The 60,948-nt window shown below is 42.3% G+C and overlaps 3 protein-coding genes across 4 annotated transcripts; 1 reads left to right on the top strand and 2 right to left on the bottom strand.

Moving 5' to 3' along the window:
- Positions 1-1,297: 1,297 nt before the first annotated feature.
- On the bottom strand, positions 1,298-3,738 carry LOC142935240 (uncharacterized). The gene is made up of 5 exons (XM_076079457.1): positions 3,248-3,738; positions 2,967-3,057; positions 2,091-2,265; positions 1,861-1,925; positions 1,298-1,555 (listed from the first exon to the last, which is right to left on the bottom strand). The coding sequence occupies exons 1-5, from the start codon at positions 3,382-3,384 to the stop codon at positions 1,298-1,300; spliced, it is 726 nt and encodes a 241-aa protein (XP_075935572.1). The 5' UTR covers positions 3,385-3,738.
- A 14,315-nt stretch (positions 3,739-18,053) lies between these two features.
- LOC142935283 (amyloid-beta A4 precursor protein-binding family A member 1-like) lies at positions 18,054-34,111 on the top strand. Its single transcript, XM_076079524.1, has 12 exons — positions 18,054-19,931; positions 20,263-20,619; positions 21,058-21,097; positions 21,277-21,422; positions 28,524-28,556; positions 28,873-28,959; positions 29,082-29,282; positions 31,770-31,949; positions 32,431-32,643; positions 32,776-32,895; positions 33,152-33,292; positions 34,040-34,111. Exons 1-12 carry the CDS (start codon positions 18,054-18,056, stop codon positions 34,109-34,111), a joined length of 3,468 nt encoding a protein of 1,155 aa, XP_075935639.1.
- A 740-nt stretch (positions 34,112-34,851) lies between these two features.
- tjp2a (tight junction protein 2a (zona occludens 2)) lies at positions 34,852-51,608 on the bottom strand. 2 transcript variants are annotated; one of them, XM_076079522.1, is made up of 24 exons: positions 51,421-51,608; positions 50,336-50,389; positions 47,909-48,033; positions 47,414-47,516; positions 46,411-47,188; positions 46,174-46,277; positions 45,695-45,848; positions 44,554-44,665; positions 43,922-44,052; positions 43,740-43,818; positions 43,415-43,565; positions 43,083-43,191; positions 40,662-40,881; positions 40,330-40,517; positions 40,117-40,212; positions 39,889-39,968; positions 39,603-39,813; positions 39,138-39,238; positions 38,738-38,962; positions 38,529-38,636; positions 38,077-38,277; positions 37,531-37,608; positions 36,975-37,060; positions 34,852-36,852 (listed from the first exon to the last, which is right to left on the bottom strand). In XM_076079522.1, exons 1-24 carry the CDS (start codon positions 51,490-51,492, stop codon positions 36,702-36,704), a joined length of 3,717 nt encoding a protein of 1,238 aa, XP_075935637.1. In that variant the 5' UTR covers positions 51,493-51,608; the 3' UTR covers positions 34,852-36,701. The 2 variants fall into 2 exon arrangements, with proteins under 2 accessions (XP_075935637.1, XP_075935638.1); XM_076079523.1 differs by having other exon boundaries at positions 43,740-43,815.
- Between the last annotated feature and the right edge of the window lie 9,340 nt (positions 51,609-60,948).

Here is a 60,948-nt window from a genome sequence, read left to right as displayed (position 1 = left end):
GAATTGTTGTTTGCTATTGTTTAGATAGGGGAACTCATCCTCTGATTGCTTGAGGGGGATTGTGTTTCCAGGGTATTATTTAATCCGCTGTGAACAGCGGAGTAGGGGGGAGTTGTAGGAAATTTGGGTTTAGAACTGTGCTTTAAGAAATTATAATAGTGTTTAATAATTCATAATTAAGAAATCATAATTAGAAGTGTCTTGGAATACATAATTAGAAGATTCATAATTGTAGAAGTGTTTTAGGATTTGTAGTTTTAGAATTTGTAGTTAGAAGTGTATCTTAGTAGCACCTTTATATTTGCTTGTGAAACTTGTGAAGGTTTTTGCCAAAAGTTGCAAATCCTTATCTTTATATAGAATGTTTACCATAGAAGTGTTAAGCCATAAAATACAGTCATTGAATGTTTTAAACTGTAAAGAATAGTATGTTGGGAGTAAGGGACAGATAGATTTCTAGATAGGCAATTACAGGTCATACCCGTGCGAGGGTCCTGCGAGGAGGAGGAGCCAACTGGATTTAGCCAATAGGAACTACAGACACGAGGGGATGTTTTTTGAACTATGTAAGGCGGGGAAGAAAGAAAGTCCGGCCTCTTGCTCCTGTACCACTGGGTGGGTGGTAACGCTTTTTGGGGTGAGCAGGTCATATTCGGTGTAACTGTAAATAATGTACTCCACTATGCAATTGTTTTAGCATGAGAGGTATTAAATGCTTTGTTTATAATTGAAACCGGTTCTCTTTGTGTAAGAGGCTGGATTACATGCGGTTTCCACACAGTCTAGAGGTTCCATGAACCTAACACAGCCCAGTAGCAAGTTCTTCCAAATCACTAACAATTGTTGAAACCACACTATTTGCCACACCGCTACCTTGGAGTTTAGCAATAATTGACTCGCAAATATTTCTTGTGTTTTCTCTGTAAAGACCTGATGCATTGTCCTCAGAACACCCAGCCTCTGGGCTCTGCGTGGCACTTGTTACAACAGCTTCTGTAGTATCTTGTTGACTGTGAAAATTTGCTTGAAATGACTCAGAGTTTGCTGCATCACCACTTTGACAAATATTCCTCTCATGAACTCTAATTAAATGTTTTTTTAAACCAGAATAAGTTGAAAACTGACGCCTACAACGACCCTGTGCACAAACCAACTTAAACCTGGTGCTAGGATAGAAACTGTGATCCATTCTTAAATGGGTTATCAAGTCCTGGCAGGCCGCATGTACAGCTTGACAAATGAAACACTTTAGCATTTTTTAAACCACGTGTAAGACTTTTGCCCGGAACTCACGGACTCATCTGTTGTTGTAGACTGTTGTCTGCACGAAAGTGAAGAGCTGGGCCAGGGTTTCATCATAAGACAGGTTGAACACGTAGTGGGATTTAAACAGTTCATCAAAAGCACCCAACGAGCTGGTGGCTTGGCAGGGGATGAGCTGTTTGTCCACAACGATGTAGAAGGCATCAATTCTGTTTTTGGTTTGGCCAACAGCAAGGATGTATGGTTGTTTAGCCTCTCTTCCCTGCAGGTGTTCAACGATGCTGCAGCATGACTGAAAAACAGAATAATATGAACACCTTAGAGTGGAAGCTCAGGATCTGAGCCATGCAGTGGTACTTGTTCCATGAGAGTTTAATAGATCCTCCAGTTTGACCAGTCACCTGCCCACGTGTTGCTAAAATGCGAGCTTCACTGGGAGTGAGTTCCTCCCAAATGAAGTCCCAGTTCATTTTTAAAAAGGAACACACTCCCAGTGAAGTGTGCGTAAGAATCTGAATTATCACTTTAAAGTAGCGTAGGAGAGGGATGAGTTAGCAAGTTTGTTTGGCTTGTGGGATTTAAACAGATGATACATACCTTGTGAAAGTGTAACATTTTGCCCACTGCATCACTGGGACTTATTTTGATCCTCTTCCGTCCAGCTGTGGGTGGCAAGAGATGGAGAAGGAGCAGCAGAGAAGCCATGTCACTGTCCCAGTCTACCAGGAGTAAATGAGACAAAACAAGTCATTAGTATGTACTTGGAATACACAAAGTTAATAGCATCAGCCATTTATTAAATAAACCAAGGATATCATGTAGCTTACTGGTGTGATCGTTCTCTGAAAGGTTTTCAGCAGCTGTCAGAAGTCGGCACAGCTCAGTTGACTGAGTCAGGTGTTTGGCCTCTTTGATAACCTTGGGCTTGAATGCTGTATCCCACTTCTCAAGCATCTTGGAAGCTGTTTCATCACCAAACAGCAGTAGGAAGTCTTGATTCAGCTGTTGATCATACATAGATGCAAAAACAAAGAGAAGAAAATCAAGCAAATGGTGTGTGTACGGTTAACTACTTACATCCACCCAAATTAAGGACTAGAGTTTAAATAAAAGATAATCACAACTCACTAGTCCTTTGACATCTAAAAAACGTGGAAATGTTTTTAAGACATCTGTGGTTCTCAGCGGGTCATGCACTAGGTCCTGGCGATGTTGCAAGGTCATCTTCATCTTCTGAAACACACTCGTTTCATCAGGAGTGTGAACAAGAAATGATACAGCCTCCCTACAGGCATCTCCATCAAGCTGCTGAGGCTCTGTGGCTGCTGATCTTCGGCGGTTTGGTCCCTGTGCTTGAGGCTCTGTGGCTGCCTTGACTAGCTGTTGGTATTTATTCCTGGACATGGTCTTGAGGCGCCATGCTAAATATCCTGTGCCCTTTTCCCCATCATAGAAGTGCTCCTGTTAAGTTATTTAAAAAATATGAAATTACAAAGGTCACTCATTGATCTTATATAAAAAGGCAATTATGGGATTGTGAATGAATGACTTCATAACAATGCCAATCAAATCAATATATAGAATATTTTGTGTGTTTGTATATCCAGTCTTTTGATGTTTTGAAGAAAAAAAGAGTTTTTGTGCAAAACTCTAGTCTGTAAAACCGGTGTGTATTCTGGAAGTAATCCTTTTTAAAAACTTACATAGCCCTTTGGAGAAAAGGGATCCTTCAGCGAAGGAAAGAGTGTAATGATTCCCAGGGCAAACTTCTCCTTCTGGTTACGGGAAGGAATCCTTTAGAGCAAAGACGATAAAAATTTTTTTTTTAAAAAACATGAAATTGAAATGCCCCGTAATAACTATAGTGAACCACCTCTGTTAATTCCCTGCCATGCATTCTGAAAATGAATTACATTCCTTCTTAATATAAACCCTTTCAGTCCGAAATGGTTTAAAATCTACAATTTATTGAAGAAACACTTACCCATGCATTTCCGTCATATGGCTAGCCAATATGTTGACAAGCTGTCTACGGGTGCGGTGCTTCAGTGAATTTTCGGACTTGTACTCTTCGAGGACATCCTCACCTCCACGTTTCGTGAGCAAGGCATTTTCTACCATCTACTCACATAAGAGAATTTTTTTTAGTGTACAATTCAGTCTTAATTAAACAATAACCACAAATTGGTCGATTCAGACTAGGGGTAAAAAGGAATTCCCTGCATCAGAGGAAGGTTTCAAAAAATAAAAATAAATAAAACAGCAGTGCTGCAAAAGAAGATGAAAAATCAGGTAATGCAGCAACACTTTTTCATGATATGTGGGGCATGTTAAAGCCAAAATAAGCAATATAGACTTATATACACTACAAAAGAGAAGGCACTGTTCCATGTATGTGAATGATAACCTAATTGAATAAATATGTATGAAAGAAGAGTTACACAATACAAAGCTACGCAACAGCTAAACCCTGTGTTAATTTTTTACTTGACACTAAATTAAGTTTCTTAACTTTCTCAATCTGGCTTTCACCATTCTAAATGTCATTATACTCCAATTGGTGAGAAGCTTAATTCAGTTTAACAATTTTCTTGATGATATTGTGAGTATAAATTGTAACTGACATCATGCTCTCAAGTACCTCTTTTGCAGCCTCTGAATCCGAAACCTCTGTGGTAGACCTGTTCATGACGCCAGAGCTAGATATATTTCTGCCTGTCAAACTACCCCTTTGTCTTTGACTGGAGAGGTCATTGTCACTTGAAGAAAGTGACATGGTATCCGTGAGAGAAGATGGTGTTGAATGATCTAAAAGGAGAAAAATCTTTTTTTTTTTTTTTAAAGGAAAAACATTATTAATAAAATATATCCAGTTACCCGATAGAAATGTGCCATTCCGGGGTGGCACAGCCACTATTAGAGATTATTTGTGATATGAGATAAAATTACTGGAAGTCACCATTTTTAACATAGTAAACTGTGACCTTGGGTATCACAAGCTTGGGACAATTACAACCAAACCAAAATTTTCAAACTGTTTTGGCAATTGGATGCAGATCTGTCTTTTGCTCTAATATTGTTTCTTTGTTCATCTACTTTGTCACTGTAGTCAGACAGTCAGGGACATAAAAGGCTTCACAGCAGAAAAACTGAGCATTGATTACAACAGATTTAATAATGAAACCTACCTTCATCTGAAATGCTGTCACGCACTGTCAGGCATAAGTCTGGATTGGACTCCATCAGTTCAAGAAGGATGTCTTCTTCCACTGCTGTGTCAGTTTCATCAAAAATGTGAAGTTCAGCTGCATCATGGAGCCCAAACTTGTTTTTGACTACAGGATGAGCATGACAACAGATAAAGACAACAGATAAAGATAAACAGGTTTTAACTGCACATAATAACTGACTGATGAACCATATTATCTATAAAACGTATCTGAAATTGCATGCTTTGACTTAACAGCAGTATTATGATGTTGCATTGTAGCCATTACCAACATTGTAGTGTACAAAACAAAACAGTAACTTTCATAAGCAAGTTGAAAACTAAAAGCACCATCAGCCGTCTACTAATGTTTATAGCTGTAATGGCAGACAAACTGTTTTCCAGTTGTGGCAACACTTGGATTTTTTGCTAAGCAACCAAGAGAATCCAGATAAGGGAATTTAAAAACTTTTTATTTTACACAAGATGTTACTCACCTTCATTGATGAATTCCAAATAGGTGAAACCAAGCTGTAATCGGATGTACTTCTTGGTACTCTGGTATTTCACCTTCAGCAGCATGATGACATCTTGCAGAAACTGCACACAGTGGAAGAAGCTAGCTGTTCAACTTTCTCCAGGCAAGGAGTTATTAAACATATCTCAAGTCAAACAAGTGGCTAAAGTTACAGGCTATAGGTAAATGTTTGACCCTATACAGTCTCTGAGAGATGCCAGTCTACAATTACCATTTTAGTATCAATTAGGCAGGCGCTGCTCTATTGTCAGTGTCGCAGTTTGGCACACACCCGCGCACGTAAGCTTTGTTGAGATGCCCTGTACTGCGATAAAGGCGGTGAACGAAACACCAGTGAAATGCAAGAGATGGTTTAACTAAGTTCTGTTCTGTATGGTGGTAAGCAGTGCCGCGAAACTAGTAACGTAAAGTACTGAGACGGCAGTGCCGCGAAACTAGTAACGTAAAGTACTGAGACGGCAGTACCGCGAAACTAGTAACGTAAAGTCCTGAGACGGCAGTGCCGCGAAACTAGTAACGTAAAGTCCTGAGACGGCAGTGCCGCGAAACTAGTAACGTAAAGTACTGAGACGGCAGTACCGCGAAACTAGTAACGTAAAGTCCTGAGACGGCAGTGCCGCCAAACTCCCGTTTCTGTCCTGTCATGGTGGATAGTCACATTTGTGATTGCAAAATAATGCGGCATACATATTCTCAAACAAAATGTACTGAAATACAAAAGGCTATTTATTATTTTGGCCTGTAATTAAATATGCTCGGCCGGTTTGGACACCAGTGTTCACCAGACATATTGACTGATTTTTAACGTTAGCTAACATTGAACGTTAGCTATATTAGCTATATTGCATTGACAATAATTCACTTCCGAATAGCAAAACCATTTAACTTTGGCCATCTGAATAACATTGAAGCACACTTAGCGAAGCAATACATTTGACGTTCTACCAGAGAAAATGCCCCTTAATTGACGAAGTGAACTGCTTGCTAGCTAGCATCTTAACCTAAATTTGTATTAGCTAGTTAGCTATTAGCCACCAGCTTCAATGACATATATCACGTCACACCACACTTGACGTTAACACATCATTTCATATGAAGATAAACAGCCTGGTTAAGTAAATATATTTGTTCTTACCTTCTGAAATAGTATATTCCGGACACCGAGTTTTCTTCACCGTCACCGTGAGTTCAAGAAGAAAGTGCGCGTTACAACCGGATGTGTAAGTAACTCAGTCAGGAGAGCTTTACTTTAAAACCTCTTATTCTCGGAGCCGATTTTGAGGTCTCTGAGCGAAAAAGCATAGCCCTACAAAACTGACCATAGTTCTGTAACTACAAGGTCGATTTTAATAATTTTTGTTGATATAATCAGATCACAACACCTGTGACATAGTTTACATAGGTGATATTGTGAATATGTTGCTGGATAATATAGAAAATAAGACATAACACAGCTGAAATTGAAAATATTCAGCCTCGCCTGGGAAAAATGCACTTTCAGTGATAAAAGGTTATTGAAATAATGCAGCTAGCCCCCTGAAACTTTCCCAAGTCATAGCATAACTGATCAGTAGTTATTAAAAAAAGGTTAAAGTGGAATAAAGTGGAATAAAGTTAAGAATAAGAGGTTTTAGTCAGGCGAGGACATCATTTTCGAACCAGCTGTTGCAGCTCTTACATTGTACTTTTATACACTATATAACTATATATTTCACTTTCTTTATCACTCATATGATTCAATACATCCAAATACAGATAATAGGAATCATATTCATATTCATAACATCATCAGAGCCAGTTTTGGCTGTCATCTGTAGGATTTTCTCATTTCATGTGTGTGTGTGTGGCTGCATGGCAGCCTATCCTCGGTCGATTTCCAAAAACAACCCCTCCTTAGACGCGTCACAGGCTTAGGAAGACTCATGCCAAGTTTGGTGGTGATCGTCAAAAGATTTCATACAATAAAGTTGCCAGAAGTGACGCGTGTACCCCGGCGGAAATTTCCGGTCGCAGGCAGTCTGACCACTCGCCCAAGCCCCCTTGACCGCTCTTATTCTGGAAACAAGTCGGAAGTCAACAGTATGCAGTTGGCAGCAATGACTACAGCTTTGGAACGGAAATTCGGCGACGTTATTATCCATATTTTCATAAAACTTGGGCGCATACCTACGATTTTGTTCGGCGGAGGGCAGCATGAAGGTACGTTTGATCACCCACAACTGTTTAGTGCTTATACCGATCGTAAAAAAGAAGTTAGTTACGTGTTCCGCCACGTGTGCTAATGCTATTACATGCTTTGTATGACTGGGTAGCCGTTAGCATGAGGGTACAAACATTGATTTACTGTACTCATAGCGCCGATTTCTGGCCCGGATTTGGTGCTTTTATGCCACGATATACTTTTGCTTATATGAGTAGCCTATAGTTGTCTTTGGAGTTTATAATAAGTGACTTATATGATGTTGTTGTCCAGACGTTGCTGGTTCATCGAAAAAAAACTACTGGCTAACAATCATGCTATTTTCCGCATGTGAGTTTGAGGGGTTCTGAGCCCGAGTGCCCCCAAATTTGGGGGCGGCGAGATTAAGAGGTTTTAACTCGCCGCAAGAACTCCGCCCCCAGAGCTATTTCAGCACTGCAAGTGCTAAAGGAACACCCAAATCAACACTGATCAACTCAAAATATTTGTCACTGGAAAGTTAACACCAATTAACACTACCAATTTTGCTGTGTAGGAATACACTGGAGAGCTTGGCAGAAACACACAAGACAATCTGTCAGGGACCAAGTGCAAGTGGACTGATGTAAATACTGTTGATGATGCAACAGCTGTGAGTATCAAGAAATATCAGAAGGGACTTTGTTGAGTTTGAACCGATGAAAATATAAATAAGAGCTTTTCCCCCCCCCAAAACGAAACTCAAATAAATTTACAAAATATAACAAGGAAGTGATCTGTCAGCTGGGTGAAGAAACAATCAATAACTCCCTACAACAGCTAGAAGTGAGCGGACAGACTCAGCTAACGACACAAGCAGCATCTAAAGAGAAGAATGTGTGGAGTTGTTGAACATTACAAATGATTAAAGGCTTCTTATTGTCAGTTCCCACCAGCAGGAGTCTCACCTGTGACAGATCCAGGATCAGCACTCTGGACAGCTGCTGTGATAAATAATAGGGATACTCTGAAACAAACAGAAATATTCATTCAAATGGTAAATATTCTATGATAACACATTCTAATCTTTAAATATGCTAACTACACCGGGTACAAGGAGGATGAAGACTCACCAAAAGCACCAGGACAGATCTTCATCATCACTGACTTCAGAGCTGAACACAGTGGGAATTATTACTGTGAAGCCCAGAACAGAAGAGGACGTCGTAACTCAACTTTACATCTGACTGTTGAAGCAGGTAAATAATGTGCGTTCACCTACATGAATCTCTTTACAACAGATTTTACTTGGTGTTGGCAGAAGCCCCTCACACATGCGTGTCTATTATTCCCCTCATCAATCGTCAGTATTTCCTGAGCAATTCTGTGGCACTATGAATGTGTTCGTTAATGCATCTAAAATATTGTCATCTGTTGCCTAAATCTAGCAGTTTATCCCTTCAGTGGCTTGCTGGGTTTATTAAATACTTGTTCGTGTGGTCAGTGTTTCTGTTAGCGTTGCTTGAACCAAATTACATGGAGGCTAAATAATAAAAGGCTTTTTCCTTTCTTTATTATAATTTGGGTGAACTGAGCCTTTAACTGCCACAATATATCAGCATGCTACAATACATAATGTGTGAATATTGAGAGGACAGAATACACTTCAAATACAGTCAACATTAGTGTTACATTTACCAAAATGTTTTTTATTCTCATGTGCTCAACAAGAAACAATGAACATCGCACAAGCAAACACATTGTAATGATAAAATACTGCAGAAGTTAAAAATATTGGGAGCAAATATAAAATAATAAATATATTTGTATAATTGTGTATAATTATTTGTGGGGACATTCTAATCTCCCAGGCTCCCTGAAGTACTCATTGAGACTCCAGATCAGGGGTGGGCAATTATTTTTCCCAAGGGGCCGCATGAGAAACAGGGACTGTTGTGGAGGGCCGGACCAATAGACTCAATCCTGCTCAATATTATTCTTGTAACTAGTATATTTGCTTACGTACTGTACTTATGTACAAATTCAAGGTACTTTACTGGAGTATTTCTATTTTATTCAACTTTGTACTTCCACTACATCTCAGAGGGAAATATTGTACTTTTTACTCCACTACATTTGTCTGCCAGCTTTAGTTACTAGTTACTTTGCACATTATAATTTTTCAAACCTTTCCTAACTACCCAAACTGAACAACAGAGTATAAAAGAGTTAAAATGAGCTCCACCTAAAACATCTGTAGCAGGAATAATGATCCAAACAACATATACATATGTAATATCCATATATAATAGTAAAACACTGTGACAGGGATCATGTTTTTGCAAAATTAGTACTTTTATTACTATAACTATTACTATACAAATTACCTAATTTTCTGTTTTTCAGTTCAGTATGGGAAATCTAGTCTTTGTTGGGCTTGAACAAGTGCACTGAAGTCAGGCTGAATGTGTGAGGTGAGATGTGAAGGACAGCTGACAGGTGATGTCAGTGAGAGAGGATCTGGATCTGGATTTGTTGAACTTCATCACAGAGAATGCTTGTTCACAGATGTAGGTAGATCCAAAGAGAACCAACATCTTCTGAGCATGCCTCCTCATGTGTGGAAAGTTCTCCTCTTTGAGAGAAGAATAAAAATCCAGCAGTGATACTGACTTAAAGTGCTCTGCAGTACTGCATCAGACTGCAGGTCAATGAGTTGGAGCTGAACATCACTGAGAGCATTATCCACACTGCACGTGAAGGGAGAAGAAATCATGTTTCACTCTCAACTGTTTTGAAGTCTTGAAATCGCAAAGCAAAGGTACTAGCAAAGCCTCAGATGTTCGTACCCGCTCTGCATCAGTCAATTTTTCGTATTTCTCCGTGTGTTTCCTCTCGTAATGACGATTCAAAACCAGGTGGATAAAGAACTTGTTTTCCCAGTTTATTGTGGAAGGAGTTGACTGGCCTGCACAGAGCCCTGACCTCAAACCCATCCAAGAATTTCGGGATGAACCTGGAATGCAGACTGAGTAAATCCCTGAAACCAGGATCTTGTGAAAATCCTTCCCCTGAAGCACTGAGATTGTTTTACAGCGGCGTGTTTTTCAAATGGCATGTTCAACAATCAGATACTGTATTTGCAACAAGTGTTCACATACTTTCGGTATATTATCATCGGCAATCTTTCTGAAAACACACATTAATTCTCAATGGGAGTTAAAGAAAATGAAAAGAAAATGTTTGTGCGTTGTATGCTGAATTTCATGAAACATGTCTTTAAGACCCCGTGTGGACGTGGTGTGATGGTGCTTCACCGTTTAAAGAGAGGTCTGAATACACAAATGATCTAAATCTGCAGAGTCAAAACATTTTGCAACCGTCTCAAATATTTCTCCTGGCTTCAGCTTTAAACATAAAAAATAGAAAAAATGTATTTCATTTTAATTCTGGACACGTTCATTTCAGTCTCATTGCAGAAGGGAATGGATTTGAGAGGTAGAGGAGACCAGAATGTAGCATGCTGGATACGGGAGACCAGCCTATGACGTAATTTATGTTAGAGGGAGCGCTTTCATCCACATTTGTGATCCATCTGTCGGACGAGCTTTCTCTGAGTCTGTATTTTTCTTCCTTTCCACAGTTGTCTTTTACACGGTCCATCCTCTACCGTCCTCTCACTTTTGGTTATCAGCATGTTAATGAGGTGACCTGGACACTTTCAGACCAGATAAGGAGATGACTTCCGCCCTGGTTATGTCTAGAAAGACTAACTGCAGCTGTATGGGGTTTTTCTTCAGGAAACATGAGGATCTGAATCAGTTTTTATCAGATGTTTGAGAAAAAATTACTCCTATGCAAATTCAAACCGTACAAATTGTTTTGTCCAGTGAACAGAGGGAAGATTGAGTTCAAAGGATTGTGTTCATTAGCTTTTGCTTTTATTCTGATCCAACGAATTTCCGTCACTCATCTGTTTGCTATCCTGGCTGTCTGTGTTCGTGTATGCAACAAGAAAAAGCTCCAATAAATAACTGAAAGGTTCCAGAATGTGTCCTATGCAGTGCATGCTGAGGTTATTGTTTGCATGACACATTTATGACATGTTATCCTCAGTATGTGATTGGCTGCCAGAGGGCTCAGCAGGCTACATCCCCTCTGGCCCTCCGCCCTTCCTCTGGGAGTTCTCAGATGTGAGGAAATCTATTTTTGCAGAAGAAAGCTATAATCTATCCACGGCATTGTAAATGTATACAACACTGTTGTAAAACTCAGCTCAATATGATGAAACATTATTTCATCCTGCTTTTTCATTTAATTCTGGTGTTTTCTTTAATTTCACACCGCAATTTTCCTTGATGACCACTTTATGACCACTTTATTTATTTATTACGTAATGTACAAATTACTTACAAATAATGGTAGAATTGCTTACAAGGACTCCATTGATGTAGAAACTAATTATTTACAGGTCATTTACAAATGATGTGTTGATGAATAGCACACGGATAATGATTAGCTTATCATTAATTGAAGATTATAAAAGTGAAATTGTTTGAATAACTGTAAAAGTCAGTGGTGGCCTAAAGGTTAAAGAAGCAGGCATACGACCAGATTGTCGGCAGTTTGATTCCTGGACCAGCAGGAGAAATCTGGGAGGGTAAAGTCAAAGAGCGGCACTGATTCAATACCCAGAGCAAGGCCCTTAATACCAAACTGCTCCAGATTAGACTGTGTAACATGTGAATGTGCACGGGGTGTTTCCAGAAAAAATAAAGCAGTGCTCTCAGTGAAACTTCCCTAGATAAATAACAAGAATAGAGTGATGCGTAGGCCACACACCATCCTGCTGAAGAGTGCCACCTGCAGCTGAAACATTAGAAAACTGCAGTGTGCATTTTGAGAGGCTATGGCTTTTCTGTGTGATAAGAGACAATTCTGTAATGGGCAGCGATGAAACATTAATGTGCATTAATTCCAGTAATGGGTTCAGTCTGTGCTCACTGCGTGCTATAGATTCAACAACAAGACACGTACAGTATATCTTCATCCATGTATGCAAAGAGGGCCACAAATTATTGATGTCATCTCCGGAAATAGACCAGCAGTGAGTTGGACTCGGAGCACGAAATATAGGCTGCGTGACGTGACCTCAGACACGTTCTGATGACCTGATTCTGCGTGTTGCGCTCTACATTTTGGAGCTTTCTGATTGGCTCAGTCAAAAGTTCACAGCATGTATTTAACACAATTTGTGCAGAGAAGTTTGTGTGCAGATCAAAGACGTGCGGCTGCAAAGATATAGCGATTACAGATTGGATGCCATGGTTACTATACTCCACACCATCGCCATCCTCCTTCACACATTGTTGTCAGGGTAACGGCTGCTCCGGCGGAAGGGGGCGCACGTGACTTAGGTGAGAATGCGTTACAGGGACTCAATGATATGTAGACACAGGCCCTATTGATCTGGTCTAGCAGGCATTGAGTGACACTAAAACGTGCCCGGATTATGATGCCAGGAGCCCCGTAAACCCCCCCCCCCCGCTTCACACTTGACATTGTACATCAACTATGATTAGTTACTTTATTTCCTGTCAGGCGCGTCAGCCTAACAAGACCAACAGGCCTGGAATATAAAGGGTTTGTGTGACTTTTACAAAAAAGGGATAACCTTGCTGCATAAATTTGCATTTTCATTTGGAAATATCTGATTTGATATTGAAACTGCTCCAATGTTAATACTTCAAAATTCAGTTAAGATGATTGAGATTAGTGCTGTTTGTGTTAGATAAGAACAAACACATTTCACCCATGAAATAAAAACAAATATGTGGGAATGTAAAAGCTGTTAGGTCTGTCTTTTATAACATTTAAAGTTGAAGAAACACCAAACGTGCAAAGAGTGTCAGTTTAAGATAATGACTGTCTGGACAACTCAAGGAAAGGCTATGCTACTGCTATCTAGAGAAGTATTTACACAACAACCACACAATAAAGATGTTTGTTTCCCAAGTTGCGAGTCTTTAGTTGAGCCAATTAAAAAATGGTAGCCTGACATTACGTTACACCATACTCAACTTGTAGTTCATTCATCTATATTCGTTTAATTTTCAATCATTTCATCGTTTCAAGTGTTTAAAGGCTATTCCCCCACTAACTTTATTGGAACATGTGTATCACATACAGGTGATATAGGACCAAGACATCCACAGGGCTTTTTCTCAGCAAACATGTTGCATGAAACCTTTTCATGTTTTACTAGGAAACGCACACGTGTTTCTAATTAGATGTTCTACTCAAGTGTTACAGTAAGCTACAATGGTCTCTGTGAAAAAGGCCTACGTTATACATATGATGGCAAATTAAGCAATACAATGTCAATAAAAAGATATTGTTAAAATAAAAAAGCAACGTACACATTTCTTATTATTGATAAACTGAATGTCATATCAGAAATGAATCAATGAAAACTCAAATAATTCGTTTCTCTGCATGGAAAGAACAAGGATGTCACTTTGGGCTTTGATTAGCTGGACTGAATGCAGGTGTTGCTCTTACCACTGGTCACTTTATTTTTCAATTGTGAGCTGACAGCGTTGGTTGTTGACTAATAGATGTAAAAAAAAAAAAAGATGACGGGGCACAAACTATGTCTAGGGGGGATACCACTTTCTCAATTTGTCCAGCTCCTTCAGGGGTTTTATTTATTCAGGAGCATATTGACAAGACCAGGAACTCCCACAGGCAAGATAACAGCGACGCACCGTGGCAACACAACAGCTGACGGTGTTGCAGCAGACACACAGCAGCACGATGCGGCTGATCCGGTAGGTGAGATGAGGCTTCGTGGCCGTAAAGAACCGTTTGTGTCTGCACCACCAGCATCAGTCGTGCTTTGTAAAGGCGCTTTGTGCATCGCTAATCCGCTCTGATGTCACGGTGCAGAAGGAGGGGCTGAGCACTCCGCTTTAATCCGAGCAAGTAGCCTGGAGGGACAAGCCGAGCCAAGCCGAGTCGAGCCAGGCACGAGATATACAGGGGCGATGTGTACTGCAGCAGCCGGACACGGGCCTCTCCTCCTCTGACATGCAGGTACGTGTTTGGAAACCGGGGTTGTTGTGGAGCTGGAGGGCGGAATGAGAATAAGATCAGGTTTGTTTTTGCTGGTGGCGGATCCGACACCTGCGGACATGTATTCTGGACCGTCCAGAAGGGAGAGAGGGAGGCATTTGGACAGGTGACAGTTTGCTGCACTTCTTTTTCAAATAGATGTCAGGCGTCAAAGGCATATGGATACAGTGAGAGCCGCTGTGTATGCGTTTCTCAGGATATACCCGCTTCATATCCAGAATAACGACATGATCGTGTATGTATTGCACCCAATAAGCGCATTTCAAAGAGGCGGAGGCTGATCACTAACCGATAACGAGTACCAATCCCAGAAAGAAGGCTTTTGCCTTTTTATAATAATAAAATCGTCCAAGGCCGTGGGAGGGGAATTAAGAAGCCAGTAAGCCTTCAAAATAAAAGCACTTGCCAATTTGGCACTTGTTCATGGATTAATCTTCTCCCTCTGGAGCAATGGCATAGTCCACATGTAAACACAATATAAGTAATGCGACTATCGATGCATCCCAACATGGACCATATGTTTGCTCTGTGTGTGTGTGTGTGTGTGTGTGTGTGTGTGTGTGTGTGTGTGTGTGTGTGTGTGTGTGTGTGTGTGTGTGTGTGTGTGTGAGAGGATGAATCATGCTGTCAAGAATAGAAAGATAAGGAGAGTCCTCCAAAGTGAGGACAGTTGCAGCTCATGATGATTAATCTCATTATTGGCCAATCCGCCAGTCATTTTATAGATCTGTCATTTTTAAATGTCAGGAAATGGAAAAATGCCAATCACAACATGCAGAGCACATGGATTCCTATTTCAGGATTCCTGTTTTTTTTTTACCAAAAGATCAGTTTGCTCTTGCAGCATTCAAAGAAAAGCAGCAAATCCTTATAATTGAGAAGCCAGGACGAGGTAGTGTTTGCCACTTTTGCTTGAAACATGTAAATCTTTATCATCAAAATTGTTGTTTAAATTTCTGCTGGTTGAGTAATTGATTAGTCATGCGATCATCTTATTTTTCCACCACTTGTTAGGATTTTCAGGATGGAGTAAGGGCTAAATGTTAAGGTTAGAGCACTATGAGGGCCTGGGTTAAGGGCAACATTTAAACTCAATTATGTGATATGAGGCTAGGTACCATGTGCGTAAAGCATTTGGTCATTCATTTTATGAATGAAACCCTTAATGTTGCCTTTTCATGATCACTGCACCACCCAGTCTGCTAATATCAATTTTGAGATATGATATTGTAAAGCAATTGGTTTTACACCAAGGCATATAACAATACATGAAAGCACATAGACATATAGGCTTCAGTGGGGGAAATGAGACGCATCCTGAATACAAGTGGGCTAGAAGTCCCACAACAGTAGTCACTGGTGTCAGACTCATTTCCACAGCACCAATAACCTCTAAAAAGATTTTACGTCACCAGATGATTTTACATTTGTACTGCTCTTGGTTGTTTTTGTCAAAGTGCTATTCTAAACACTGCGTTGTATTTTGCTCTTGTGTTTACAGGGACTGCAGGTGTAAATTAGTGAAAAGCTCAGGTGCAGTTTTTAAATTTGACATGGTCCTTGAGCCATGAGAGTTAACGGATTCATGTTTTGTAGTTTCCTGAGCTTGTTCGATTGTTGCGGGAGAGTGAAATGAACAGTGACTGCCCCAAAATAATACTAAACATATTATTGACATCACCTAGAGCTCTGGGACAAAGTGATGGTCATTCTTCACAATTCTCTGACATTTTAATAGATTAAACAATCCCATATGATCTGTTAATTAATAAAATAATTGGTTACAGGTAGACCGATAATCTTTAGTTGCATCTGAAATGCAGTCAAAATATTGCAGTGATATTTGCTTTACATTGTCATTAAGCTCTAATTGTATGCTTACAGTGGAGAAAGGTAAAGAAGGCTAATGAATAGATGTAATTAGTCCTTGTGTACAGACGTAATAGCGCACGTGTGTTCTTGTCAGTGTGTGTGTGCTTGTCGGTCCGGGGAAGATCAGCGAGTTAATGGGCTAGTAAATCCCATCCAAGTGAGTAAGCTTTCACTGCAGCCTGACAGATGGAAGTGCAGTGCTCCTCTCTACAGGCCTATACGTTTCACTGCCGCGCTGCCAGGGCCATCTGTGACCCCCTCCCCCCCCTTCTCAGAGTCACCCAACCATTGCCAGAGAGGCACATCAGCCACCCTGGGAGTCCGCCCTCGCTCCTGCTGTGTCCCTTCATGTTCCCTCCCTAGAATTTGTGGTTTGTGCTCAGATTACAGGATCCACATTAACCTTTGCCCTCTGTGTCTTCTCTCTGTCCAGAATTCATCTATCTGCACATATAAGATGACAACCACCTCAGCAAACCTTCTGCTGCCTCTTAATATGACATGTGTTGATTCACAAATGTAGACATCTCATGTATACAGTCACACATTTATGGATTCTTCTGATCATTGAGATCAGATAACATAACTTACGAAAGCAGCTTTAGTGAGACATATGGAGTAGCAATAATGAGAAATGCTTTTGAGCCGTCATATAAGCCTGCATAAACACGCTTTAGCCTTTTTCTCTCTTTAAATCAGACTGTATAGTGGTCCCCATTGGTGACCTTCTCTGGACCCGGTTTATTATTCCTGAAGCATCTCGAAGGATTGCGTTCCGGTGTCCTTTCCCAGCGCGTTGACCTCAGATGGGTGAAGCCTGTGATAACTGATGGGTACCCTGATATCCTCGTCATATTAAATAAGTATCAAAACTGGGCTTCTCACTCACAGAGGGCATTTATTATTCAGATGGCTGCCCTATCCATCTCTCTCTGTCAGGTCTTATCTGATACCAGAGAGATGTCCCTCCTTGTACTAATGCCCTGCCTCCTCCTCCTCCTCCTTTTCATCATTTTCTTTCTTCCTGTCCTGTGCCATCTGCCAGCTGCTGGTGAACGAATGAATGTGGTGCAGATTAAAGTGCACTGCACACCCAGATGAATCCCAGAGGATTTAGGTTTTTACTATTAGCAATATGGAGACAGGGAGTCCCCGGCCTGATAGCCAACGTCACTGTAATATTTCCTTTGTGTGTGTGTGTGTGTGTGTAGTCTCTGGTAGGAGATATATTAGGGTGGGGGGGGGGGGGGGGGGGGGGGGGGGTGATTTAGCTTTAGTATCTAACCAGTGTCAATATTAACTTGGTACCCCCCCCCCTCCCCCCCCCTTCTTCATTCGATACACATCATGTGAATGGAAGCATTCAGTTGCGTTTAAACGGCCACCACCACCATGTTTATTCTTATCAGACACTACAGCGTGCAGTACAGCCATACTTTCAAACATTTTGGTGGCATCTTGGCATGCTGAACTGCAAACTCCATCAAATATACCGCGTTCAAGTTCACCACACTGCAGGTGGTTTGGTTGTAGTTGCTGGGGTAGTTGGTTGATCACACGTATGTGGTGATTGGCTGTTAGTGAAACCACACAAATAGTCTAGATCTGGGTACAAAAAGGATGGAACGCAGGTGTTTAGATACTACTTGGGTCTTGGTTACTTTGGTTAGTATTTGCCTTTAGTATTAATGTTCAATATCCAGCACTTATAAGGTTTCTGTTTTACTCTTAAATCTTTCCTTGGACCTCATATGCGTGTAAATTAAGACATTGTTTGTTCATATCCTGTCTCCGTCTCTCCCAGGCTGTGCTATGAGCGGGGTTTTCTTGGAGACAAGCGGAGCATGTTCTGAAAATTGGAGTCGGATCACACCCCAGCCATGAGCCACAAGTATCAGGGAGAGGCATCCAGGGAAGCAGGCGAGGAGCACAAGGGGCCTCCGAGGAGCAGGCAGCCCAACGGGACGTCACCAGGGGAACCTCCTGTACGTCGGTCCTGGAGGCCATGTCAGATGGGCAACCAGGATGGGGAACTGAATCCCCATCATCATCACCATCATCACCAGCCTCCTCACCAACACCACCTACCCACAAGTCGTGGACCCCCTCGGCATCGCCGGCGGCTTCCATCAGGGCAGAGCCAAAGCCAGGCTCAGAGTCCCGGTCTGGTGCCGGTGGTGGCTGCTTCTAGGCCAGACGGAGACGGGAGTCGAGACACTGAGCCTCTTCCTGTTCAGCAACCCCGCCCTGCTGTCACCCGTTACCGCCGTCATGGAGACCCAAACCCCAGGCTCAGAGGTCACAAACAAAGGCAACCTATCGGAGGGACGCAGGACTCTTCACCTGGTGTGGATGAGCGGCAGGGTACAGCAGGGGTGCAGGTACAGCAACGCACATCGGATAATCCCGTAACCGACCAATTGCAGGACAGGGGATCTCCTCAACAGAGTCCTGTTGCAGTTGTCACCCCCACCCAACTCTCACCTGGTCCTGCAACCCATAAAATGCAACATCAACCCCAACACACTCCTCCTGCTATGGCAGAAGAGGACCTCCAGGAGCCTAAAGTGGAGTGTGAAGGGGAATTGGAGGAAGCTAAGGAGAAGTATGAAGATCAAGAACAGGCGGAGGATGATGGAGACCACCGCTCAACCATAGGTTGCAGCCATAACGACTTGCAGACAGTCGATGACGGAGCAGAGGAACGTGCAGAGAGGGTGGAGGAGGTTCAGGAAGAAGTGATGGATGATGTAGCGGAGGACATTGCAGCTCAGGGAAGTGAAATCACTGATCTCTGTTCTGACACGGAGAGCGCTGCCTCACTCAGTATGGACGGACCTCTCCACAGCCCGCCGCCACTCCAGTCACCAACGCCTCCTTCGTCCCCAGATGTTCCACCTTTCCCTCAGCTGGACCACTTCAGTGAGGACACCAGTATGAGCCCTCTACCCGACAATGACCTGCTACCGGAAGATGAAGATGAGGATTGCTCCGAATCGTGCTCGCTGTCTCACTTCACTTCCTGCTCTGACTCTTATCCTAAAACCTATGCAGACTTTTATACAGAGTCCCACCAAAAATCGTACCCAGAGCCTGTCTACGAGTCGTACTCGGAGCTAAAATCCCATCCCAACTCTTTTCCTGAGCCCCTTAAGACCTCCTACCCTGAGTTGCACAGAGAACCTCGCAGGCAATCTGGTTGGAGGACTGAGTCTAATGAGGTCCAGCAGGAGTCCCGCCAAGAGCCCTTTACCAGCCATAGACAGGAGAATGTACAAAAAGGGGCTCCATCCTCCCCATCCACCAAGGGCCCCCTTTATGCCCCAAAGCAGGGCAGAGACCGCAACTCCCATCACTCCCCTCTTTACCGCTCTGTTGGCTGCCGGCTGCACCACTACGACGGACAGTCTGACTGTGAGGGGGAAAGCGCCGATCAAAGTCCCGTTCCCAAAAGTCGCAGGCAGCCAGCTAGACAAGCAGAAACCCAGGCCAAGAGCCCCTCGTCTGGGCAGAGCAGCTCAGGAGAGGCCCAGGAGGAGCGGAATGTGGAAGGTCTCCAAGAGGAAGACGGTACGAGGGGCTCAGGAGACGCCATCATCCTGGCAATTAAAGACATCAAGGAGGCGATTGAGGAGGTGAAGATTAAGACTGTGCGCTCCCCCTACACACCTGACAAGCCTGTGGAGCCGATTTGGGTGATGAGGCAGGAGGTGAGCCCCACAGAGGAGGTATACCCACTGCAGACTACAGCTGGCCATGTAAGTATGACTTCAGTCTCCCTTAAAGCTTACTGTTTTTGTTTTTAATGAAAAACATCTCATCATCGCAGCTGTGATCTGCTACCTTTTTACAATTTCTTATGTGTCACATGAACAATTGCAACATTTCAAGTCCAAGTTGGCTCATCCAAACGATTTTCATTCCTGCAAGAATTCAATTAAATTTCATTGCTTACGGGAAGTTTTACAACAAGATTTACATCCCTGGCTCTCATTTAATTTTATGTTGGATTGATGCCCAAATCCTGAATCATGTATCCTTGGAATAAGGTGTCAGCTGAGTTGGTTTCTCTCTGCTTCATTCTCTCAGTCTTCTCCTCACTCCCCCGCTCAGTCTGAGTCTCCCTCCCGCTATGCATCAGTTCCAGTTCGCGAGCCGGTCAGTCCGCCGAGAGCTGAGCCAACCAGAGCACATCATCCTCAGCATTATCACCAACCCCAGCCCCAACACAACCATCACCACCACCAGGGCCACCATTCACAGCAGAGGGACACCGCGAGGCCACTGCATGCATACGCACAGCCGCAACCCCTAGCGCCTAATCAGCATCACCAACGCCAACATCAACAACAGAATCAGCAACAACAGCAACAGCAGCTTCTAGCTCAGCGGCCGCGACCTCAAGTTCAGCCACAGTCTCCTCCACAGCAGCCGACTCTCCAGGAGGTGAGAGTTTGTGAATAAGCATTCATACGTCCATAACATGTAGAAAAAAAGATGCTCCTTATAGCTCCAGAGCTTGCCTGAAATTCATCACATTTTTAAGTTTCTTTTAGCATCAAAGTAATATTGTGACATTTTGTCTGCACATTCATTGGTACATTGCAAACAGGAACCTCTAAAAGCTAATTTAGTATACTTTTAGTCCTGCCAATTTGCAAAAATGTCCAGCTGTAGACCACTGTAATTCATGATATCCATGGCGACATGGATGATAGATTCTGCAAAGGGAGGCTTCTTTTACTAGTGTTTATCTTCAAGCAGCTGGGCGGCTGCCAGCGGTAAAAGTCCTGCAGAATTTAAATGAGTTAAGAGAGACATGAAGTATGTGAGTAGAAAAAATAAGGATCGTAATACAGTTTTTCCTTTTTTGTGCCTTCTCAGCTTCGCAGAGCTCTTCCTCCATTTCCAACATTTGTGGATGGTGAGTGGACTCGCATATGAAAATCATAATATCCTTCTCAGCTCTTCTTCTGTCCATCTGTTGACATTGTTGTTCATCGTTGTGTTCTCGTATTTAAAATGTATTGTTGATCTGTATGCTTGTGTGCTAGCATGTACTCGTGTGTAGATGTGCCTAACAAGTGCTTTTGGTTCACGCAGTACCGGGACCATGCGACCCTGAAGACCTTATTGACGGCATCATCTTTGCAGCGACCTACCTGGGCTGCACCCACCTGCTGTCAGAAAGGACACCCACAAAGAGCGCCCGCATGCAGCAGGCACAGGAGGCCATGAGCAGAGTCCGGGTGAGAGCACACTACAGCCTGTTTGATTTCTTCCTGCAGTCATATCGTAGTGAAGGGAACCCCAGGACACTATGTGGCTGTGTCCGAAAATCACTCAGTTCCCTTACGCACTATTCTCTATAATATGATAGACACTCTACTTTACTCTATAGTCAGCAGGAAGCAATCATCTTCATTTTGCATCCTCACTGACAAGTGTAGCGTTACCTGAGTGTAATGTTTTGCCTCCATAAAATGTTAGAAGTAAGTAAAAATCATGCCTTGGACATTTCTTCTCTCTTTCTACCACAAGGTGTTAAGTCTAGGTGATTAATAATAAAGCTTACAATAGACAACAAGGAGCTCAAAGATCAAATCCACTTCTCCTCGGTTTGGAGATCCATTTTCTAACACACTTCAGATCATCAGTGATGTAACAGAGGTTCCCTTCATATTTGGGTCTTTTAAAGTCAGAAACCCTCAGCAGGCAACACAGCCAGCAGGCAAAGAGTCACTGGGTTTGTGCACGATGTATCATTCACGCATCACTGCTCCGGACCTACAGTCATACAGGATTTTCTCCTCGGCTTCAATGGATGTTATGTAAATTGTTGAGCAAGGCTGTGATGCCCTGGAGACTGTAACCCTGCTTTATGCTACAGTCACAGTGCACTATGTCATACGCAAAGAGAAAACCCTTCTTACTTTAATCACGGTGATTAAACTTACATTCAAGTACATCGCCGCGTATAAACCCTGTATGTATGTGTGTGTGTATATATATATATATATATATATATATATATATATGATTTTACATGGGTTGCTTTTGCTGGTTTCATGAGAAGAAATGAAAAGTGTGAAAGATGACTTACATGGTAGGGATGGGAAATGGCTTTAAGGCAGGGGTTCTTAACCTTTTTGACCTCGGGGCCCAACTTTTCAAGTACAAAGTGTCCCGGGGCCCATTCAAATATTAACACTATTAGTTTAACTAATTGATCTCACTCTTGGTTTGATTTGTATTCAATAACTATATTGTTACCTGTTCAGCTCCACCCCTATTTTGGAGCAAAACCGCCTAAAATGACATACCCAAATTAAAATGGCTGTAGCTTCTGAACCACTGACTATATGCATCAAAAGTGTCAGAAAACCTGTAGGTCATATAGAAACAGAGCAGTGGGCCTTTGGAGTCAGTAAAAATTGAAGATTTTTGTCCGCATAAAATAAAAAAGTATCTTTCAGTATAAATAACTGCCTGTGGCTGTATCTGTACAGGTAAATGACAGTATAGGGCTGTAACTACACTATCGGTGAACAACTGCCTCAAATTTGAAGAAGATTGGACAAAGTATGACGATTCTACAGTGTTTCTTCCATGAAGAGATCCAGGCGGAGCTCTAAAAGGATATTTGGAGACCCAAATGGACACTTGGTAACCAAATGATATTCTGCCGCACTAAAGGTGTTTCTCCCTTTATATTTTGATATTATATTATTTTCCTTTTATTTTTAGCCTTTGCAAATTGCAAAAACTATATATATATATGGTCGAAGACATGGTATGTAAGTAGAGGACTTACTGTGCGTAATGGCTGCGACTGAGCGCACGATCGAGTATGAAGGTAGCTCAGTTACGCAAGGTTATACGTTGGTTGACGGCTTATAGAAGAGGAAGATAAGGGTTGTACTTTAAGTACTAGCGTTTTCTGAAGCTACTAGCTCCATGGTAACATCCGCTAGCACATTGTTGGGTATGTAATGTGTCTTTTTCCGTCGAAATGCTGCAAGATCCGACTTGCAGCGGTTATGGCGACTTTGGACAGTGTGTGTTTGGGCTCCTTTTGTGAAACATCCATAAGAAATGAAAGAAAATCGATGATTTCTTTGCAAAGATGAGGGTTTTGGGCATGCTGGGATACCAAACACGGCCATGTTTTGTGACGTGGTTTGCGCAAGGAAGCCGTAGGAACGGAACGGAAGTGGAGGTGATCGAGGACGCCGGCGGCCTCGCGGAGTTGAACAGGCAAAACCCTTGTCAAATAAATGAGATGATACAATGTGATGATCACAAAGACATTTATTTATCATGTGTATGTAAGCCTACATACACAACAAGAAGCCCAACAGGCTTTCCCACGAGCGTTGGATGTTTCGTCGCTAGGTGTCACTTTATTTTTGAAGGCTTCAGTGCTTGTTTGATAGCATTAGCCCACATTCCACACACTGAAAGTGTTAAGAAAGTCAGGATTGTACTAGACTTTTTGGGGGGGGGGGGGTATGGCACCACTGTCGTCTTCATTTTTTCTACCACTAAAATCGTGTAATGTTTATTACTCATTAAATGATTTAACACTGCTGCCCTCTAGTGGTTAAATCATGTAATGTTTATGATTCATTAAATGATTTAACACTGCTGCCCTCTAGTGGTTAAATCGTGTAATGTTTATGATTCATTAAATGATTTAACACTGCTGCCCTCTAGTGGTTAAATCATGTAATGTTTATTACTCATTAAATGATTTAACACTGCTGCCCTCTAGTGGTTAAATCGTGTAATGTTTATTACTCATTAAATGATTTAACACTGCTGCCCTCTAGTGGTTAAATCGTGTAATGTTTATGACTCATTAAATGATTTAACACTGCTGCCCTCTAGTGGTTAAATCATGTAATGTTTATGATTCATTAAATGATTTAACACTGCTGCCCTCTAGTGGTTAAATCGTGTAATGTTTATTACTCATTAAATGATTTAACACTGCTGCCCTCTAGTGGTTAAATCGTGTAATGTTTATGACTCATTAAATGATTTAACACTGCTGCCCTCTAGTGGTTAAATCATGTAATGTTTATGATTCATTAAATGATTTAACACTGCTGCCCTCTAGTGGTTAAATCGTGTAATGTTTATGATTCATTAAATGATTTAACACTGCTGCCCTCTAGTGGTTAAATCGTGTAATGTTTATTACTCATTAAATGATTTAACACTGCTGCCCTCTAGTGGTTAAATCGTGTAATGTTTATTACTCATTAAATGATTTAACACTGCTGCCCTCTAGTGGTTAAATCATGTAATGTTTATGATTCATTAAATGATTTAACACTGCTGCCCTCTAGTGGTTAAATCGTGTAATGTTTATGATTCATTAAATGATTTAACACTGCTGCCCTCTAGTGGTTAAATCATGTAATGTTTATTACTCATTAAATGATTTAACACTGCTGCGCTCTAGTGGTTAAATCGTGTAATGTTTATTACTCATTAAATGATTTAACACTGCTGCCCTCTAGTGGTTAAATCGTGTAATGTTTATGACTCATTAAATGATTTAACACTGCTGCCCTCTAGTGGTTAAATCATGTAATGTTTATGATTCATTAAATGATTTAACACTGCTGCCCTCTAGTGGTTAAATCGTGTAATGTTTATTACTCATTAAATGATTTAACACTGCTGCCCTCTAGTGGTTAAATCGTGTAATGTTTATGACTCATTAAATGATTTAACACTGCTGCCCTCTAGTGGTTAAATCATGTAATGTTTATGATTCATTAAATGATTTAACACTGCTGCCCTCTAGTGGTTAAATCGTGTAATGTTTATGATTCATTAAATGATTTAACACTGCTGCCCTCTAGTGGTTAAATCGTGTAATGTTTATTACTCATTAAATGATTTAACACTGCTGCCCTCTAGTGGTTAAATCGTGTAATGTTTATTACTCATTAAATGATTTAACACTGCTGCCCTCTAGTGGTTAAATCGTGTAATGTTTATGATTCATTAAATGATTTAACACTGCTGCCCTCTAGTGGTTAAATCGTGTAATGTTTATGATTCATTAAATGATTTAACACTGCTGCCCTCTAGTGGTTAAATCGTGTAATGTTTATTACTCATTAAATGATTTAACACTGCTGCCCTCTAGTGGTTAAATCGTGTAATGTGTATTACTCCTTAAATGATTTAACACTGCTGCCCTCTAGTGGTTAAATCGTGTAATGTTTATGATTCATTAAATGATTTAACACTGCTGCCCTCTAGTGGTTAAATCATGTAATGTTTATGATTCATTAAATGATGTAACACTGATGTAACACTGCTCCGGTCTGTCTTTGTTCATCCTGCATCGCTCTGTTCTGTTCTTTAATGTAACGTTACTGGAGCGACGGAGCCTCTCCCAGCTGTTAGCAGACTGTTGTGCTAGTTGCTGTACCCAGCATGCAGTTCGGCGATGAAATTTTATAAATGTACAATTATTAGTGTTACAAATTGTTTATGTGTCACAGACTGTTGTGTGCTGTTGTGTTTTTCTCTGTTAAAGAGCATTAGTTGTGGGTTGCTAATTGTTGTGTTATAAAGTTATGACCATGACTAGGGTTCCCTCTCAATACATATAAGACAACTAGCGCTGACCGCTGTGCATTAGCAGCAAAGAACACATTTAGCTGCCTGTCGAAAGCAGACAGCAGTTGTTGGCTATGCACCGGTGTAATAGTGTGTGAAGAATTCATGTCATACGGGAAATTAAAACCGGTATACTGCCCAGCTCTAGCCTTTATTATACTTTGGACAATTTTGTACCAATATTTGACGGGCCGGATTAAAAAGCCCAACGGCTGTAGTTTGCCCATGCCTGGGCTAGCGGCTAGCTGAGTGTCTTCTTCTGCTTATTGTAGCTTGTTAAACAACTGACTGACGCATTACCGCCACCAGGTGGTGGGAAGCTATATTGTAACTGAGCGTCTCATGGAGAACAGTAATATCTCTGGTGTCTTCAATTGATAACCTATGCGGTCCCGCGGCCCTCGCGGCCCACAGGTGCAAAACTGAAAGTTTTTTGCGGCCCTCTAGGTGGCGTTCGCGGCCCCATCGTGGGCCGCGGCCCCATGGTTAAGAATCACTGCTGAAATATTGACTGAAATAACCCAGTACCATGTAGTATCCAGACTTGTCTAGTCAAACAATACCTGCATTCGATCCTAATTGTATCCAGTTCTTATAAAAATTAATTGGTATGGGTTATGCTCACGGTGTGATTGGCTCGCTACTGCAGCATCTACGACCCATACAGTTTCTGGTGAAGTCAAACCCGGTTTATATGACAGAGTTGGCAGTTCAGCATGCTGAGATGCCACCAAAACGTTCAGAAGTATGATTTAAGTATGTTTAAGCTATCTGGCTTAAAAAAGAGGTATTAAATGTACTCTGTGGGGTTCTGTATCACTGGTATTTGTCCTGGTTGGGTACTTTTTTGATCAACACCCAACCCTACACCGTGGCATTCAAACATAGTACTGCTGGAGCGGCAGAGATGGACATTTAGGAGAGTCTAGTGAAGGAAGTCAGAGGCAGGAAGAGGACATGAGCTGAGCCAAACTTTCTGCTTTCTGGGTGGTTGACTGATAGATCCGGGACACTGCCTCTGTTATGATCTGAGAAAACCTCCAGGGAGGGAGAAGTATAGAGACGGTATAATGGTGAGGGGGAGTCATTTTACTGTTTTAGAAAGGAAAAGACAGAGAGGGGGGATTGCTGTCTAACAGGCTGGATATCTCACATATGGATGCACTGATCCGACACAAAGTGGCTGATCCGAAGTACAGATCTGATACCAGTGCTCCCCCCCCATATTTAAAATCTGTAATGAAATCTGTGTGGAACTGAGGAAGGGGTGAAGGGTTTAAAAAACTCATGCACATTTGCATAATATTAAAAGTATATAGATAAATTGATTTAAGAGGAAAATATATTGTCCTATTTTTAAATGGCCATCAAGGATTGAACTTAAAAAAAGGAAACTGACTTTTGGAAAAAAGCTCCACAGGCAGGATATTATGATTCACGAGATATCTGCCAAATATGAAATGAAAATAAAATAATGGAGATGACATGACTGCCTCTAACAGAGTGAATAACGGAGTAAAAACCAGTGACGTCCACTCACAGTGAGGAGCTCGACTTGACCTCATGATGATGATGGTGATGATGATGATGATGGGCGGTGTGTGGTTGAAATGAGACACGCTGTTGCTCCAAGAGCGTCTAGGAAGGTCTCAACAACAATAGTGCTTAGAATTGCTTTTTTCTTGACCGCAGTAAATAAAGACTAGTCAGCAGTATGTGTTCGCTTTAACAGAGGTCTGATTATCACCATTTATAGATGTGAGATTTCAATATGACAAGAGTTTTACATTTTATAGGTCGAGGGCAGCAACTAATGATTTTCATTGTTGATCGATTGAATTTTCTTGATTAACCGGTTAATTGTTTTGTCTGTAAAAAAACAAAAAAAAAAAAAAAGAAATTCCAGGGTCCAAGAAAATGTGATCAAATGCCCAAACATGCAGCCATCTTTTATGTTAATGAGTCTTTTTCACAGCAGACATTTTGACTTGTCACAGTAGGAAAAGCACATGTTACTATTAACATTAACGGTGATTAACTACACCCATATTCAGCGGCTGCAGGTCATACATTTTCATTACAAGTGCCGCTCTTGCAATTTCAAATCTGTGATTTTAATAAAACAAGACTAAATCGTTCAACCCTAAATGTATCTTTCACATAGTGTACAAGGTATTAAGGCCGCCTCTGTTGAAATGGAATACACAGTTGTTTGAATCCACGTAGAAGCTAGGACCCTTTATAAATTTCAAAGATTAGATTTAATTAAATCTATAAAGAATGGGAGCAGACAGGTTTGGATCTGATTTGAAAGACACAGAAACCATTTGGAGAGCAAATGGTGGCACAAGCCAATATTTTGGAAACACAAACCCTGAGCTGTCATGAGGCGAAACGCATGCGGCCGCTTCTCTGTCCTCAGGTTTGTTTGTGTCACATTGATGAAGAGGAACATTTTGATCATGTTTGCTGCAAAGGCCTCTGGCAGCCTGCTGGTGTCAGACATGATGGACAGTAAAATCACTGTCCTCCCACACACACATACACAACAAACACCTTTTAAGGTCCTTTTGTCCCTTAATTTTGCATTTGGAATGGAGACAGTGAATGAGGCGATTAGGTTGTTGTCGATCCACCCAAAAAGCTATTTCCTTATACTTTGTTGTCTCTTTCTGAGTCTCTATTCTGCTTTCTGATCATTGCAGGCTGCTCAGAAGCAGGCAAAGAACAGGAAGAAGGTAAGCTAGTTTAGTTTAGTCTCTTTGATTGTGTATTTCATGTAAAAGATGACTTGTAAGTACAGAAATTTGACATCAAATGCTAATGTTGGACAAGGAGAACATTTGTGCAGGTGATTTAAAATGTATTCTTTTGTTTGCCGCATGCAGATTGCATGAGACATCTGTGTTTTACATTCATTAGTCTTATTTGTATGCTAAAGATTTGATGGCTCGTGACAGTTACGACACCTGCTCCGCTCTCCTTCACTGGCGTTTATAACCTGTCGCTTTTTCTGCTCACTTCTATTCTTGTGGTTTCTCTCCGGCTGCGCAGAGCCCCGACGGAGAGGCTCCGGCCACTGCTGAGGTTGATCTGTTTATGTCCACGCAGAGGATCAAAGTCCTCAATGCAGACACTCAGGTATGAAAGTGATAACAAGCATTCCTTACCTTAGCTCATCAGTATATACCTTAATCCTTCTCGAGGGACAATGTCATCCTACAAAGAGAGACATTTCATCATCCTCTTTTTTGGATCACCAGGAGTCTTTAATGGACCTGCCACTAAGGACGATCTCCTACATAGCGGACATCGGTAACATGGTGGTGCTGATGGCCCGAGGGAAGATGGTGCGCTCCCGCAGCGCACAGGAAAACTTGGACCACACAGCTGAGCAAACCACCATGACCCCCGATGACAGACGGCTGTACAGGATGATCTGCCATGTCTTCGCGTCAGAGGATGTGAGTTATTGATCGTTAATCTGTTGTCGTTTTATTATCCTAAACTATTCATATGAATCATACTGTTTGGGTGTATTGGGGTTTACTGCTCGCTAGCAGTGTTTGTGTATTTTCTATTAAATTGTTTTACGTTTTGAACCGGGGCCCTCTTCTGGAGCCAGACCTGGGAGGGGAGCTCACCGGCGAGTGTCTCATGGCCGGGCACAGCCCGAAATAACTTCATGGAGTCGCAGCCCTGTGTGCACACCATATGACAAAAAAAGTCATGATATAATATTCAATAAAAGTGAAAAAAAGTCATGGTGTGTATATAGTATGTTGAAAAAAGTCATGGTGTGTATATAGTATGTTGAAAAAAGTCATTAATAACCCATAGTATAGTATGTTGAAAAAGGTTGTAACAAAGTCATAGTATAGTATGTCGAAAAAGTCATAAAAACACCACAGTATAGTATGGAAAACAAGTTGTAAAAAGTCTATAAAATAATCACAAGTATAGTATGTTGAAAAATATCAAAAAAGTCATGGTATAGTATGTTGATTTTATCTTAAAAATATGTTGTAGCGTGTCAAAAAGTCATAGGATAATATGTTAAGAGGCTATTAAAAAAACAATATAGTATAGCATTAAAACTTCAAATTTCAAGTTTTCAAATTCTTTATTGTCATAATGCATAACAATTCCAGAGTTGTTTAGAATAAAAATCATGCTTCCTTCAAGAATTCTCATAGAATAAGTACAACAACAAAGTCTCACACGTTCTTAAAGTTGAATCTAAGGCTTAATATAGTGCAAGTTAAAAAAAGAATGAATATAACGTACATAAAATATATTCTTGATACACAGCAAAATTGCAAAATGACAACTATAATTTGAGAGGAATGTAATAAATGCATTTGCTTAATGAGAAGTAATGCATATGTTTATACAGAGATGCAAATGTATGTAAAACAGTAGGTACAAGTATATAAAGGTATGACGCTGTCCCTGAGCCTGGTGGTCCAGGACCAGATGTTGCCTTACCATCTGCCGGACGGCATTAGGTAGAAGAGTTTGTGGCCGGGGTGATTGGGTTCCCTGATCATTGACTTTCTTCGTACACCACTGGGCGCAGAGATCCTGCGAGGTGCTGAGCAGTTTCCACCAGCCTCCGTGGATCCTTCCAGATGAAAGCTGAGAAAATGCCACATCAGACAATAACGCATAACAGTCGGGATACTCTCAATGGTGCACCGGTAGAAGTTGCAGAGTATTCTGGGAAAAAAAAGTCACAATAATAGTCTTCGTATAGTATAACAAACCATACAAATTCATGAGATTGTATATAATAGAAAGTCATAAAAATGGCAATGCAAGATCACAATATATTATGTAAAAAATGTGTTTATTATAAAGTCATAGTATAGGCTGTCAAAAAAAGTCCTAGTATAGAATATCACAGCTTAGTATGTTGAAAAAAGTGATACTAGAGTATGTCAAAAAAAGTCATAGTATGTTGAAGAAAGTCGTATTTTAGTATATCGAACAAAGTTATAGTATAGTATGTTGAAAAAGTGAAACAAAAAAGTCATACAACAGTATCTCGAAAAAGGTGAATGAAGTCATACCATAAACTGACGAAAAAAGACAGTATAGTGTGTCAAAAATTCATAAAAATAGTATAGTATGTCAAAAAACGTCATGGTATGTGGAAAAAAGTCTTTGCATAGTATGTCAAAAAAGTCATAGGACATGTTTAAACTAACGATTAGAAGAGGACCTCGAAGATGATAACATGCTGTCACTGGGCCGGGCTAGTGTTGGTTAGTGAATAACTCCATAGATGAAAGTTTTCACTCTGTGGTCTGAGAGAGAAGTTGAGACTTTTTAAATAGAGTTGAAAACAGTTTTCCTGGAGCAGAACCGTGTGGCCATTAGAAGTGCTATTTTAAAGGATTATTGAGGCGTATTACAACGATGGTTTTGTCATTGTTTCAATATTAATAACACTGTACTCGCTACAATCATTTCTGAAATCTGGTTACATGGTCCATTGCTAAAAAAAAGAAAAAATAGTTTGCGTTATTTATTAAGAGTTTAACATTTAGATCCTCAAGCTAATCTGCTACGTTATGTATATGCATTATGTATTATGCTTACGCTTTCAACATAAGCAACCCACTAATTGGAAGTCCTGCATGTGACATCTCCTCATGAAGAGCACAGACGGAAAACTTTAACAGAATATATGTTGTCAGGGCCTTTAAGACTTGGTTTTAGAGTTAAATTTAGGTTGGAGTAAGTTGAGTATGGATAAGACATACACGTCAATAAGGGTCCTCACAAACATTGTAATAACATGCGTGTGTGACTTTCAGTGTAATGTAAACAAGCCTTTAAAATATAATATGTGGGCTTTTGTCTGCACAGACCAAATTCCCACATGGACTGTAAAAGTTACCTGTCATTGACGAGCCCTCGTCCTCCTCTTCCTCTTCCTCTTCCAGGCTCAGCTCATAGCTCAGTCCATCGGCCAGTCGTTCAGCGTCGCCTACCAGGAGTTCCTCAGGGCCAACGGCATCGACCCAGAGGACCTGAGCCAGAGGGAGTACAGCGACCTGCTCAACACTCAGGACATGTACAACGACGACCTCATCCACTTCTCCAAGTCAGAGAACTGCAAAGACGTAAGTGAACCAGTAGGTGGCAGCACAGTCACAGGAGTTTTTTCATATACTTCTTGTGCTTAAATTGAAAAGATTCTTACTTTAAAAAAAAAAAAATGTCGTCTGGAATTTAATAAAATATTCCACTTAACATATGGATTGGCCTTTATGTGTTCTGCAACTTTTGCACGTACAAAGAACCCTCACATTCAGGTTATCATAAATATTTGGACACAAATTCCCTCCTCTCACGGCTCCAAGCGCCGGCTGTCGTCTCGCATTCTTTCAGAATTGTGCAGTTGGCCGCGAGATGCTTAAATTTGGATGACTACTCCACCAGGAGAGGTTTTAAGACTTGAATTTGAACAGTAAATGTTACTTTTCCATAGTTTATCCTGCAGGAGAAAAGTCTGTTCATAAACCTTATGATGAGCGCACTCTTCAGAGCGCACTCTGTCCTCCGAAAGGTTGCACAAATACGACTGGATGTGGTTCCTCGCAGGTTTACATTGAGAAGCAGAAAGGAGAGATCCTGGCCGTGGTGATCGTGGAGTCGGGCTGGGGGTCCATCCTCCCCACCGTCATCATCGCCAGCATGATGCATGCTGGGCCGGCAGAGAAGTCTGGTCGACTCAACATCGGAGACCAGATCATGACCATCAATGGGACGAGTCTGGTGGGTTTACCGCTCGGCACCTGCCAGAGCATCATCAAGGTATGCAGTTTAGACCTTTTTGAAGAATACTTTTCTGTCTTGTGTGTGTATATATAGCTGCTGGTGTGGCTGTACTCTAAGTCTTGTTGTAACACAGGAAAACCACACCCGTATGTCCTGTGTTACCCTCAGGGTCTCAAGTCTCAGTCCAGGATCAAGCTGAACATCGTCAGGTGTCCTCCTGTCACCATGGTGCTCATCCGCAGGCCGGACCTCAGATACCAGCTGGGCTTCAGCGTCCAGAATGGCATCGTGAGTTTAGGGGCTGATCTCTGCCCTCTTTCTAATGACTGAGGAGCTTTTATTTTGTTAACAGCGCTCTAAAACCAGAGTTCCTAACAACAGACGTAGTGCTGTGATTGTTATAATGTTCAAGGACACATTTAGAGTTTTTACATGATTAGTCTCAGTTACTGTCACTGTTAGCTGAAAAAGTATCCTCTCACAGCCGTCTTTGCCGGAGGCTTTCAACTATGAGTTCACCTCCCCCGTCTTTAAACTTGCACAGATCTGCAGCCTGATGAGAGGAGGCATCGCGGAGAGAGGAGGCGTCCGTGTGGGTCACCGCATCATCGAGATCAACAGCCAGAGCGTGGTGGCGACGCCTCACGAGAAGATCGTTCAAATTCTGTCGAACGCCATGGGAGAGGTAGGAGGAGTTCTGGACGTCTCTTTTTAAAATGATAATCAAACAAAAACCACTTCCTACATAAAGGGTGCCTGTAAGTCTTGAAGCCACTGTCGGTAACACTCAACATTTCCTGCATGTGTGTGTCACATTAAAAGCGTTCCAGGAGCTCAGCGGGTATTATCCCTCTGTTTCCTGGTAATCTTTTGGTTTGTAACATCTGCGGGAAATGTTTAGCTTCCTTGACAATAGTTTTAAAAGAAGAAAGTTTAAGCAACTGGACATAATTGACTGAAAACACTGTACTGATATAATTAGTGTTGTGGAAATGTACATTATACTGAATTTACCACATGAGCTTTAATTTGTTTGTGCCGACCATTATTACTATAGATTATTTGAATACCTTCTTTCAATACTTAATGGTATCTATGGTCCATAGAAGATATCGAATGAGTTTGGGGCCTGGACCAACATTTATTTTCATGAACTCTAAAAATAACTCTAAAAATTCACACGGAATCCATTGCAGATGTTCACGTTCCCCAGAGGGAGGATGCTCATTATTTCACCAACCCTGTGACCTCTGAATATTTTTAATTGTGGGCTGTAATGGTCATTGCACCCTATAACAATCTTAAGAGAATTAGTGTTACTATTGTATAAGAAACACTACAAAAATAAACAATTCATGCGTGACAGTGTTCCGTTGCTTTTTAAAGAAATGTCTGTTTTTAATTCTCATCATGTGGCTTCTTTCTGCTCCAGATCCACATGAAGACGATGCCTGCAGCCATGTACCGTCTGCTGACAGCACAGGAGCAACCCGTCTACATCTGAACAACCCTGTCTCTCACATCACCTCACTCTCTTTACTACCGTCCATCCCTCTGTTGTTTGAAATACCCGTCTCCTCTGTGTCCCGTTTGATTTCACTTGACTTGCCTTAATCTGTACAGTACACTGTCATGTAAATCTACAGTATGACAGCAGAAGACAGATTATCTCACCAGGCCGAGTGTTAATGTGACGTGTTATGTTTGACCAAAGAGAAGTAGTGGATTTTGTTGTGTATAATTTAGGTGGCAAGCCGAGTAAACAATAGCTGTAACATCTGAATGTACTCTAAATCATGTCGGACCTATAAATGATCAGGGCAACACAGATGATAAATAAGATTTAAAGTGAAGTAGTCGAGTCAAAGGGGAATGCATGTACAACTCTACTGAATAAACTAAAGACAAGGCGGTGTCAATAACCTGGTTTCATTCAACAGGATTTGAACTGAAGGCTGTTATTTCAGAAAAATGAATGAAGTTCAAGTGGGACAAGAAATGACTTCATCGAGGTAGCAAGAAACAGCTATGAAGGGTCATGCAGTGATTGGCCAGGTGTGCAGCGGTGAGAATGTAGGCGGGATTTGAACAATGACTGCTTTTCACCCAACCTTGGTGTGTGTGTGTCGATTTAGGACTGGTATAAACACTGTGGCCTTAACGCGTGATCGGACGACACTTTGTACAAAGTTTGATGAAGTTGACCCAAATAAAACACGACAAACCTGACTCTTACAAAAAAAGTTTAGAAAAATGTAAAAAGCGATTTATTTATTTGAATTTACCAAGAGTCTGTTCTGTAACACGGAGATCACAAACTAAAGAAAGAGAATCACAAACTAACATTTAAACTGATGCACCCACATGATTGTCATCACCACAAAGACTTGACTGAGTTCAGACTGGATCCAATATAAAAACATATGCAGTGACTCGGATCGTCTCTGGTGGTAAGCAGCTAATAAAGACAAACATTAGTGTTGTGCTGCACCCCTTATATCCAAACCTTACAAATTCATCATCTGAACGTTTAACCAGTAAAATCTGTGACATCATTTACCTGGTCTGTTTGCTCCAGCTGAGTTAAATACAGAAATGCTTCCAGATGTTGTAATTTTAAAAGTGAAATACAGATGTTGCATGTATGAGATCCTTCTGCATCTCTTAATTACAACTTTGCATCTCCAGAGTTATTCTTTGAAGACAATGTGCCTCTGCACCAAAAGGCCAATAAAGGGAAGAAACAGGACCGTTTCCTGTTGATTCAATTTGCATATTGTATTTCGTCAGTGTCGACGATACAGAAATATCTTTTCAGTAGGTCCACTTAAGACCCTTATGCTGTCTGCTAATAGTTATCTCCAAACTTATATTAGAGCTACAAGGCACTTGTAAAAATGCTGCCTCCCACACACATTACACACTGTAAAATATTTATAATATGAATCAGAGAAGACTTGGCAGGAGTCATAAGAAGAAAAAGACAAACACCTACAGAGCGGTTCAGGAAGGAATCCTACAACCTGGAAACTAGTTCGCATAGTTACACCTCTGGTTCCCTCAGTCGGTGGGGTTATAGATTGATGTCTGTAGTTAACACAAGCGTAATAGATTCAAACATTTTATCATAAAAGTGGTCATTTGTAAATAAAAAATGATCTTGCTGAACAAAACCTGTAAGTATCATAATCATTCATAATCATTGTGTTTGACATAGATCTCATTGTCTGTGATAATGGATAAATAATATTGGCTTTTAGTCGAGGGAACCAGTGAGACGCTGATGTCCGGGGCCGGCCTTCAGAAACATGTCTCCCTGCAGCAATCTGTGTATAACTCATCCTGACACAGTTTGATTTTTACATAGTATGAGAATGCCTGAAACTAGCTAGTTGATGGTGTGGAGGGTCACAATATTGGATGTAAGTCTAGATATTGTACATAATCTCCAGTTTCTGCCTTGTCGTGGCATTGCAGTAACAGAGGTAAGCATCTGAAAAATATAAACCTGGCAACCTTTGAAAAGCCCAAAAGGTCATCCAACAACACCTGCCGATGATGACAAGACAGTAGCTGGCTATATGTCCTTGCTCAATTTGTATATTTACAATATTGTTCCTTTCCAGAGTTCTCTAGGGGCCTCGCAATAGGCCCTTCAAACAGGCCACGCCCCGAACCGGAACTGCACTAGTAATTTAAAAACTACAGAAAAAGTGCAGTTTAACAACCTCCTGGGCTATTCATCCGTCAGGAAAGACGTGCTACGCTGTGACTCTAATGCAACGGTAGTGCATGAGGTAATGCACGGGGCTGGGTGTGATGGGGGAAAATAAAACCTCTTCAGACGCATCAAAACAATATATACACCGACATATCTGAGAAAAAGGAGAGTCAGGACGGTACATTTGAGAAGTGTCTGGAATAAGTGTTGGAATTGACATCTCAGAAATCTGAATACAAACAAAAACTCGAGAGTTTACACATCAAGGTAAAAGTTGCACAAGTTGTTACCACGGTAACAAACGTTGACTGCTCGCAGCGACGACATGGGAGGGATCCGGACATGTGAAGGCGTCACTTCCTGGTGTCTCAGCCTACAGCTCAGTGTCATTGTATCTCTGAGGGTTGTAGTATCCTCTCTTGGTCTGGTCGGCCAGCTGTCTGCGGTACTCCGCCTCATCCTCCTCGTATCCTCGGGACTCCGAGTACGGCTGCCTGGAGGGCTGCTCGGGATTGGAGCTTGAACTGATCACAGAGAGAGCGAGAGACACCGCAGTTTAGCTTTTCCTCTCATAGGAATAACGGTATAAAACCCGACAACATCTTAATACATCTATTGTTTTTACTGTGAAGAGTGATGCTCTCACCCTATTGGCTGAGGACGGTTGAGGTTGGGTTTTGGCAGTTTCACCGGGATGGCGTAGATGTCTGGATGCTTCTGGGCGATTTCCAACTGTGCAGAGAGAAGCCCCAGATCAGAGGCAGAGACCGGATGTTTTTAATGTCATTGACCATGTTTTTTTTCTCCCAACAACAACGTAAAAATCAGAAGGCTGTCCGTCATTTTGACACCGAGGTTTGAGTTCAGGCAGCTCAATCAACCCCTTCGCTAAGCCCCTCCCCCCTTGGCTACTTTGGAATATGTCTTACTGATATTGTTGAAAACATAAGCATATTAACAAGAGGAAATAATAGCAGATTTTTGGAATAATAGTTCTGAAATATCAGAGAGATGTATGCAGAAAGGACTACAGTATGCATTTGAGAGCTAGATCCACAATAGAATTTGACGGCAGTGTGTTGTGAATGAACTGGTCCCAATGTAAGGATCAGGGCAGAACTACAGAGCAGTGGCCCCTACTCTGATCCTCTCTCTACCCTCGTCATACTTCAGGCCGTAATATGAATAAAAACAATACTGACTCTCGCATTTTCTGCCTCTTGCAGCTCCAGGATCCTCTGAGCTCGGGCCAGATGGTCCATTTTCTCAAAAGCTTTAATCTAGGAGATGAATAAATATTAATTAATGTTCCATTTCATATGCTAAATAGTAGACACAGCACATCCACATGGCACGATTCATAAACAAATGACCGACAGTGAAACATTTCAGTGTAACTTAATGAAATGAAGAGGACGATACATTATTACAACAGATGAGTAATTATGGAATTTAAAGGCGGGCTTCAAACATTTAACACGAATGCAGACGTATGCAGTTACCTGATCACCCGTTTTCTATTTCATATTAGAAGCAATGAAAGAGGAAGAAAATGAAATAAATAATCATTTAATAACTGAGTCAAAGCCTCCGTCAGAAAAAAAACATTCTAAATGCTGGATGAGCCGGGAACATGTGACAGAGTGTTACTTAGAAGGGATATGTGAGATTGAATAGATCAGAAGAGGAATGTGTTGCTCAAGGTATCTACTGTGTTGGTCATACAAATGCAGCATGATGACACTAACCTTGCCCAGGATGGATTTGTTGGCGGGGTCCTCGTCCCCCGGGCTCCGCTCCTCTGGCGGCTGGCTCTGACGTGGGATGGGGGGCTTCAGGGCCACAGGAGGGGGGAGCGGCTTGTTTACGCCCACCACATCACTGCTGATGGTGCTGCTGGAGTGTGAGTCATAGCTCCGGGATGAGTCAGTCCGAGTCTGAGCACGCACCTGTCACAGGGAAGGACAGTTTGAGATATTCTGGAACGTTCTGAAAACCTTTATTTATTTAGCGGCCAGAGGTGGGGTTTTGGTGAGGACGACCTGCTTCAGCACCAGGCTCCTCAAATTAAACACCTCCTTAAGTTCTGTTCGTATTCTTATCAGTACGATTCAGATTTTCAGGCTTCTTCTTCATCAGTGAGATAAAAAAGGTAGAGCGGTTTACAGTGGTTGGGGAGGAAGGAGGGAGAGGATCTCACCTTCGGAGGTTCGGGGACAAAATGAGGGAGGGGAGGGCTGGGATCTCTGTTCAGCATCTCTCTGCTCCCCGACCTCTTCATACGAGCCCGGGGTTCAGGATGAGGTTTCTACACACACACGGACACAGCGGGGGTGGACAGGGTAAGATTATGGATTTTGCCCCACCTACAGTATATACACTGCGCAGTATTTCATTCAGCATTCCCACCTCATCTGGCAGCACGGGCTCTGATGATCGACCGATGGCAGACACGGGCTGGGGCTCGTCCAGCGGCTCGTCCAGCTCGTTGTCAGTGTAAGCCCCGCCCTCGTCCGCCGTGTCTTCGTAGTCGCTGGTGAGCCGGCTGTCCATGCTCAGGTAGTCCGCGCTCATTGCCGACAGGTAGGACATGCGGTCGTCGTGGAGATCCAGGTCCTCCTCCGAACCGTCCAACTGAGGAGGAAAAAGGTGACGATACAAACTCAACCTGGATGTATTACACCTCACACCCACACACACACAGTGAAGTTCATTTTGCTGCCATTTCTAAAGTATACTCTTGGAGGACATGTAAACTTTTGAGAAATGCCCGCGGCAGTGTTCCGCTCACACGGATAGTTAGACCTACCTTGCCCTCACACACCCACACAGCTCTGTCCTGCTGCTCCTGGATTGAATCTTTCACGCTGCCGTACCACGCGTCATTGGCCGAGCTCAGGTCAACAGTCGCTGAACGAAAAACAAGACGACACAAAGTTAGCCCAAGAATCCCGAACAATGTGTCAGTTAATCCGCGTGAATCGTAATGAGCCACCGCAGTACTCTTAAGTTATAACGGTCCTCACATCCAGAAGGAAAGGAGAGGTGTGATCGCTAAAGGATCCTTCCATCGTGTCTTCAAAACATGCGTTTAAAAAAAAGTTAGTCCTGTTTCTCTTTTGTCATCCATTTTTATAAATTTTGTACATCGATTGCTCATTGTTACCATTTACAGTCGTGACATCTTTAACCTTGATTTATCCATGTACAGCACCTCGTAACATTAAGAGATTTATTTAGATTGTCCTTATTCTGCTCTCATAGTAGAACCTACCAGTGAAAAGGTGCGAGCAGGTCTTCCTCAGCTTCACGGCCTGCTCGTACAGTTTGCGTGCGCTGCGGGTGGATCCGGGCACGAGGCGGTTCCTCATGGTCTTGACGCCTTGCTTGCTGTCCGGGTTCAGGAAGATGACGATGGGATACCACTGGGTGTAGTTCAGAGTGTCCACGGCTTTGGGAGTCACATCCAGCAGAGCGTGACGGTCCTGAGGACAACGTGAGTGTTAGATGATCCAACAGTATTTTCAGAAAACTACTTTTTTTTTTCTCGGGTACCATACCTGTTCAATGATTTGTCTGATGGTGTTTAGTCTCACCACTCCGGTGGATTTCTCAGTTCCTGCGTCTTTGGGCTCCGTTTCTGAGGGAGGATTAAAACATATTAACAATGCAGAATGATGCGCAATAATCTATCATCCTAAAATACTTAATATTAACTATTTTCACTTTATATTGTATGTTATACAACACTGCCACAGCAACGAACAGCTGATGAGGTAAGCACTTACTGGCGACGACGAACTCGCTCGGCATGTCGTTGCCCAGTTTTTCATTCACTGCATCGGAAATTGGCCCAAATATCACCACAGGCCTCCTGAAACCAGCTGAACATACAACAGAATACACATTCAGTCACACGTAGACAGAGAAAACATGCCAAATATATATTTGTGTGAAACTGCAGAGTGACCAGGGGATAACTTCTTTTTTTTTTTGGGTACCTTCACGTAAGACCACCCTCTCGTATGCAGGGAATTTGGTGGTGACTGGAGCTGCACTCAGGTCCTCTCGGCTCTTGCGCAAGTCTTTCTTTTTCGCCGCCCTTTGACCTCTCAGCCTCCAGAAGTCTCCTCTGTCGTTGCCCGATGCCACCCGAGCAGCATTCTGGACGTTGGACATTTGCTCTGCTCTGTGAGACGAAATAAAAAAGAGCTTTAGTCGGCATCACCGTAGCATGGCCAACACTAACATATACAGACGCACACGTAATCATGCTGATTCATTTAACAAATACTCAACCCTACGTACATAACCACCACAAGCCTGCACACACCTGCTCTTGTTGGGGATGATTCCTTTCTCCCGCAGCTGGTTGTCTTTGTCGGAGCGGATTGCCAGCCAGTTGCCAAGTTTGCCATCATAAAGTGTGTCCGTCACTTTGAAGATCTCTCCTCTGGTGAAAGCAAGGCTCTGAGGAGCCTCCTTCTCGTACTCAAAGTGGGTCCTGATGAAGAAAGAATCACCTCTGCCAGACGCTAAAATGTCCTTGTACACTGAAACAGAACACAAATGGAAAAAAAAAACCTCCTGTCATTCTGGGTACGTCCACTCACTGAGTGTCACAAGGCATGATCCACAAAACTAAACCTCTCCTCCTCTAAAGTGGATTTGGTGGCACAGTTCTGGGTCCACTGCTTTTCTATATCTTCGTGGAGTATCTCTGGAAAATGATCCGAAAATCTAACATATTTAATAGGTAATAACCAAGTGGTATTACCTTGGTTTTGCTTTGCTTGGCATTGCATTTATCTGACCTTCTTAACCATTGTTATTGTTGGGATCTGACTATATGACTTCGACATGTGCTGTGGAACAAAGAGAGAGAGTCAGGCCTTGCCTTTTGCAAGCAAAGGTTTCATCCTGATTGTAGTTTGATGAGCACCAAACCCCCCAACTCTGGAGAAATTCACATTAGGGTGTGAGTTTCCTCCCCCCAAAAACTACCTGCAACCCCCACCTCAATGCTTTTTCCCCTTCGACCTCCGTCGAGCTAGGGAGCACACCAACGTTGTTCCCCTTTTTAACCAAAACCTAGGTCTAACAGTTTATATTCGCTGGCCGAATTCACCAAACTGTCTATTTTATCTTTGTTCGTATCCACGAAGCTAACACCCTTTTATTCCTGCAGAAGCAAAACTTCTTCAGACAGACAGACAGACAGACAGACAGACAGACAGACAGAGAGAAAGAGAGAGAGAGAGAGAAAGAAAGAGAGAGAGAAAGAAAGAAAGAAAGAAAGAGAGAGAGATTCCACCAAGCGCCTCGTCCGGTCATAAGGACGCGAACGTCCCTGATCCAGACGAAGCGATTCTCTCCTGAGGCGAAATAGATTCTGGGCAGAGTTAGAGAGAGTTTCATTTGTGTTTATTTTATCTTGTTTGTATGCTTAAAGTACTGTTCATTTTTATAACGTGGTATATGCTTTATGATCACCGACACTGGCGATCCCTGAAATTGCTAGTGTTGTGTAGAAGTTACCGTGTATTCTATGCTACCGTGATTCGTGTCGAGACAGCCGCAGTGAGGTCGAAGTTGCTTCTCATCAGTTCAGGAGGTCAAAACCGCCGGCTGAGACAAAGAGTCGCGGTTCTTGCTCCCCTGGCTGAGAGAGCAATCTTCCGTACTCCCGCGCGGCACGAAGGATCTTAATCTCTTGTTTTATTTCATTTGGTTCCTTTCCCTTCTCTTTTACACACACACACACACACACACACACACACACACACACACACACACACACACACACACACACACACACACACACACACACACACACACACACACACACACACACACACACACACACACACACACACACACACACACACACACACACACACACACGAGCTAATGTAGCTACGTGCTAAACGGCTACCGGCACGTATAGACGCCAGGTCTCCTGTTGGCTATCTGCCATTTTTGAGTCTCACACATGAGAGACGTCACCACGTCCCAACTACGTCATACGTCGCTGAGCTGCTCCCTCGCTCCTCCCCCTTACGCACACATACACTTTCTCCCCCCCCCCCTCTTTTCAATCGTCTCTTCATTTTAGATAGCGTGCTCATGAATGTATAGTTGTTGTTAGTTTAGATATTAGTTGACTAGATCATTAGTATTAGAACGTAATAAACTCTGTTATATTTTAAAGAGCAGCTGTCTGTGATTACTTTGTGCATGTGTATTGTGATAATAGCTGTATATGTGGTCTGTGCTCGAACTTAAACCTTCACTTTCACTCTGAATGTGTAATAGTACTCAGACTATTGATATTGTGAGTGAACACTAATTATGAGACTTAGTTTATCGTTTGGTTATTGGTCCCTGTTCGCAGGGTGGTGCCCCGTTATTATTAATAATCATTAATAATTGTTACTGACATTAATAATTCTATTGACGTCAAGAATTTAGTTTCTTAGATGCTGATAACCCAAACACGCTCCTTTACGTTCCCAACATATTGGTGCCCCCTTTTTGAGGCTATGTTATTCCCAACATTATTAATAGCAATAAATATTTGTATTAGTTGTATTAGGAGCCATTCTCTTACCGTCTTATGTGACAGTTAATATTTGTACTCAATGTTCGAGATATGGTCATTTACTACATCCCATGTACAACAAGCCCCAATACATACAGTATATATTCTATACATCACCCACCCCTAGCAGCCATTACCCATGCAGTGCAGTACCTTCAGGTTTGCTTTGAGCAAGAATGGTGACATCTTCTCCTTTGGGAATCTCCAGGAGGTAGAGGACGGCATCCTCACGCACCATGCCTCGGAAGTCCATGTTGTTCACCTGAAACAGACAAGAAATACCGTTAGAGAAAGCGGTATAGTATAGAAAAGACTTAAATACAACAAGACCAGCAGATGGGACACTTCATTTTGACTCTTTTATATGTCTTCATGCTATGTTTACAATGCTGTTCACTAGTTGGTACCTACAACCTGGTCAGAGACTAATGGGGATCCTAAATGTGGGTTATTAATCAATTCATGTGGAATAAAAGAAGTCTCACCTTCACGATCTGGTCTCCTGTGCGGAGACCCTCCTGCTCAGCTGCGCTGTCATCCTGAACGCCAGCGATGAAGATGCCTACATCGTTTCCTCCTGCCAGCCTCAGACCCACGCTGTCCCCTTTGTGGAAACGCAGCATCACCGTGTTCGGCCTGGCCGAGGAAAGAAAGATCTCATTGCGTCACATACCGACGAATTACATATACATAACGGGAAGGACGGAAGAAAAAAGTTCATGTGAAATCGTGAACTATGGTTCTCTGGTGTAAGAACCCAGAGAGAGCTGATCTAACAGTGTGGTGAATAACTATTTGCGATATACTGACCCATAAACGTCCTGGTCCTCTATGCTTGGCTTCATTGGCACCTTATGAGCAGCATGAGCCCTCGGAGCTGCAGTAACTGCTGGTATTGAAGAAACATGTTCATGTTTTTTTTTAACATACATTTTACTCAAAACCGGTTGATGATCAAAGTTTTATATACTCGGAAGGAGACACTCGTGTACCTGGCGGAGTTTCTGATCGTGGCTCCTCCCTCTCTGCCTGCAAAGGGGGCGTGTCTTCTACGGCCCTGTCGGGCACTCTGAACGGTGTTGGCATGGCGCCCATTTTTGCCAGTCTGTTGGGTGGGTCCTCTCTGGTAATTTCACAAAATTCAAGCATCACAACATATGGTTAATCTCTGATAGGATATTCTGGTGGCCACATCGTCAGGTCTGCTGGGGACCTTTGTTGCATGTCATCCCTCAGTACACACTAATACCACCAAATCTGAGCCCCAAAAATCAGTCGATACCATCAAGAAAAACACAAAATGGCAGACAAATGAAACATCATAGAGATTAGTCATTGAAGAGAAATTCCTCAATAAAATCCAAATTCATAATTATCACCACTGGTTTTTCTTTCCCTTTTTTTAATGTGATTGGCTAAGCTTCATGAAACACAAATCAACATAATCCTGCATTGTCCTGATTTCCCTGCAGTATTAAGCAACACACAGATAATACAGTCACTGGGGATATCTCAGCGGACTCTCTGGGGCTTTGATCATCACAAACCACTCGAATCAAGCAGTTCAATTCTTGCGTAGGAGGAATAAATACTTCCCATGGCTCAAGATTTAATGACGGCTTACCTAGGCTTCTCTCTAAGCCTCTCATTGGAGGAGTGCGAGGAGAGGTCGGAGTGGTGGCCCCGCCTCTCATCCTGTGGCGAGTAGGAGCGGTACGACTCGATCTCGGAGATATCTGCAAATACAAAACAACAAACGCAATAAATATTTAACAAAAATAAAGCATCCTTTCAGAACTTAAAGACGTCCATGGGTTTAATTTCTCCTCAATGCTCCTCCATTTTTAAAATTACTGAACGAGGCTTTCACACAATTCAAATGGGCTACAGGTCAGGGAAGCAGCAAAGGGAACAAACGCGCAGAAATGAAGGTCACATCACTACAAAGTGGAGTACGCCCAGTAATTATATGTAGTACCGGCTCCGGAGAAACAAGCCAGATTGCGTTTTTCGTGTATGATTTCGTGTATGATTTACGAAGCACAGCAAACCATTACAAATCAAAATTAAGTAGCTGCACTTCAAGGTGGTTTGGACCTCGCAGAGCTGAAAACTCCTCACGCAACACAATCAGTCCCTATTGTTGTCCGAGGCCTTTACAGAGAGGGATGCTGAACGGCTGCTGCGGTGCCGACCTGAATGTAATGAAAGTCTCTCATATCCAATAGCAGATTATGATGAGGGATTAGATCACCCTGCCTGAGGCGAGTGAGCACTTTCTCTCACGCACGCGCACACACGCACGCACACACACACAAAGTGGGTCACAAGTCTTCCAGCTATCCACCCCCCCCCCCCCCCCCCCTGCAAACATTTGGTCAGTGAACAATCCACTCACACCACATATCTAGATCGGTACCGACCAATCAGGGCACGCCATCTGGTCATGTGACAGTAAAACCAGGTATAAAAGAGTGCGTAATCATGACGGTAGTTTGGTGAAGCTCTGCTTAGCTCATAGTGCTAGAACTACTTTCTTTTAAATATTTGCACACTTTTAAATAAAACTAAAAACTGATGTGTTAGTAAAACTTTTATTTTTTAGGTTGATGGATAAATACAACAACAACAACAACAACGTTTCTACAGTTGATTCGTATGACGTTTATACGCAGTGGGTTTGTATATGCTGATGGCAGCCACTCGCAGGGTTTGCCTTTACGACGGATAGGACCTGCTGCTTTTCAGCTTCGAGTGTCTCTCACCATCGAGCTCAGAGTCGCTGTCGACCATCGGGGGGACTCGGATCAGCACTTGCTGCTTGTCTCTCTGCACCACCAGCTGCAGCTTCCCGCGGGACTTCTCGATCAGCTTCCCTGCGTCGGTGAGCGACAGGTTTTCGGTCACCGTACCGTTAATCTGATAGAGAGGGAGAGGAGATCCAGAGATCACTGCACCAACTACAAAGAATCAATGTAAACTGTATGAGCTCCGTGCAGTTATGTAATCAAACAGATTTGTTATGGAGAAAGAGTGATTATGAGAGGTTTGAAACTTCCACAAAACAAAAACATGAAGGAAATCTTCCTGTCTTTTGATTTAGTTTTCAAATAAGATACACAGCGTTCCAAATAACCAAATTCAACCCCCACACCAGAAGTTGGAGTTAAAATGTTATATACAATTTTATTCTGACACAAAGCTTGTTCTCAATCTGCACTTTGGGGAAAAGCCTCGACCCTACCTTTAATATAATGTCCCCTTCCTGCAGGCTCCCATCTCTGCAGGCCAGTCCTGTGCTCGTCATCTCTTTGATGAAGAGCTGACTGCCAAGTCGAAGGCCATACTCTGGAAAAAATGGTAGAAAATAATCATCTTTGTAGAATAACACATAAACCATCTATACACCTCGCCTTAGTAGTTGGTTAAAAACATATTACCTGTTTTAGTACCAACTATAAGAGGTTCATCAGTCTCTCACCTTCGTTGGGCCGGTTCTTCAGCAGCAGCACATTCATGGGTTTCTCCAGAGGCTCCATGTCCCGGGCGGCGGGGCGGGCCAGAGGGATGGGCATGGTGGCGGGTGACGGCGAACGCTCCAGACGGTCCCTGCTCCCGCTCCTCTTCATCGGCTCCTCGAACTTCCTCGGGTCACTGGGGACGCGATCTTGTCCTCGCTCGAAGCTGCGCTCGCGTCCGCGGCCTCGTGCCGGGCTGTGGCTCTCGCGTCCGTAGCGCAGGTCTGGGCTGTTGGTGCGGTCCAGCGTTCGCTCGCTGCGGTAGCGTCTGTCCGGGCTGACCTCCCGGTCGAGGGCTCGCTCGCTGCGGTAGCGCCGATCAGGACTGTGGCCTCTTTCTAATGCGCGCTCGCTGCGGTACCTTCTGTCCGGGCTGGAGTCGCCCTTGTAGGGGCGATCCGGGCTGCGTTCTCTGTCCAAGGTGCGACCTTTGCTGCCGTCTCTCCTGTACTGCCGGTCCGGGCTCAGGTCTCTCTCCGTGCTCCTGCCGCGGTCCCGCCGGTCGTGGTCCCTGTCGTAGTCGCGCTCGCGTGTTTGGTAGCCAGAATCCGTGTAGCCTCCCCCGCCTCGCTCCCTCTCGGGACTGTGGTCCCGCCCGCCTCCACTGCGGCCGCTGTACACACTGCGGCGGTCCTGCTCGTAGTTGTAATCTTCATTGTAGTCGTTGTTAAAGACTCTGTCGTCGGGTGACGGGGGGCGGTTCAGCATATTCACTGGAACCTTCCTGGGCCTCTTGACTGTCTGTTGATTAAACAAGACTTTTATTCAATAACAACAAAAAGAGGTCAGAGGTCACTTTAGCAGTACCTGAGAAGTGGAGGGAGAGAGAGGAAATATAAGGAGAGGTGGAGCAATACATGTGATTATATTACAAACACACGTCATGATTACATGAACAATGTTGTTATTTACCAAGCAACAAGAAGCAGAATACGCTTCAAACAACAAACCAAAAACTGCACTTACAATTTTTGCCACTTTGCCGCACTTCCTGAGAGTCTGGACAGCGAAGGAGTGGAGGGCCCCCTCCATGGGGATGGCGTTCACCTGGATCACTCGGTCACTCTCACTGAACACAAACACACATCGATATGAGCTAATGCTACATGCTACATGCAAAAACAACTGGTAAATGTGGATGGAAGACATAACTTGAATACATACATTTCATATTTTAAGTTAAAGTTTCTGTTCAGAAAGTTGTCTTAACACTAATTCACATAATGTGATGGCTACAAGTTGGGAAATAACTCCTTAGATCCAATATGGGTCCTGCTGAATTGTACTAAATTAAATATTTAGAGCACAGATGAATTGGTCAAAACAACAGTATCTTTCCCGACTGAATGAAACTCTACAACTTTAACCGACGACACTAAACTGCTTTACAGTCTGCAAAGGTTTTCTGAGCGTTGCTGTGTGGAGTCTTCATACTAAATCATGAGCAACAACGGTACGCACAACAAAAAGCCGTCAGCAGGTCCTCCCTGCAGGACGTCGGACACAACGATGGACGTCTCTCCGCTATCGTCATTCGGGTTCTCTCGGCCCCCTGACACTGCGAAGCCAAAGCCCATCTTCGGATCCTGAGAACAAAAAAGAGTGGAAACATGTAAATCATGTGGAGCCTCCTATTCTGTGTCACAGTGAGTGTGTGTGTGTGTGTGTGTGTGTGAGAGAGAGAGAGGGGTCCTGTAATCCCTGTGCTGTGTGTCAGCTCACAGTGTATTATCATGGCTGTATTGTACGTGGTGCTAAAAGGGATTCTGACTCTGATTGCGATTACAGTTGTGCGTTCTGGAGTCACGTATGACTGCAGCGGTGCAGCAGCCGACACGTCCGTGTTTGCATTCACTGCAGTGTTTTTAAAAAGGAGGGATTTTCTTTGTCAAACACCTCCGTTATTTTTTCATGTGGAAACGTATATTTGAGTTTACAGTGCCTCCACCTGCCACTGCTCCACTTCGCCCAGATGAGATTAGGTCAGAGATTTCATGAGCCTGTCTCTTTATCCCCTCCCTTCCATCTGCATCTGAACAGAAACAAACCCATACAATTCACCACTGTGTCTAGCAGATGGCCTTGGAGGCAGAGGGAGGGAGGACGTGGGCAGAGATGACGGCACAGAGGAGAAGAATACGTCAACAGTCTCTTCACCGCTGATAAAACATTCTTAAAGAATAATTATTTCCCCTTATCAAAATATTTCGTGAAGAATTAGCAGAAAACCAGACTGTTGCTGCCAGACATCTCCAGAATGTCCACTATTCATGATGCAAGGCGTGGGTTGGGTTGATATGTTGACTGTTGGAAGTCAAAGCAACAGATTGCCTCATTTCTTCTCTTCCATATTGCCTGTATTATCTAAATACATACTTTACTTTGCCAAAGTCGGCGTAAACAAACATTTTCATTACATCAAGCCTCGCTTTGCTGCTTTAATAGTGAAATATAAAGCAGTGCCAGGATTCAAACTGTGCACAACAAATCTTTGCCACTTTGTTATTATCCTCCATGTTTGTTTTTACTTTGCATCTAGCAATCTGATACAGTACATGAACTTATTAACAAAGTAAATGCATCTGTTTTTCAAACCCAGATATAGATATATATATGTATATATATATATATATATATATGCTATATATTCTATATGTACAGTGTTTGCATTTTCTCTTCTTTGCTTTTTAACGTAAGCTGCAGATGAAAATTAGCCATTTGGCTGATTGTGTTTTTTTTACAATCACAATTTACATCACAATGCAATCAACTTATATGCACGGTTCCTAATAAATAAAGTCTACCTTGTAATCAATGTTTCCAATTAATACAGTGCTGCAGGGATAACATTGTTGCAGGCCAACCCCGGACGTTAGCACGGCATTGGTTCCCTCTACAAAAAGCCAATAGGATTATTCCATTAGACTTTGAGTGGCTAAATGGTTATTATGTTTACACGTTTTGTTCAGCAAGATATTCCTAACGTTAGGCTTTAACTGAACTCAACCACGGTGGCATGAGCTTGAGTATACACAACGAAGCAGTGCCGTCCCCTACCTAGACTAGACCGGCCCCTACCTAGACTAGACCGGCCCCTACCTAGCCTCATAGACTTTTAAAGATGTTTTTAGAGATGTTCTACAGGCAGCAGCAGAGGCAACATATCTAAAAAAAAAAAAAGGCGACTCAACTACCAAATGGTAGAAGAGGATAAAACGTAGATGTACAGAGCAGAGAGTGACAGCTGGCTGCAGTGGGGTTGAGGGGGGGTCACAAGCCTCCAGCAGACCTTTATGCACTAAATCTGCTTTTTTGGCTCCAGTGAACCACAGCAGGAGACAATGCGCTCATCACGGTGATTACCTAAGCCCATACACACAAAGTCGTACGCTGTGTAGAACCTGGTTCACTTGGCTGGTGGCGAGATGTGGCACAGATGTGACACATTTATCGCTGTAACTAGCAATTACTTCTACCATGTAGAATGTGTCAGTAGCACAGAGTACCGAAATAGTCGAAGTACCGAAAGCTGGCATTGAATGTCTAGTCAGATTTGGTATATACACACACAGATATATATATTTCATAATATACATATATATCTTGTTGTGTTAGTTTTTCACTATCCAGTGAGCTCGGGAGCTCTAAACTAATTTTCATAATTATGAACATGGAAATGTTTTTTCATGATTGCGTAAGTTCTCTCCGGGTCTCATTCAGAGGTCGGGGGAATGTCTCCTACATCTGTAGTCTGGGTGCTCTGTTCACTGTTAGCTGACTGCATGGTGTCTCTGTGAAGCACTGAGAATAACAGCCTGTGTTTATGGCTGAAATGTAAATACTATAAATAAGATGAGGTCTGGTGTGTTTTGGGGCAGATGGACTCACCCTCTGCAGAGTCACGGTGTACTGCTCCCACACGGTCTCCTCCATGACCGGGTTCTGTGGAGAGAAAGGGAAGATTACCACGGGGTAGTTTCATCTCACCGACCAGATTAATAATGTATTACGGGATGAAACGACAAAAGCTAGTTCACATTAGCTTACGCTGTCTTTACACAACCAGGAGCTCCCAGAAGAACAATGAGAAGTTTCCGCTGCAGCGCTTAAAACTGATTACCGACTGACTAACAAACTTCCGTCTCTTGTTGATTCAATATTGATGAGAACACCGTACATCAGTTAGCTTTCTCTCACAAGCATGCACACAGGTCAGGGAGAGTCTTCATGAAACCACCAACAGGTTGTAGAAATCAACCAGAAGATACACACCTGCTAAACTTAGTCATTCAACAACCAAAACGCAGCACGGTCAAGGCTGCAAATAACAATTAGTTTGCTTTTTATTAAAAATTAAAATGACAATCTTTGTTTCATTAATTGTCAGGACTAACGAGAGATACTGGAGCACAAACCCATCTCTAGAAACTGGTTTTGTTGTCAGACATGGTAAAAAAAAAAAAAGAAAAGAAATAAAATTTTATAAAATAGAGAAAAACAACCGTAACTTTGCGTTTAAGAGCTGAAACCAGTATTCTTTTATTTAATTTCAACTTTACATAATTAATGATTAGCTTCCTGATAAGCGACCAATAATGAATGATCAATGATCCAATCAGTCCGTCCATCAGTCATTGTGAACTACAAACCAACTTCAGTCAAAGATATTCCATCATTTAAGAACAAGTGAAAGTCGAAAATTCAAAAACAAAGATCATACATATCTCACTTTCTCTACCATGGATTCAGTTTGAGTTTCACTACTTAAATCAGACGCTACCGTCTCAAATTGTTGATTTTAGAACAGTTGATTCTGGATCCCTCATTTCAGAACTCAGAACTCAACTCAAGCCATTTCTAACACTCATCATGTCAATTCAAAAAAACACCCAACACTACAATCACAGGACCAGTCAGGTCCAGCTGCCCCGGCCCCAGATCTGAACAAATCTGTAGATCAGAATCACACTCACGAGTCCCTGAAGGATACGTATGGTCTTGACCGCGTGGGCCCATTTCCTGTGCAGGCTGAGGACGGTCTTCATCGTCGTCTCTCTCCGTCTCTTCCTATCTGCGTCTCTCCCCGTTCACCGCCAGCGGTGCTCTGGCAGACTGCGCCACAGCCTCCTCCATGGCCACAGCTGCACAACCAGCAGCAGCTCTCTTCCTGCATCTGCCCGCCCGCCTTTGACGTAAGAGGGATTCTGCTGGCCTACATTCAGCACAAATCCCACCGTCTGCAGACAGTGTAAACACACAGACTCACCAACTTCTGCACAGGGACGCGGTGATCACACGCCCGACCGTTCATCCGCAAAACACCACAGAAAATAAATCTCAGCACGCGTTCTGGGTTTGATGTCTGCTCAGACTCTTGAGATAAACCAGCCACTCCTCAAAGTTTTAGAGATGATTCACATGCACCTCGGCGAAGACAAACAAACACTTAACATGTGCAGATTGCAAATCCGAGTTCGTGACAGCACAATGGTCGGGATTTTAAATTGGTTTTTTTTAGTAACTAAAGTGAAATCTGTGTGCCGCTGACATCTGAGGTCCGGGCTTAGTGAAACGGGGGCACAACTGGGGCTGGCAGCTCACCCACCATAACACACTTATTTGATCTTCTGGCCTACAAGGGAAACCCAGATGAGTAGCAGCATCTGCTGCAGCAGGACGAACACTACAGAGGAGAGGAGAGGATCTTTGTTTTGGACACTTTGAAACGTCCACCATGAAATGCTCTTGTGCCGACGATTGAAGGGATGATGGACAATCGTTATAAGACGATATTAACTAACTTACGATCAGAACTGAGATATTGTAAAACAATCTCTAGACTCTTTGCACTTTGTTGTGCATTCAGAGATGTTTTTTTGGTGGAGCTGCACGTCCGCCCAGTTAGTCAGCATGAGTGAATCTCTTATTTTTATGGATCCGACACCAGACATCCATATGCCCGCTCTGCGCTTCATAAGAGTAGTAAACATTTTGGATAGGGCCGTACTGAATGTCATTTTATTTACATTTAATTTCAATTTTGGAAACGACAGCGCTATCTTTTCCCCCCACTACATTTTGACTTTTGGCCGGAGACGATTACAGAGACAAGGAGCCGTATCGCTCGCTGTGTGTGTGCATTAGAGAGAGTCGCCCTCCCAGAGGTGAAACGTGTTTTATCAATAAAGAAAAGCAGCATTAAGAAGTAGCCTACTGCTGCTTCTTCTTTCTGCATATTTGACATCTCTTTGCACCAGAGAGGCCAAGAACTGCAGCAGAAGAGAGAACCTCTGTGCGTGTGGACAGAGGAAACATATTATCGTCTGAAAGTCTGACGAAAAGAAGAAGCCAACTGAAGTGCTTTGGGTCAAACCAGACACATTTTAATGAGACAGTCTCCTTATACTTTGTAATATGATTGTGATGGCTGCTCGCAGGCAGGCCTGCTGGAGAAGTCGTCGCCTCCTGAGTGTTGATCGTTACATAACAAGACACAAACATATTTCCAGGGAGGGAGGGTTGAAATACTGGGTCATCCTCGCAGGCCGCAACAAATTATTTAGAGGAAGACTCTTTAAAAAAAACAGAAACACAGAATGTGTGGGTGGAATTTACAAAAAAATAATAGGATGTTTGAGTCCAAGTACTTAGAGCTGCAGATAAGTATTTTTTATTAACATTTAATCTACTGACTATTTATAGCATTCATCATTAAGTCTAGCCTAAATGTAACAAAAGAATGTCCAAAGTGAGGCCTTATTGTCTTGTTTTGTCAAATATTTTTGTGAAATTGTACAGAAAACATTGGAAATAGTTTGGAAATTTTACTGGACTGTGGAAGACGCTGAATTCAAAATAAAGTGTACGTTTAAATTAAAAACAGACACAAAATTAGCCATGGTATGAACAGAAAGAAAAGATGACTCGCTTTGTTTTCCTCTTGAATATCTTTGAATTTGCCAACCTCAGTACTCAATATAACAACATAACATATGAAGGCCATACTTTTGTAAATATTTGTTGTAAATCAGTTTGAGTCAATACATTTACTTTATGTCTTTTCAACTCCCAACAATCCTTCAAGGGCAGTCTGAAGGTTTTAATGTGTGTGTGTGCTGCTCGCGGCTGATAACAGAAAAGTTGCGCACGTCCGCCCCCTGCTGGAGACAGAGCCGCATTACACCATGAGGCACGAGAAGGAACAACACGTTAAGCGCACTATAAATGAGACAATGTGGTCAATTACGGGAGAGGTCGACATATCAGTAACAGTTATAAGTTCAAAGCAGAGTTTTAAACCGGATGCATTGACTTTGAACGTGTTCCTGCTAACTTAACGTTAACTAGCTGACAGCTAACTTAGCTTAACATCACAGCAGGTGCAGCAAGATGCAACAGGCGTTCATGGAAACTCCCAAATAACTGCAGTTACTTCTCCACAAACACATGCATACACTGCAACAGTATTATATCAGTGCCATCATCCATCAACATGAGTATTTATGCATACTCTGATCTTTGCTATGCAGGTACTTACGGTGAAATACTGGGTTGCGTATCTGCTGAGCGAGAGCAGCCCCCCTCCGTTTACTGGCATCACGCACTTTGAACTGTAGATTCAAACTAAATATTCAGACCTTCACGGTCGGATGTAGACATACGTTTTGATGAAACTTGAGAGTTTAAAGTAGTCTAAAAAGTGGTAAAGTTTCGTCTACTTTAATTTAAATATCGCACTTTATCTACTACAAACATTAAGAGTAAACATTCAGAGCAAAAACTAGCGCCGACGGCTCCTGGCTCGGTTAAGATCATACCAAATGTGAGCATGGGGGGGGTACATTTAAAAGCAATCGTGATAGAGGACAGCAAACTAAAACAACGTGCTATAACATCAAACTCGCTTGATATTAAGAAAGTGCTCCGTTAGTTATCATTAATAACGAACAGATGATCGCACTATAGACACAAGTGTAGCGGGGGCTTGCAAGTCTAATACCACCGACATGGATTCGTCCAAAATTCCCATTGATTTTTAGGAAGCCTGCTGTGAGGCTGCCAGACAGACAGACAACAGATTTAATATAGCATACCACAGAACATAACTGAGAGAAGGACGTGCAATTTAAAAACACAAGTGTGCAGGTAGAGGGAATTCATCTGAAATGTATTTCAGACAAACACTTTGTATAGCCTGCTTTACAGACGCAAAACAATGTTAGTATAATGTGTATGAAATAGGCAAAGCTCTTAAAATTAAAGACCACAAAAGGATGAAACCTATGCGTTTTACTCCTAAGCAACCATTACCACTAATACCTTTGACAGGGCAAAACAAGCTGTTTCGAATGTATCCTCTTCTCTTAATTCCCCACGTCTGTGGCCAAGACAAGAGGGAAATGCATTGCGGTGTAGAAAATACACAACATGGCCATTAGCGAGGTCCAGCACTGACCATAGTCGACGTTCCAGTTCATTCAGTGAAACCATTTCTTTATGGAGTCGCCTTTGTGCACAGGGGAAATGATGAAGCAGGAAGGGGCCTTCAACAAAGTGCTGCAACAAAGTTGGAAGCACACTATTGTCTTAATTATCACTGTATGCTAAAGCATTAATATCTACTGGAACCATGAGAAACCACCCCAGACCAGAAGTACACAAATATATGTAGAGGTTATAGAACTATGTGAAAAACATTGTAAGGCTCTTACACATGAGCTGCTGAACCAAAGGTCTGGAAAAACTATGCCCATGTGCAGCTGTCCAACAATAAGCTATTGTTGTTTTGTGTGCGTGTGTAATACTATCCATTCAAGCCTGCCCTCATCTAGTATTTTATCAACACAAATCACATAACAACGCCAGCTGACCCCAAAAATGTCCAAAATCCCTTATACCACGTGCAATTTAACCGTTTGCTTTCCTTATCCACTATTTTAAGAGATGACAAAAGCTTTTATGCTCGCAAAAAAGAACAGTTTATCCAAAATGTTTTTCATCAGCTGACATATCCGAAATAGGCCTTAAAATAGGCCGTCCAAATGCAAAACGGCTTCATCGGCCTGAATAATGTGTATGACCAAGTGATTAAAACAATGAAGCTTCCGGGACATGACATGTCTCTCCGGTTAATCATCATGCAGGGTGCAGGAGGGGTCACTAAAGCGTATTTGTATAGAAGTCTGGGAAACACTGACTCAGGAAAACTCATATCTTCAAATCATCAGCATGTCAGAAGAGAAGCAGCCATGTTTTGCAGCTTACAAATTATTTTTGGATAAACCCCCAAAAAACACGCATTTATCCATTTTTCATTTTACCCAGTGACGGGATTATGAAAGAGTTTCACAAGATTAAAATTCATCAAATTTTCATCAAGAGAGAAACAATCATCCAAATGATGTGAAATCATGCAAATCACTGAAGCTACACGGAGCTCTGAGGGTTTCAAATGTGAAGGAAAAGCAAAGTCTGAGTCTTCACTGAAACATCACATTGTATGTGTGAAAAACAGACATCATGAATATAGCTGCCTCATGCTTCCGTGTGCCTGGATTCAAAACTAAAATCTCTAAATAGATCTGCATTTTTAAGACTGTAACACACAGCGAGGGGTCAACGGGACCACACGTACGTCGCTCCGAAAACAAAGCATCGACACTAAACACGCGGTCGAAAACGTACCATCGTAATAGCCGAGTAGCTGCGCGAAGAGAGGCGGCGAAGGTACAAGTACTGGGCTTCTCTGGACCAGCGGAACTTGTGGTTGGACTTGAGCAGGTCAGTGCCGGTCTGGTCAGAGCCAGGCTGGTCCCTATGCACACAGAGAGAAACACACACTTTTAAATGACAACTCTTTAATGCAAATGTGTTACACTTAAAAGTATATATATTTTTCAATAAGACCAAACATTCACTCTGAGGAAAAACCCTGATGATGTCAAAGTGATGTCATCAGGGTTATCTCAGCTTGAGAAAAAGTTGCCTTTAAGATGTGAGCATTTCCCCGTTAGAGAGGGTCCAATGAAAGACACTATTCCGTTGCCTTTGGGTCAATCAAAACAAGTCATTTGAAGATGTCGGCGTAGGCTCTGGGATGTTGGACATTTCTTCACATTGTTGACTTTTTTCATATCATCTTTTAGACATGTAACAAGTATTGGTAGATGAGACACACTTTCACATTAAAGATTACAACTATCTACTTGTTGCAGCAGTAAAAAAAAAACCAAAAAAAAAAAAAACCAAATACTTCAAAGACCACAGGACCAGAAACAACAAAAAGTAGAGCTATAAATAGTGAATAAAACATTTTCCCAGAACTAAGCTACCCATGTACGGCGCCGAGTAAAGCCAGAGGAGACCCGGCTCACACAGATACTACCGACTGTAATAGTATAATCTGCAGCCTCACTTCTAACCTGATTACTAACTTGTCCCAACATGTGGAGTTCTCCACCCAGCTGAAACTACTGTTGTTCTCAACTACATAGCAGCGAGTCAGACATGAGCTTTCTGATGCATTTGGATCATCCGACTGGATGCACTCGATACTGATAAAATGTGTCCAAAGTGAAGAAAGCCGAGCGCCCCTGCATGACTAAACACGCCCTTTACACATTAAGCACAGACTTGTAGATTCAGTTGCAGTGAAGTAATCCCAAAACATAAAAAAAAAGAAGATCTAGACGGCAGGATTAACTTCTTGCTCTTCAGCAATATGTATGAACCCTGTCATCTCAACGTTCCCATTGAAGGTTTTACTCAAGAAATTTAGTATTGCACTTTCGTAAAGTTGGGGGATTCACAAGAGACGGATCCCCAATATAAGTCAAGCTTCACAAACTCTGGATCCCACATGCTAAAACTCCATAGTGTCTTATGTTCGACACTTCCTGTCTGGTAAACACACGTCTCAACCTTAATCTGAGATCATTTAAGGAGCAAAACCCAGGTATCGTTTTTGCACTAATATATCAAACGCCACCGACAATTTTAAACATCTGTTCAATCAGCTGTAACCACTGATCTACTCAATCACACTTACATATAATACATTATATCTGACCTCCCTTACAGGTGATGCAGTTAATTTAAACCACTTAAGTGCCTGTTTAACCTATTGGGCAATAATTCAATAATATTGTTTGACATCTTTCAGTGGAATCACATCTCGATGACGTGAAGATGGGTCGTGGATGTGGGGACGCACAATTGGTGCATCTAAAATAAGTTTTTTAAACTACTTTTAGTAGTAGTTTATTTGAAATGAATGGAGTATTTATATGCAATGAACAGCAATCTTGATTTTTTTTTTTTTTTGAACATATGGATGTATATTAGATTAGGTTCAACAGTACCAGTAAAACGCGAGGCAGTTTAGCACCTAATTTGATATTAGTGAACATTGTGCATATAGAGATATAAAGATGAATGAATGTACAGCATGTAGACTAAAGCATTGGGGGAGTGTAGTAAGAAGGGATATAACTGTGATATATACTAAACACAAGATAAGATAAGCATCAGCGTATTGCACGGTTTACAATACATCACACAAGGAAGAGAGCCGTGTAAAGTATTTCGTCCAACTAGCATAGCAATCTAGTTGGCTACATCAATCTATAGGTTTGTTCTCATAGCGCGGATCCGCTCGTCAATGAGGTAATGTGAAGTTTGAAAACAGAAGTAAGAGGACATTGATTGAACACTACGATCTCTGCGATTCGCCTGAAATGTGGACGTCTTCAGGATCCATCATCGTCCATCTCGATGCACAGCAGGGTGAACATCTTGACCTTAAAAAATACGGTGTCTCTCAAAGCAGTCAGGGCACCAATGTAATAAATCCCTGAAAGCTGTATGTCCAAATGCATCAGAAGGGTCCAATGAAATAGTCAAAAATAGTCAATTTGTCTTGATCCAGTCAGACCACCCAGAAAAGAGGGCATTCAAAACACTTTTCTTTTGTTTACTGCTGGTGATGCCTAGCATTGCAGATACTTTGGTTTTTATTTGTGCCGTTTTTTTGAGATGTCTTTATCTGAGATTTTGTCCTCTACTACCCCGGATTATTCTGAATAATGGAGAGATTGTTTCTGGTTGACGTTGATGTCAATTTCCAATGCTGTGAGGTCTATTACTCAGACACTCAAAACCTGGTCATATAAAACCCAAACTATCTGCACGACCACACACCACTTCTGTTTTACATTCATGTAAAATCCATCTGTTGCTTCCCTGAACTAGGCACTAACAAGGAACCATCATTTCTGAAACATTATCAGGATTTAAAAGTAGATCTGTTAGAATTAAAAATCTGCAGCAGTTGTTACACTATGCAGTTCACTACTACTGTGCAGAAGCTCTCTATGCACGTTTAAAGGTGACGACACGATGTGATCCAACTCACCCCTGGGGTCTCCACAGTTTCCTGCCGGGCGGCAGAAGCTCCCGTTTGTTCAGGGGCACAACCCCTATGGCCGCCTGCATGATCGTGATGAACTTCTTAAACTTCATCGTCTAACTCTCCTCTTAACGGCGACAGCATCACACTGCTCCCACTGCTGATGCTACACTCCCGTCACTCATCTTCTAAACGAAGTGCAAGACCAGCGGCACATTCGACGTCTCCACGTTTGCTCATCTCCTTTCCCGCATCCTCAACGCAACAAATTTGTCCTCGCCATGCCTACGAGCCACGGCTTCAGGGCCCCGGAGCGGCGAGGTCCCCGTGGCTGAGCGACTACGAGTCCTGTCCCCCTTACTGTCGACCCCGACAGATGTCCTTTTTTGGCTTTTTCCCCGAGCGAGAGAGGATAAAAGGGAAACAAACGGCCACGTTCCAACCAGGCGGTGGGCCGGCCGAGAGAGGATGACAGCACGTCACTCTTACATAATTCTGGAGCTTCTCTGGACATTACACTAATGAAAACGCAGCCTCTGCCACCACCACCACCGCCGCCGCTGCTGCTGATGCTGCTGCTGCCACTGGAATAATTGTGGTACTAAGCCCTGACAGATCATGGATGCTCCCCGCCCCCTTCTCCTATAATCCCCCATCCAGGCTTAGTCTTCTCACCATTTACACCCAGACAGACCCATCTACTTCACCCTCACATCCTCACACACCCCTCCGCCAGAGCTAACCCATTATGGGGGTTTATTAAATGACAACTACTACTAAAGTCATTTAAGCTGTAATCAAGCTGCACTTCAAGATTTCAGAGTACAAAACCTGTTTTCAGAGCAATGCCCTGATTCTGTGAACGCCTCGGTTGAAATCTGCTCTCATCACTGTCTGCAGCTGCTCTGGTGTATTCTGACTCAGGAATACAATCTTATAACAGTATTTGTCTTTTTGTCAAACAAAATACCATTTGGTGTTTCCCTTTCATAATGCAGTCACTTCATAAAGACAATGTGTTATTCTGTGTCACAATATCAGACGTCCCTATCCTGTCTGTGGCCCTCAGGTTTTTACTGAAGATGTAACTCTTTTAAAAGAGTCTCACAAATATGTAGTTTCATTTTTTTTTTAAAAGGCTCAGAAACTTTCAAAAACAGCTGTTCACTGTAGTTATTAATAAACGTTTCTCAAACTGGAGGAAATGGTGCATTTGCTGTGAAGTATTTTCTACTGCGGATTGGTCCACAGTTGGTGCTTTAGTGAGTACCTAAGTGAGTGGGATTATATGAACATATAAAGAAAAAAGAAAAATATAGAACATCACCAACTTCACCCAATCAACACAATATTTGTTAGATCTTACAATTCCTCCAGATGCACTTTGTCTGCCAAGAAATAGTCAACCTGACGGATTGTTTAACACTTTTACCAATCACCACAGTGTTACGATACCGATACCCGTATCGTAAATACCTCAGAGACCTGGTATCAGCGAGTGACTATGCAAGTTTATTGACTGATCCGATATCACGTTATCATATCATTTATCGACTCATTAACCCCCCCAAAGGAACAACATGAGTCACTTCCTACATGAGCCGTACATACATCCTGCTTGACTGAGCGGGTGCTAGCAGAAAGCGTAAAGCTAGCCAGATGTCAGCAACTTGTCAATATTTTACACTGGAATTTACTTGATAAAGAAAGACTTCATTGGCATTCATTCTCTGTATGCATTTGTTCCTATTTTAGGGTTTAAGATTCAACTTATTGCAAACAGACACCAAAAGTGGTGGCACATTTTAGCACGGAGAAAAGCTGCTGCAAATTCAGTCACTTTGGGTCACAATGACAACAAAATCACGTCAGACCAAAAATAGCACTGCGTGAAAAAAAACGACAGCTCAACACAAAGAAGCAAAAAGGTCCCCGGCTTTATTCACAAACACAATGCTCCTGGTTTAAATACAGCCAGCCTCCGTTTCATCTCAATCTCCCTCATTCACCGTCATGTTCCTACTGCTATCTAATATCACTGCAGCCGCCTAATGCATTTAAATGAGGCCACTGAAATGACAGATGCAGAGGGTTC

This window comes from Anarhichas minor, unplaced genomic scaffold (assembly GCF_050575085.1).
Source record: "Anarhichas minor isolate MPS153535 unplaced genomic scaffold, ASM5057508v1 ptg000073l, whole genome shotgun sequence".
Lineage (NCBI taxonomy): Eukaryota > Metazoa > Chordata > Actinopteri > Perciformes > Anarhichadidae > Anarhichas > Anarhichas minor.
The sequence above is the reverse complement of the archived record's forward strand: the minus strand, read 5'-3'. Positions and strand labels throughout refer to the sequence as shown.

Excerpts from the sequence above, each read along its gene's own strand:
- LOC142935240 (XM_076079457.1), bottom strand. The coding sequence starts at position 3,384 with ATGGTAGAAAATGCCTTGCTCACGAAACGTGGAGGTGAGGATGTCCTC. Across the intron at positions 3,058-3,247 it reads CATATGACGGAAATGCATGG|GATTCCTTCCCGTAACCAGA; the intron begins GTAAGTGTTTCT and ends TTTGCTCTAAAG. Across the intron at positions 1,926-2,090 it reads TTCAGAGAACGATCACACCA|CTGGACGGAAGAGGATCAAA; the intron begins GTAAGCTACATG and ends TGCCACCCACAG.
- LOC142935283 (XM_076079524.1), top strand. The coding sequence starts at position 18,054 with ATGAGCCACAAGTATCAGGGAGAGGCATCCAGGGAAGCAGGCGAGGAG. Across the intron at positions 19,932-20,262 it reads TGCAGACTACAGCTGGCCAT|TCTTCTCCTCACTCCCCCGC; the intron begins GTAAGTATGACT and ends TCATTCTCTCAG. Across the intron at positions 32,644-32,775 it reads CCTGCCAGAGCATCATCAAG|GGTCTCAAGTCTCAGTCCAG; the intron begins GTATGCAGTTTA and ends TGTTACCCTCAG.
- tjp2a (XM_076079522.1), bottom strand. The coding sequence starts at position 51,492 with ATGAAGACCGTCCTCAGCCTGCACAGGAAATGGGCCCACGCGGTCAAG. Across the intron at positions 47,517-47,908 it reads CCTGCTGACGGCTTTTTGTT|TGAGAGTGACCGAGTGATCC; the intron begins GTGCGTACCGTT and ends GTTTGTGTTCAG. Across the intron at positions 37,061-37,530 it reads AAGAGGCAGAAAATGCGAGA|TTGGAAATCGCCCAGAAGCA; the intron begins GTCAGTATTGTT and ends CTCTCTGCACAG.